We start from the raw sequence: 72,089 nt of genomic DNA on the forward strand, positions 1-72,089 counted from the left end.
GTTTACATGCCATGCCATCAGGCTGCAATTGATAGCTACCTATCCCCTATCATTCATCTTTCTGTCTATCTATTTTTTTATCTATCTATCAATCAATCATCTATCTGTATCTATGTCATTTTTTGAACATGGTACCAATCTTATTTGGATCCTGACTTACTCTTGTCCTTTTCAGTACTACTACTGTCAAAACTCTTAATATCCTTGCATATCTTGGATTCTCATTTCCTAGATTTTTTTTTATCCTATCTATACCTCTTCTTTTGAAAAACATTTGATAGTTTTGCTGTCAAATATCCTAAAATCTTACTTACACACATTTGATTCATTTCCTTTAGTGCTGTTGGTCCGGTAACATGTTGACCTCTACAGGGGACCACAATCCACTATACTTACAAATATTTCAGTGCCTTTGTCTCCTTGATGGTTTTCAATGGAAGCTTAATTTTGACTTATTTAATAATAATAAAAATTTTGATTGAATATGGCCTTGAATTTCTTGCCAAATTCTCATTTTGTGTGTGTGATTCTCTGGTAAATCATAATCTACCTATTTCAGCCTTGCACTCCTGTAGGTGAATGTAGTTATCGTACTGTCTTTCAGTTGAAACCATAAATGAGCCTCTAATGCTGTCTGTCCTGATATGAAGGTTGAATTTGCCTACATCCACTGTCTTTTTTATTTTCTTTCCTCAAAATATCAAGTGCCCCTTGATCATTCTTATTCTCTATGAATAAACTGTTTCCTACTTAAGCTGTCTCTGCAATGATCTAACCCAAGAGCCTTTCTTTTTGCATACCTGTGTTTTAGTCAGCTTTTTCACTGCTGGGACTAAAGATTCTGACCAGAACAACTATAGAGGAGGAAAAGTTTATTTGAGGGCTCACAGTTTCAGAAGTCTTACTCCAGAGAATACTGGCTCCATTTCTTGGGGTTCACTTCGAGGCTGAACACCATGGCAGAATGTGTGGTAGAGGGAAGCAGCTCACATCATGGTGACCATGAAGCAAACAGAAACTCCACTCTTCAGACACAAATATATATCCCAAAGCCACAATCCAATTCCCACCTCCTCCAGCCACACCCTACCATTTCAGTTACCACTCAGTTAATCCCTATCAGGGATTAATTCACTGACTAGGTTAAGACTCTCAAAATCCAATCATTTCTCCTCTGAACCTTCTTGCATTGACTCACACATGATCTTTTGAGAGACAACTCACATCCAAACCATAACAACCTGATACCATCTCCTATTCTGGTATAATAATCTACTAATTCTACTCCTGCCGCCCCTTATGATCCTTTTTCTTGGCTGGAGATGTAGCTGTATGAGACACCCTGATTTCAACCCCCAGTACAGACACAAACAAATAAACTCCATAATATATTTTTGTTTTTCCCAATTTACTCATCATGTTAGTCAACTTTCCGTCACTGTGACCAATATCCATGACAATAACAACTTAGAAGAGAAAATCTTATTTGAGATCATGGTTTCCAAAGTTCAGTCTGTTGTCAGTCAGCTCCATTGCTCTGGACCTGAGATAAGGCAGAACATTATGGACGAGGAAAGCTGCTCAGCTCATGATGGATGAGAAGCAGAAAGCAAATGTGAGGAGCCAGGATGAAATAAATAATCCCCAAGACTGGTATCCCCAGTGGCCCACTTCCTCTAGCCATGACCCAGCTGCCTACCTAGTTATTCCATTAAAATTATTATTCCATCACGTATTATTCCATACTTAAAAAAAGTTTTAAAAGTTCAGAATAATGATGGGGGTTCCTGGATAGGGGGAATGAAGATGGTGCATTACTGACATCTAGTACTTGCCTGCTTCAGGAAGAAATAGAATAACAACAATATTTGTGTAGCTCCTTGTTGAGGTGGTGGCCAGGTCAGAGTGCTGGAATTCAACAGCAGAGAGAGAGAGAGAGAGACTTGGAGAAACCCAGAGATTTTGAATGGTGAAACAGCAGAGTACCTGAGAATTAATTCTCTGCAGGACAAGGGAAGGTAGAATACACCTTTGGCTTGGATATAGATGAAAGAGGGAGAGGCCCAGTAAGCTGCACTACTGCAGAAGTGAGCAACTTGCAAAGATGTCTAACAGACAAAAGACCTGGGAACAGAGTGCTGGCTCTGAAGAAGTTCTCTGAACATCTCACTTTATTCTCATATAACTATAACTGGGAACCAATTTTGGAAAAGTCCTATTTTCTAGTTTACTACTCTGGGTAGCAGAGGCCACTACATTTTCCCTTCTCTGGGATCACAGTCTTCCTGACAATTATGCTGCGCTGGCTCAGTGAATAGCCACATCACAAGGCAGTTTAGCCCTGGGGAGAGACTCCGAAACAAGAATTTTATGCAGTAAGAGACAGGACTATATAAAATGAAGAAAGTTGCTTTCCTTTAAAATCAATGGTTTGGACATCTAGCAGAATCTAAGGAAGTCTATTTTTAATTTCAATTTTCTTTCTCTCTTTCCCCTTTACTCCTGCTTTCTTTTTTAATTTTTATTTTTTAAAATCTTTTTATTTATTCTTTTTTTTTTTTACTTTATTTTCCATTGTGGTGTTATTGCTGCTAATCTTAATCTTCCTTCTTTCTTTTTTTTTTCTTTTTTTAGTGCTAGCTCTTGGGTGGTTGCTCTGCCATTGAGCTAAACTCCTGGTTTAGCTGACAGGAAAATTATAACTCATTCTACCCATGACCTACTCTGGCTCAAACCTTGGTGAATAATTCAGTGTCAAGAATAGGGGAATAAAAGCCCATAGCTGACAACGCATACTCAAGTGCACACAGTGGTTTGTGGGGGATCTGATATCCAGCTCTGGACAGCCACACCCACAGTAGCAACTGAGAGAAATAACAATTTTGAAGACACGGACTAGAGTCCTCATCAATTGGTGGCTTCTAAACCCTGTCATATTTTACATCACTGACAACAAAGGATGGGAATGCCACCAAGGGGAAACTGTTATCCTGGCCATTGCATTTTGCAGTTCCAAAAATCAAAAAAGTGCTAAAAATAAGAAAAAACAAAACAGAAAGAACAGGAGCCCAGGAAGTGATATGAAAAAAACTCCAATGGCCAGAACTAGAGCAAAACAAAACAAATTTAAGCAACTGAAAGAAATAACTATGATATTGGATTATTATCCAAATAAAAAACAGAGCAAAGCTATGCAGATATAAATACATAACTAAATGACTAGAGAAGTAGATCTGACTCTTCCTTATAAGAGAATTATAATAAATAAACTTACATGAAATAAGCAAAATAGAAACTCACCATACTAATAATTCCTGCAGGTAAGATCCACAGAAGATATTCAAATGAAGGACAAAGGTTATAAAGAAACAAGATATTTGCACAGACTCAACATGTCTCTTCCTAATAGTAATTTCTAAGGGGAAATGAACTTCAGAATGGAGAGACCTGGAAGCAGGTCAGGAGGCTGAGGCAGTTCAAACACAGCCTGAGCAAAGGCTAGGGTGCTAAGCAAGTCAGTGAGACCCTGTCTCTAAATAAAATAAAAAAAGAGGGCTGGGGATATGGCTCAGTGGTCCAGTGCCCCTGTGTTCAATCCTAGTACCCCCCCACCGGAAAAAAAAAAAATTGAGATGCCATGTGATTGTACTTAGGGACCCTATGTATCCAGAAAGGGAACACCAAGGAGAGTGCATCAGAGCACACTGCCTCTGTCCTTTTCTTCCCAATAATACATTACTTCAATTTTAAAATGAGAAAAACATTAGTCAATCCCCAAGACATCCTTCCAAAACAACAACAAGCACATGACAAATATCCTTATTCCAGACAAAGAAAGACTACAGACTGGTTTGGAGAAGACTAAAATGAGATCACTATGTTATGTGGGACCCTGAATCACATTCTAGAACAGAAAGACTTCAGTGAAAGACAGGTAAAATCCAAACAAACTGTAGTTTAATGGTATTGCTTCAAGGTTAATTTCCTATTTGTGATAATTGTTCTGTGGTTGTGTGTGATACTAACATAATGGAAAACTGGATAAAGGATATATTATTTTTGAAAGTATTATATTATTCTAAATTATCTAAAATATTAAACATCATCTGTGCGTTTAGTTAAGATAATATTATAAGGCCATATTTTGCTAACCCTCTTATCACCCATTAGAATAATAGTTAAAAATATAAAAAATAAATTTGTAAATGATAATGTCAGGTTCCCACAATATACACATCTCTTCATGGATCACAAACATGATCAAAGGGTCTGAAGCTGTGGCCTACTGAACGCAAGATGTAGAAACAGACCTGAGCCAGGGGAATGGAAAACAGAATCCAGTTCTAGTGAAGCAGGAACAGGAGAGAAGACAGAGAAACTGATTATAGGCAAAATGTTAAACTGTTACTGGGAAGCCTCGTGCCCCTTTGTGCTTTTTTACTGCAAGTTATGTAAATGACACTAGTGGATTGCTCAGTCTCCTCTAGAGCTGGATTGTGATTCTTTTCCACTCACTGATAGTGTTAGTTTGGGGTGAGGGCTTCTTGGCTCACATGTCACAAGAAAATCCTTGGGGCATTCCTATTATTTCTGCCTGAAACAGTAACATGATATTTGGAGGTACAGCTGTCATATTGAGACCATACGGATAAAACTCCTCATTATGGATGACAGAGCATGAAGACAGATACAACCAGATTCCTTGATTTCATCCTTGAGCTGCTACAGCAGTCCTGGCTTCTTGCCTCTGCACATCTTGTCATGTGAGAAAACAAAACAAAACACCCAAACAAACAAACAAAAAAACCCACAAAACATTCTTTATTTGTTTAGACTACTTCTTACTTCTTTACTTCATAGAAAACACAATTTTAACTAAGTCAGAGAAAAGTAAAAATTATGCTACTCAAAATGAATATTTCAGCATAATTCTAAGACGTATGAGCACACCTTACAAAGGCAAAAAATTAAAAAAAAAAAATAAAAATGCTAATTCACTCCAGAAGAGATGAAGAGATGAAAAATTTTGGACAAGCTAGAAAACTTTAAAATAATTATTTTTAAAATTCAAAGTAGTAACTGAAAGAATAATATCCATAAAACAAAATAAGAATAAAACAAAAGATACAGAACTAAAGAAACCAGAGGTTTAAATAAAATATCATGAAGAAAGTTAATGATATGAAACCTTAGCACTTTAAGAGTAGAGGGGAAGTTTCTTAATTTCATAAGAAAGATCTAAGAAAACTTTATGGAAAACATCATACTGTATGATGAAATGTTAGAAATATTTCACACAGATATGAATTTGGAAGACATGAATCTATATGTTCAATTAAATTTGGCATCTCTTAGAAACTGACCAGTTAAAAATGTATAAGGAAGAGTTGGGACCAACAGTAAAGTATTTTGAAAAAATATTGGGAATATCACTTATGTGAAATATCAATATTTGTTTTAAATCTATAATTACTAAATAATTATGGTATTATTGTAGAGATAGATGTAAAGATCAATACACATATGAAAATTTGGCACATGAAAGAGATGCCAAAACAAATTAGCTGTTAAATTATAAACACTACATAAATTTTGTCGGACAATTGGATCTCTGAAGGGGGGAAAATGAGATTCTCACTTTATATAATAAATATTCAAAAGAATTCTGGTATCATTAAGGAACAAAATATTTTAAAAATCTATTAAAAATTATTTTTATATTTATTATAATTATATTTATTAATAATTAGCATTTTATTGTCCCTACAGGTATCTTTTTTATTATTAACACATATTCATTGAAAGAGTCAATAAATTAATATCTAATACTTTTTTAAAGTCAAATAATGAATGTATCATTTCTTGAACAAGATGTCAAAAACAAAATCATAAGTGTGTCAATCTGTGTATTTTACTGGTTGATCAGAGGGAAAAAAAATCTAGCTTTGTTAAAAGAAATCAATAAAAATCTATAATGGTTTTACTTCAAACAGTACTTAAAAATAGTAAGATTATTGTTGCAAAAGTGAGGATCTATTTGGGTAATAAATTCAAATATTTGGATATTTCTAATTTAGTCTATCAAAAAAAGTCCGATTGGATACCAAAAGAGAGTAATAAGGCACAAAAAAGTCTTGCATTTCTGATTATAACTATTCACCACTTTTTATATGCTACTCAGCTATTATAAGAATATAACCTTAATGTTTTAGGTTAGGTAAATAAAACTGTAACTACAACAAAGAGTAAGAATAAGAACTGAGCAGTTAACTTAATCTTATAGCATTAGCAATTGGGTAACCATTTATTTGTAATCATTCTAATAGTGTATAATGTTTTAAAGCATACACATATATGCATATATGTGTGTGTGTGTGTGGTTTATAACGAGTACAATTAACTTTATAATCATTGTTCAAATATCTGCAGTTGTCTGTTTAATCAAATGTATAGATTTGTGACATTAATCATGCCCTACTGTGTACTTTTTTTGATAAATGATATTTAAAATTAAATATCAGATAATCTTCAATGGACATGAATGATTTGTCAAAAGAGAAGAAATATTCAAATAATTAAACACACTAAAACTAAAATTTCTATATGTGTATCATGAATATAACAAAATTCAACTCATTTTTTAAAAAAATTGAGGTAAAAAGAATAAAAAGAAAATATATGCATCAGTGGAAAGCTATAAGTAGTGAAAGAATATATTGTTTGTTGAATACTAATAAACATATACAAATCAGTAGCTTTTCTATATATAATAGGGAAACTTTCAAAAATAAGATAAATGGTCTTAAAAATTTCCAACAAAGGATAATAATAAGTAAAAGTAAATAGTAAGGGGCAAAATGGAAAAATAAATATTTGAAAAATGCAAAAAATAATATATAAAACAGCATGCTTTATTTATATACTTATGTTCTAAAATTATATTGAAGTTAATTATATCTAAATTAGTCTATACTGTTAAATACATCCACATAAAATATCAAGACTTTGTTGGACATAGCCAAAATTGTCCCCTAAGGTTAAAATTGCTAATACTGTTGGATAAAACTGTAATGATATAATAGCAGGTTAATAACCCCATGAAAAATTTTAAAATATTAATTTCTATGTCAATTGTAATATATATAGGTGACAAATAGATAAATAGAGAATCTAGACATTGAGCCTAATGGTTTTGTTCAAAATATGAAATTGTACATAAGTTGGAAAAGAAGTATAATTCAATGAATAGAACTGATATGACTGGCTAACAAAATGGAGGGGGGACAACTTGAACTACAACTTTATTTCTTATGGGGAGATAATTTTCAGATGGCTCATAATTGTAAAAACAGAAGCTATAAAGATAAATAATAGAAAGCATATGACACTTTTTATGATCTTGAAATGTGATAGTCTCTGTAAACATAAAAGTAAACTGAACAGTCATAAAAGAAAGAAGTGCTATATAGGAGTGTGTAAAAATTAAAGTTGTGAGTTTTGTGTCTAAAACCTAGTCAAAAGAAAACACATGGACTATTTTATTTCCTTTAATGAATGCCTATAAATCAATGGACTCCTGATAAAATTATACATAAAAGACTATTCAAACAGAAAAAAAAATTAACATTTTTAAATATGAAAAATGTGCCAAATTAAATCATAATAACAAAATAAAAGTTAAAACAACATAATTTTACCCTCACTATATGGATGAGAATCTTTGGAAACACTCATTCTCATACACTGTGTAGGGAATTGGAATAGTATCTTCAGAGAATAATTTGGCAAAATATTTCAACATAAAAATACATATCCTCTTCCATTTGGCAACTGTACTTTAGGAATTTATCCAAGAGTTATATTTTGCAACCGAATATATATATATATATATATATATATATATATATGCCAGTGTATTTATTGCAGAATTATTTGTCAGAGAAAAATAATAGAAACAGCATGGATATCCATTAAGCTAGTTAAATAAACCATGGGACAACTTGTACAACCAAATGGCATGTAGTCAAGTAAAATTATTTTCTATGGGATTGAATGATATTTGAGATATATTGTTAAGTGAAAAAAGCAAAGTAGAAAAAAGCATCCATCTTTAATATATTTTAGGCACTGTGGTAGGTACTAGAGATGTAAAGAATAAAAAACACCCAAAACAAACAAACAAAAAAAAAACAAACAGTCTCTACCTTCACGTTGCTTATGATCTAATAGTAAAACACAAACCACAAAATGCAAGCAACTCAATTAATTAATTTGAAAGGATAATCTCAAACATTGAGAATTACTGTACAGAAGATCAAGCAAGGTAACGCAAAGTGTCAAGAGGTGGGTATCCATGCTGATTTAGCTGTGTTGGAGCAATGAGTGAGGAGAATTGCTTTATTAAGGTTTTGGATCAAGGTTTGGTTAAGTATAGCAAGATACCTGACAGAAAAATAACCACTTCATACATATGTAGACTTGCTGCTTGTATTTGCTAAAAGAGTCTATCTTCTGTCCATATTGATTCGTTTATATTTTCCTAAATTATCTTTGGGAAAAATAAAATAATCAACTCCTTAGCACTGGTTGCCTCTGGAAAAACAAAGTTCTGCATGTGGAAAACAAATTTTTCTTTTATTCCCATGTGTACTTTTCTATTTTTTGAAATCACTTTGTATATATACCCACTAGATGGTAATAATTTTAATAAGGTAAAAAAAGAAATCTCTCTATTTTCATGGTATAACTTAGAGTGCCCTTTGGAAAATGTATTGACAACAAGTTTCACATAAAATATTTCTTTATATTAAAACTTATCTTAAAATAAATATTATTTGCTTGTGGGAATTTTGTTGGCTATTTGAAAAATCAATATTGTATCTGATTTTAGAAATTACTGAATACATTATCTTTGTCCATTTTGTATTGTGGGTTTAATGATACAAATGAGTACTGCCTAGGACATAATGGAAAAGAGTTACTTCTCATATATATCCCTCCATAACTACAGGCAATTCTATCCTAATACCATTATGTCCAAGGAAGCCCCATAGAAACTAGAAGTAGAACTAGATAGAAGTAGAACAGTGATAAAGAATATTGATTTTCTTTCCTCCAAAGCTATTCCATACTTTGAAAACATTTTAGTTCTAATCTATAAAAAGAGAACCTTGATGATGCACACACTAGGACCTCAAGATAAAATCCTTAATTTAGTTTCTAAATAATGTCAAAAATAACCATATTAACAATTCTGTGAAGAATTTAATGTGCAGATTGTTTATCTCTTCCCAAAACTTTTCTAAGATATAAAGGATTTCTGAGAAGCATAAGGTAAAACTTTGTAGATTTTTTTTAAAATAGCTATTTTTGGAAAGGAAACAGAACATGAGATAAATTCATTCCTATATTATTTTGCTTGATGAAACTTTAGAGAATTTATGGCACATAAACAATTTGCCATAGAAATCTTCTTGAAATACTCTTTCAAATGCACCATGAAGTTCTCATTTTCAATTTCAGATATTTAAATACTAAAATATTCTCCCAGGATAACTCTTATTTAAAATTTGGAAGTCAAGTAAAACCTTAAGTGAGTTTGATCAACAGGCTAAATATATTTTGTTATTAAAATATTATGATATAATCACCAGCAAGAGTTTTTAAATTAAGGGTATGCAGGTGCAAACTTATTTTATATTCTGTGCTATATGGTGTGATACTTATCTGTCTTTAACTGTTGTGTTTATTTTAATTGAGAGCCTTGCACTGATTTTACTTTATTTGGAAATTTCATTTCACTTACAGCAACACACATATATAGAAATTTACACCATTTGAAATTGTGTCTAAGTCTCATTCTTTGTTTCTCTCTTCCTCTCTTTTCCTCTCTCCCTCTTTCTCCTTGTTACCCTCTGTAAAGATACAAATAATTACATATATTTATAATTTTCCCCATGCCAAAAAGAAAATACACAGAATTTTAATAAGAAAATGAGGCAAATATATCCTAGTTTATTCCATGTCTTAGTACAAACCAAAGTCATCAAGCCCCAAACCTAGACTTTTTAGATCCTAGATTCTCTTCATTCACCATCCCTATCTTTATGCTCTTTATGGAAGAAATTTCTAGTATGTTTAGAATTTGGGTTGTTTCCATTTCCTTACCTCCAATTTTGTCCTATCTGAAACTTTTTTTTCCCTAAAAATGATGCTTAACCCAAGAAACTCATTTCAGTCATTAACTTTAGTTTTTAATAAAGATACTAATATTTCCTCTATTTTAAAGTAGTCTATTTCTCTGGTATCTGAATAGTAAGTTTTCTTGACTTTACATAGTTATGCCCTGCATTTAACAGAAAGAAAAATACTAGAACATTGTATATTTTGTTCTCATTTGAAATCACACTGGAATTAGGAATTCCACACTGTCTGGCAGCTTCAGGGTATCATTGCAGATCCAGGATTTCATTTTTCTTGCCATTCCTCCAGATCATCCTAGATTCAGTGTGATTCCTGGAGCTTCAGCTATTATGTCTATATTGAAAGCCAGAAGGAGACAGATGGGAGGGGAAATGTGGTGGCTTTTCCAAGTGTGCAACTTCTCAGTGACTTCTTTTTACTCCATACTCCACTCTTACCAGAGTTGGAAGCTCACAGAAGTGACAAAAATCTCTTCATTTCCCAGATTTCTTCACACTTAAAATGACTGCAACAGTAGTTACTACCTCCCAGACTTTGTTGGGATGGTTAAAATGGTTAATATTTATAATACATTTAGAGAATTGTTCTGGTACATGGTATGTGCTGCATTATTTATAGTAATGATACTAAAAATGTTTGGATCCACCATTAACAATCCAACCCATTCAGCATGTGAATCTGAATTCTGGGTCCTTCTACAGGAAGCATCTGTCTTCACCAGCACTTTGACCAAAAGAGACAGATCCACCAGCTTCTAAGCTTAGAGATGCCTCTCCTCCAACAACTTTCAGACCAAGTTCATGTTTCCCATTTCATTTTCATCAGTCAGCAAAACTGTGTACACCCTTCTAAAACAGTGTCACCTAAATATTTTGTTGTACCTGACCCAGCTCCCAACTTCAAACTATTGTCTCAGTGCAGAATTCCTTTCACTGTGCTCAATAGAACTGTAAATTCATAATTAGCAAATTATCCTTAATTTGAAAACTTTCCTGGGAGTGTTTCCTAATGTCTTTGTCTTAAGTGAAACTCCCTCTCTTATGAGAACATTTATCTGGCACAATGTCCTCAAAACATGACTGTTTCTTTTCTCAAATCTCAAGGACATGGGATGAGAATATTATTGTTCCTATTTCTTCTTGCTATATCCAGCTCACTATCTTTCAATCTTTCATCAAAAAAAGGAATCTTATTAAGACCTTTGTATATATCACCTAATCCCTTCTTGTTATTGGTATTTGATAATATCCAGATAATTCCCTCTGATATATAAAAGATATTGACATATATTTTATATATTTTCCTTAAGAACAGAAATGCTGCCATCTTCCAGGGTTATTTTAACACTCAGGTAGTCTATCTTAGGTCATGTGTCCTTTACCTTCTTGCCTCCAGAGTCATGCACGTTAATTCTTTTCCAACCTCCCCATTCTCTTTTATCCAAGTACCTTCAGCATCCCACACTGGCCATGAATTCTTCTCATACTTTGTTTATTTAAATACCTTCACTGTGATCACTTTTATTGTTCTCAGCTTCTAGTCTATTGATTGGTTTATTTTATACATTCTCAGTCTTCTTTTAATTTTACTTTAATTTTATTTATTTATTTATTTATTTTTTGCAGTGCTGTAGATAGAACCCAGGGCCTTGCACATGCTAAGCAAGTGCTGTACCACTGAATTGCATTTCTAGCCCAGTAATTTTCTTTAAAAATTCCTTGTTATTCAGCTTAGATAAATCAACTCATTATTTTAAGAATTATCTTTCCAATATCACAAACTTCCCTAACTCCTAATCTATTCCTAATCTATTATCATTATTATTATTCTTTTTTTCTTCAAATGTGATATATCTCATTAATTGACTTTCATGTCAACTATATTTGCATTGTAAAGATAAATTCTACTTGGTTAAAGCACGTAAACCTTTTGTGTGCTCTAGAAATTTCTTTGCTAGTATTTTCTTGAGAATTTTTGCATCCATGTTAATCATGGATTATTTGACTACAGTTTTCTTTTTTTCTGTTGCTTTTGTCTGAATTTGCTATCAGGGTGAAGCTAAACTTAAAATGAATTTAGAAGTATTCCCTACTCTATTCTGTGAAATAGTTGAAGGAGGATTAAAAATACTTAGTTTTTTAATGTCTCTCAGAATTCGCCTATAAGGCTATCAACTTGACTTTTCTTTATTGGAAGAACATTCTTCTTATGTGCTATTTTTTATTTTCAGGCTTTCTGATCCTTCATAATCCATTCTTAGTAGACTGAATGTTGCTAGATTTGTTCATATCTTCTGATTTTTCTAATATGCTGGTGTATAATTGTTCATAATAGTCACTATGATCCTTTTTATTTCTGATACATTCAGTATAATTCCTGCCCTTTCACTTTTGGTTTATATATTTGAGTCTTATTCTTTTCTTAATCTAACTAAGGATATGTTGATTATGTTTGATCTTTTCAAAAAATAACTCAGATTATTTGATTGTTTTTTATTTGATTTATTTTGGTTCTAAATTTTATTATTTTTTCCCCTCTGCTAATTTTGCATTTAGTTTGTTCTACTTTATCTAGCTCCTTAACATGCAAAGTTAAGTTTTCTCTCTTTTTTTTAATTTAAAATCTTTGTTTTATTTTTTAATGTAGACTTTTGTACAATTAAATTTCCCTCATAGTACTACTTTTTTTTATCTCATACATTTTTGTATGTTTTGTACATTTTTCATTTGTTTTGAAATTTTTTGAAAGATTTCTTTTTTTTTTTTTGAATCAATGGTTCAAGGGTATGTTGTTTGGTTTCTATGTATTTGTGAGTTTTCTTGATTTCTTACTGTTACTGACATCTAGTTTTACTGCATTGTGGTTGGAAAAGATATTTTAAATTCTTTTGATCTTCTTAAATATGATAAGACTTTATTTGTAACCTAGTATTTGATTTATTTCAGAGAATATTCTGCATGCACTTTAAAGAATGTGTTTATTCTTCTGCTGTCAGATAGAAACTTCAGCGTGTATTTCCTAGGTCCATTGATCTGTAGTTTTGTTCAAGTTAATTTCTTACTGATTTTCTATTTTGATGTTCTATTCATTTTAAAATATCATATTTAAGCATTGAAGTTTTTTACTATTATTGTCTTGATGTCAAACTCTCCCTTTAGATCTGTCAATATTTTCTGTTTTACATATTTAAGTTCTCTGATGTTGAACTACAAATACTTATAATTTTTATACTTCCTGTTGAATTGACCTTTATATCTTTGTTTCTAGAACATTTTTGCTTAAAATGCACTTCATCATATGTAATTATAACTCCTGCCCTGATTTCTTTTAGTTACCATTTGCAGGTAATATCTCTTTTTATCTTTTCACTTTCAGTCTGAAAGTGTCCTTAAATATAAATTGGGTCTTTCTTTTTTAAAAAATATTTATTTTTTAATTGTAGCTGGACATAATACCTTTATTTTATTTTAATTGTGTTACCTTTATTTGTTTTTATGTGGTGCTGAAGATTGAACCCAGGGCCTTGCACATGCTAGGTGAGTGCTCTACCGCTGAGCCACAACCCCAGCACTAAATTTGGTCTCTTTTATATAGTATTGGAATCAAGCCCTGCAGCAGTGAAACAGTGGCCTGGGCAGGCTTTAGCATAGCACAGGTAGTGGCTGTGAAGAACCTGCTATGCTGGTGTGGGCCTGAGATACTGGGAGTCAGGTTGTGCTGAACTTCTACCCCATGGTGGCCTCACCTAGGCCCTATAAGCATCAAGAAAATGAAAGTGGGATAGTGCTGAGAACCATAGCTGAGTTGGAATGACGCATGGCATTTTTGCCAGCAAGCCATTGAGATGATAATGGTTATGTTAAGCTGTGTATTCAATTGCATATTAGACCCCTGCTATCCGCCTAGGCCAGCTACTTTGGAGTTCTTCCAGGGATTCCGGATAGTTCCCATTGGTTGGGCAAGTGCCAGAGGAGGGAATTCCAGTGTGGGGGTTTGCTGGAAGGGCCTAGTGGATGGCTTTGGCGGAAAAGCGCGTGAGCAGTGCCAGTGAGAGTTGAAATAAAGTAGTTGCTGTTTGAACCTACAAGGCTTTGTGGCTGCTCGGTTATTCGTGCTGAGCCAGACTGTGGCAGGATACACCTGAGCAGAGGAAAGTTCAGACACAAGAGCTAGCCAGTAGTATTGGTACTTTTCTAAAACTTGATTAGCATAAATTTGGACCAATAGTTTGACCCAAAACCTATACAAACCCCTAGCGAAGCACAGTCAAGCAGCTGTCTGCCTTTGGGCCCCACTTGCCCTGTGAGAGTTCTCTTTCCTTCTCACTTGAATAAATCCTACTCCTTTTTCTCTTGCCTCCCATTATTGTCTGTGGATTTTGATTCTTCAAATTCATGAGACAAGTACCCATAAAGAAATTGGTGGAAAGTTGCTGAGTTCTGCAACAAAAGTAGAGGACATAACCCCCCATTAAGTGCTGTGACACGCCGCTTTCTGGCTTTGCCTGCTGGGACCCTTGGAGCTGGCATCAGGTATTCCCTGTTGTGATTAGTTGCTAACACTAAAACTGGTTTTATTGGCTTTAGAGGTCTGAAACTTATGTGAAAGTGGAGAATCTATTAGTTTGCTTTTTTCTGCTGTTATGACCAAAAGACATGACACAAACAGAGTAGGAAATGTTTATTTGGGGGCTCATGTTTTCAGAGGTCTCCACAGATGACCATCTTCATTCCTTGGGGCCTGAGATGTGGCAGAATATCCTGGAGGGAGTGTGTGGCAAAGTAAAGCAGATCAGGACATGGCCACCAAGAAACAGAGAGAAAGAGAGAGAGAGAGAGAGAGAGAGAGAGAGAGAGAGAGAGAGAGAGACAGGAGAGAGAGACTGAGTTCCTCTTAATATACTGCAAAGGTGTGTCCCCAGGGACCCATCTCAACCAGCCACACTCTACCTGACTACAGTTACCACACAGTTAATCTCTATCAGGATTAATACACTGAATAAGATAAGACTATCATAACCCAGTCTTTTTAACTCTAAACTTTCTTGCATTGTCTAACACATGAGCTTTTGGGAAATATTTTACATCTAAACCATAACACTGGGATCACCTCAAATTTTGGCTTCATTTTGTCATGGGCTTAAAAAATAATAATCCATTAATTTATTCTATGCCTCATGAATGAAGAGTTTAATACATTTAGATTTGAAATGATTATTTCTCACATTTCCAGGGGCTGGGTTGTTCAAGATCAAGGCTCTAGTAAGGTAGATTTATTCTAAGAATTCTTATTTTGCTTACAGGTGTTTACCATGTCTATGTTCTTATGTGATTTCTCCCGCTGTATGCACATAAAGAGAAAGATATATCTTCTTCTTATCAGGTTATCTATTTTATCAAATTTGGACCATTTTTAACTTTACCTTCTTATAGCTTCTTTTTCCAAATAGAGTCACATTAGGCATTAGATATTCATTGTATGGATATTTGGGGGTGGCACAATTAAGTCCATAGCACATCTTCATATGCAAACAACCATCATGAATAATACAGAAAGCAGAGGGAAATTTTATAAACTAGAATAAAGGAAACACATTGATACAACTATGAACTTGCCCAAAATTGAAACATTAGCAGAACTCTTTAGCAAATTATCAGTCCATCCTTTCTTCTCCCCAACTTATTTTCAATACCATAGATTAGTTTTCTCTATATTCATGTTCTATGGGCTTAATTTGTCCTCAAACTCATGCTGATTAGATTTATGCTTATTGTTCCTGAAACTATACTATGTTATTTTACAATACTATTTAGCAATCTACCACTACAATAAGAAAAATGACAAAAGTATAATTTTGAATTTATTATGTGGCTTGATCAATATTACTATTCATCTACTCCCAAACTGTTGAACTTTAGGGTAGCAACCATATCTAATTTTACTTATTTTATCCATAGACAATGAGATGTTGATGGCCATAGTTGACATCAATTAGTGTTTGGAAAATGAAAAACAAATTATCTTTGGGAATATGATGCAGTTCTGTGGCTTTAATTATTAGACCTATATATACATTCCTATCTGTTTCAATCTTCCTTCTGTCAAATGAGAAACAAATTCCAAGAGAAATACTGAAGGGTATGGGGAGGCCTATGATTCTGTTAACTTACATACATTCCTCAGACCATCCATAGACAATCTTCTAGCAGTTAGACTCTGTGCTACTTGAGCAGGAAGGAGAAGAATTAAAAGAGGCGGGAAAATGAGAGAAGGGCATGCAGTCCAGCAATGAACATTTGCACCCTTATCTGAAGATGGCGTAGGATAGTTTCCTCTAGATCAAGGAAATAACAACAACAAAAAATATATAAACTGTGTCTCTATGATTACAACACATTTAAGTATTTCCTAGGAGATAAAGAGGACCTAGCAAATACTGCAGAACTGAACCAGAAGAGGTGGAGTCATATTTGAAGTTTTACATGTAATTCAAAGATGATAGCAACAGTTTTTAGATACCTAACATTCACAGAAGTTGCTGATGAGCCAGTGGTGAAGCAGCAATGACAAAATAGGGAATGAAAAATAATTCTGTAATCCTGGAAAATAGGATCTTTGAGAGGGTGGATGTGGATCAGAGTAATACTATGATCAGTTCATCTACATCAAAGCAACTACAGGTCATTACAAGTCTTTGATTCTAAAGTTTCAAACAGGACTAAAATTTTAATAACTGTCAGAATCAAAAATAGTGTATAATTCCCAAGGTGATAAGGATGAGAAACAAGAGATTCAGCAATAATGGATGAAAATCAATGACTTGAAAAATATTTTGGAATATTATTCTGATTTTAAACTTAACTTTTCAATAAATTAGTTACACCATCATGTCCATTCATGTTTAAAATTATTGTCATACATGTATTCTCTCATTTGATCTTCAAAAGAATTCCATGAAATAGGCTAGTTACATTGGGATAAAAAAAGGTCAAGGCTGATCACGGTCACTGGATTAGTCATCCAGGCTATGTAAAATTTTGTGTTGATGAAGCTGATATCAGATGTCAAAATTTTCTAGTTGATTATTTTCATAATCAATTTCTATTACAACATTAGAAGATGTATTTGAGATATAATTATCATTTAGTAAAAAGAGAATGTTATATTTTATTTCTGAAATGCATAATCAAAATTGTTTACTTAGAAATATCTCTATGTTATTGTCAAGAAATATTTTCCTTAAAACAGCATGTAAAAATATCTAAAGCATAATCTCAATAAAATTTTCTCAAAGTAAATTAAGAAACAGGTGACTTGGCTTTAAATCGTTCAGGCTAACAAAAAAAACAGACACTAGTCATCCTGACAAAAGGATGTGTCTCTTAAAGGAAATAAGATGTTATACTTATTTTTGATATCCATGTCTACAGAAATTTTTATGTTGAGTTAGTTTGAAAGGCCATATTATGGAAAAAAAAAATGTCAGATTTTTCTCTTCACTAAGCAAAATTTGGTAGAGTCCCATGAGAAAAGCCCAGATACCATTTAGGAAAATGGATTTTTACCATTTCAGAAATGTTGCAGTTTCCTTAATTTAACTTCATATTAACATTTTGAAGAAGTAGTTGTACTAATGTACAATTACTTATAATTGTACATTAGTACAATTATCAATTCACTATTGGTCAGACCTCAAACTTAATACACAAATTCTGCCCAGAGATTATACTAAATTATAGCTGCACATGGACAATTAACATGGCTCTTATGGAAAGAAGATGAGTTATTCATATATTATTTCTTATTTTTTATTGTCTCTGCGTACCTAACTCTGGATTAGAAGCATTTCCTGTACGATAGTATGGGAACTGCACTTTCCCTACTGCAGCACTTGTCAAACCATATTATAAGTTTCAGTTCATTTTTTATAGAATTCTTATTATATTTTAAGTTCTATATAGGAACAGACTGTATTCAATATTGTGCTCAATATTGTGTTCCCAGAAAATGAGCACAGATTTTGGCACAAGCTAAATTCTTATTTACACATATAGCAGAATGAGGAGAAGTGCCTCAGGAGAATAAAGGAAAATGTGAAAAGAGAAATGAATATAATTTTTAGGAATATTTTAAAAAATTCTTGTCTTTTATAATCAAGCCCTTTCCTCCTTATAAACATGAGTAAATTTAGAAGTTAATTGGGACACTAAGTTAGGGTGAATACATATGACAGAAGGAAGAGTTTGTACCATCATGATTTAAATAAAACCAGCAATGGATTTCTGCATGATTATAAACTTAAGAACAGATGTACATATTTGAACTCTGAGTTTCTCATATTTTTCTTATTTTCTAATATAGCTAAATTATCATGCTTATTTTAGTTAATATTTAATTAAAAACTAAAGTATTATATTTAAAAATAATGAGCTTGATAGCGATTCCTTTGAGTTGAAATTCTAGTATACAACCACCACTTAATAAGTCAATATTTTATTAAATTAGAGTCAAACTTCAAAGCCAAACATAACAACATAAAATAAAACGAATCAGGAAAACAGTAAGTTATTATAATTTAAAAGAGTTGTCTTATTAATACATGACACTTTCTTGTGAAATAAAATGTCAGATAATCCTAAAATAATGATAATAAAATTGAATATAAAAATTGGCTTTAGAGTACATGTGGAGTAAAACAATTTAATTTTTGTCTTCTAAAAAACTCAAAAGAAACAACAGAAAACAAATAAAAATAACATAGAGAAAAATATGGTCTTCAATGAAACAAAATATATATATCTATAACCTTGGCTCCTAAACTCTGAAGAATATGTGCCAAATACAGGAAACTTGGGCCAAGCTAAGAAAAAGTAAGTATGAAGAAATAGCAGATTTCTCTTCATGTCTTTGGCTAAGTTCTACTTTTGTGATAGCTCTGAAGTGTTCCCACAAACCACTTCTTCATTCTCCTCTATGAATATGCCCTGAAGAGAGCATGAGTTGACTTAGAAGAACTTTCTGTTAACTTACTGAATCACACTTCCCTTCTGCCTTTCTCAATCTGAACATTTTGGTTCACTTCATGTAATTACAATTCTGGTATTTAAATGTACTTATTTTTTCATGCAACATGGTCTCAAAATGCAAGCCAATATTTCATCTGGTGCTCAAGGAAGCAAAAATCTATTTCAATACTGAAGGAAAAAACAATTTTATTGGATTTATTAAGAAATTTCATACTGGGCTTAAAGTCAAACATTTCCAGATCATTTTTTTCTAGACTAATTTTCCTATTCCAGATTTTTATCCTCTGAAATCACTAATAATGAGATTCTCTTGTAGATAAACTGCTTCTTAATCTGGCAAAAAGTGGAATGCCAAAATAACAAAGTTATAGTTCAGAATGGGTAAACTTAACAAGAGTAGAGGGATTTGAATAAACAAATTTGCTGAGTTCTATAAAATTTATAAATGCTTTTGAAATATGTAATTTCCTAAGAAATAAAAATGATTACATCAATCCACGTGGAAATTTTTAAAAATCAATAGTACAAAAATTATAGAATGAAATAAAATTTTTTTTTAGACAGTTAAACATGTAAAACATAATAGCTGGTTCCAGATGGATACACAGATGATATCTTTCACAATCCCAAGGAATAATACAAATGAATTTAAACTCTTTCAAATCAGAGGACAAGAAAATAACGTATCCAAAATACTTTACACAAAGCTAGAATAATACTGCCACCAAAATTTGGCAAATATCATATGTTCCCCATAAAAACACTACAGAATGACCTCAATGTTTTATGACCAATGTAGAAATACTAAACAGTTTTCAAAAGCTGTAACACAGCAAATAAATTTATGAATTAAGTAGAAGAGTTTTAATACCAGAAATGCAAGGATGGTTAAGTATAAGACTATCCATTTATAAATTCACTCTGTAAACATGGATACAATTTCCAGATAGAATGCCACTATGTGTCTCTGTATGACATAAATAGAGTATTTATGCTAAAATAATGATAACAAAATTGAATATGAATGCAGAGAAGATATTTCTAAGTTAATCTAAGTTAGAAATAAAAGTTAAGTTTTATTTTCTTTCTGTGTTATTTTCAGAATCTCCAGGCCTCAAAAAACCATCAAAAAAATACTTTCAATAAAAAGATCAAACCTATGGCATGCAAAGAAATGTGAATTCAGGTATAAAATTTGAAGATATAAAACTCTTTGTTAGTGCCTCAGAATGCTTTAAGATGTTGTTTATCAGACTGTCTCTGCTATGTACAGGATTCCAAAGATTCTTAAGGATGTGGTCCATAGTAAGGTGACACTTGGTCCTAGGTAGAAAGGGGCCTGATTGGAAAAGATAAATAGGTGTGACTTTTACATACTGGAGTAGATGGCTTTGATACAAAAGAAACTTGCATAGGGTTCTCAAGGAAATATACCAGCATTCTATGGAAGAGGAACTAACAAACCAACTAACCACAAAAATATCCTGTAAAGCCCAATTAAAAATGAGCCATACAACTGCTTACATTTGTCATTTCTTATAGGAAAAAAAAAAAAAAAAAAAAAAGACCAACAGGATGAAGCCTCTAAGAGCCCAGAGTGTAGAACCAGGAGCCACAGAGAAGCACTTTTTGGAGTAAGACTAAGCTCTAATGAAGGCACTGATTACATATATCTAATCAGGTTTCAGAATTCCTTTGGACTAGTGACTACCATGTACCTTTTATTTTGCCCCATCTTTTAAATGAAACTATAAGTTTAGTTCCCTTATCTTATCATTGTATTCTAAGTATGTGAAGGAAAAAACAAAACTTTTACCTTAATTCTAAAAATTTTAATTCAAGAGTAACAACTCTTAAGGAGCTTGAAATACTTATTCTTGAAGGTAGAACATATGATAAAATTTTGAAGGATCTGGAAAAGGGTTAAATGTACTTTACATGGCAGACAAATATGAATAATTGCAAATAATTAAAAAGCGACCTATATTAGCTATTTTTTCTTCTTGATAATGGAATACCTGAGCCAGCTAACTCTACCAAGTAAAGGGGTTTGTGTAGATCACAGTTCTGGAGTTAAAAGGTCATGGCACCTGCATCAGTTCTGTTCTGGTGAGGATCCTCTTGCTATGGCACATCATGGCAGAGGTAACAGCTGAGTCCCGTGGGAAAAAGGATCACATCACAAACAGGATGCATGAGGCAAGGCTCATGCTTTTATAATGATCCTCTTTTAATAACTAACCAAGGTCCTATGCGAAATACCTTAATCCCTTTTGAGGGTACACTGTAAATGGACCTAAAGACCTCCTATGAGGGGAGGGCCCATCTCTGAAAAATTGCATTACACCCAGGTGATATCCAGAAATTAAAGCTAATTGCAAAGTCTTCATTTTTGCATTAACAGGTAGGTTTTATTTTCCTTATCTTTGGACTTGGGGTGATTCAGTGACTGCTTAAACAACAGAGGTTTAAGTAATTCTTAGCCATGTCCATGCTTAAGCTTATAAAAATATTGGCTGCTTTTATTTTTTTAATATATATTTTTAAAGTATATATATATATGTTGTAGGTGGACACAATACCTTTATTTTATTTATTTATACCTGGGGATGAGGATCAAACCCAGGGCCTCACACATGATAGGCAAGTGCTATACCGCTGAGCACAACTCCAGCCCCTGCTTTTACTTTTGAAGGGCTTTGAGTTACCTTCTGAGAAGTGTAACTTCACTACAATGGAGACTATGTTGAGAGAATGAGCATTAGAAAGACCAAGAGAATATAAGGAGACAAGGGATGCCCAGCTGTTACAATATCCCCATCAGATCTCCAGATGAATCTGGCTCAGGCTGTAATTTGAGGGCAAATGCAAGAACAAACTTTAGTAAAAACAGTGTTTTAGTCAGGTTTTCTGCTACTGTGGCTAAAAGATCTGACCAGAATAACTGTAGTGGAGGAAGAGTTTGTTTGAGGGCTCACAGTTCCAGAGGCCTTAGTCCACAGAAGGCCGTCTCCATTCCTTAGGCCTCAAGATGAGTCTGAATATCATGGCGGTGTGTGTGACAAAGCAGGAATCAGCTCACATCATGGTGATCAAGAAGCAGAAGAGAGAGACTACACTGGCCAGATACAAAATATATATACCAAAGCCATGCTTTAATTCCTACCTCCTCCAGCCATACACCACCATTTCAGTTATCACTCAATCAATCCTTATCAGGGGATTAAATCACTGATTGGATTAAGACTCTTACAACTCAATAATTTCTCCTCTGAACCTTCTTTCATTGTCTCACATGAATTTTGGGGGGACACCCCACATCCAAACCTTAACAAACAGTAATACAACTTCCAAGTTATGCCCAGTAAATCCACAGAACTTGAGTAAAAATAAATTATGATTGTTTTAAAAACCGAGTTTTAGGGTACTTTATTGTATAATAATAGATGAGTGGAACACTCTATCACTATGATCATTTAGCGTTTTGAAAAATTCTCATCAGTGTGAATTGTCAAGAGAAAGATGTAATAAATACCAAAATGGGAAGGAAAATGCAAAAGTGTGATTCATGTTGTATATAATATGATTGTATGACTGGAACTCAAAAGAAGAGAGAGAAGAGAGAAATACTTGGTAAATTCTCAACATTATTATTGAAAATTATTGGCTTTCTTACTTGAATACAAAAGAACAATGTTTTTCACTAAAATAGTTAAGAGAGAAAATAGCTAGGAATAAGCTTAATAAGAAATTAAAAATGTTGGAAGAAGGCAGAGTAGAGAAAGGGGGTGCACTCCCCAACACTGCTGCAGCTCAAGATTTAAAAAGCAGGATGATTACTCCTCAGCAGGGTTACTGAGAGAGTTCACTGAAATTCAACATTGTACTGTTAAATAATTATGGAGACACCAGAAAGTTGAAAACTTTGAGCATAATACACTCGAGACACTCCAGCTTCGCTGGCAGCATTGTTGCCATCAAAACCACAGCTCATTTCTTAGGGGAGGGGAAAAACAGGCAGAGGCAGAAGTTGGGTGGAAGTATAGCAAATAAAATTGCCTTGGGGGAACCTCTATAGAGAGGGAAACTGATCTGAACTGATCCAGAGATGCTGAAGAAGTTGCTGAGTGAAAGGTAATTACAATTGCTCAGCCAAGGGTGAAGAGTCTGTCTGGAATCAGAGTTGCAGTGGTGGGAATCATTTTTGATGGCCCCATGGCTGTGAGCAGAGGCTGGAGATTGAGACTTCATAAAGAAACTTGCCAGCTAACCCAGAATTCTCCTGTTTTGGGGTCCAGATTGTATTGAAATGGACACAGAGAGGACTAGGCCTATGGCAATATATCCTGGGAGACCAAGGAAAGAGATTCCTTTAGTGCTAGGGGTCCCAATGAATATCTTGGAAGATGACAGAAACTGGGCTGACAGGTGTATCTGCACTCCATGTCTGATCCTGGATAATTCACATTCATGGAGTTGAAATATGTGAAGCCTAATAAGTTTAGACTCCTTATCCTAAAAGTAGAATTTGGAGGAGGTCCCTGTGAACCAGATGTCCAGCAGAGATTGGCATCTCCCCAGTAACAAAGGGTGTGTATCAAATCTCAAATTCCACTGACAGTTTCAAACATCAACCAAGACCAAACCCCAGCTTTCAGAACTTCCAATTTAGATCTCTAAGGCAGTCATGCTACGGAGTACACCACTAGAACTCTTCAGTCTATCCCATCCTATACTGGTAGATGGAACACTGAGATAGTACAATCAGCTTTGGCTTGGTCACAACACCTAGCACTTTGGTAAAACACAAAGACAGAGAATTTAACAAACCTCAGCTCTAGAACCAAGGGTTACAAAGCCCCCAATAAACACAAAGAATGGCATAACAGCAAAAATCAATGAACATTTATCCTTGCCAACAGTTTTCATCACCTCCGTGGCAAAAAACTCTTTCTTTCTTTAATTAATTAATTAATTTTAATTAGGTATATATGATAGCAGAATGCATTTTGATTCTCTGTAACAATTGCAGTACAACTTTTCATTTCTGTTTGTACAAGATGTAGTGTCACACCATATGTGCAGTCATACATGTAACTAGGGTAGACACAGAGAGGACTAGGCCTATGGCAATATATCCTCGCAATATATATCCAGCTCATTCCACTGTTTCCTGCCCCAGTGCCCCATCCCCATTCCCTCCCTCCCCTTTGCCCAAAGTTCCTCCATTCCCCACCCCCATTATGGATTAGCATCCACTTATTGGAGAGAGCATTCGGCCTTTGGTTTTTTGGATTGGCTTACTTGGCTTACTATGATATTCTCCAGCTCCATCCATTTACATGCAAATACCACAATTTTAACTCTAGCCAGAGCAATTAGACAGACGAAAGAAATTAAAGGGATACAAATAGGAAAAAAAGAACTCAAACTATCATTATTTGCTGATGACATGATTCTATACTTAGAAGATCCAAAAAAATCCACCAGAAAACTTGTAGAATTGATTAATGAATTCAGCAAAGTAGCAGGATATAAAATCAATACCCATAAATCAAATGCATTTTTATACATCAGGGATGAATCCTCTGAAAGAGAAATTAGGAAAACTATTCCATTCACAATAGCCTCAAAAACAAAATAAATGAAATAAAATACTTGGAAATCAACTTATAGAGGTAAAAGACCTCTATAATGAAAACTACAGAACACTAAAGAAAGAAATTGAAGAAGAGTTTAAAATATGGGAAGATCTCCTATGCTCTTTGATAAGCAAAATTACTACTGTCAAAATGGCCATACTACCAAAATCATTACACAGATTTAATGCAATTCCTATTAAAACCCCAATGATATTCTTCATAGAACTAGAAAAAGCAATCGTAAAATTCATTTGGAAAAATAAGAGACCCAGGATAGCCAAAGCAAACCTTAGCAAGAAGAGTGAAGCAGGAGGCATCACAATACCAGACCTTAAACTATACTATAAAGCTATAGTAGCAAAAATAGCATGGTATTGGCACCAAAATTGACCTGTAGATAGTGGAACAGAATAGAAGACACAGAGAAAAACCCACATAAATACAGTTATCTCATACTACACAAAACCACCAAAAACATTGGAGAAAATATAGCCTCTTCAACAAATGGTGCTGGGAGAGCTGGAAATCCATATGCAACAAGAGGTATCTAAACATGCACATGCACAAAAATCAACTCAAAGTGGATCAAGAACCTAGGAATTAGACCAGAGACCCTATGCTTAATAGAGGAAAAAGTAGGTCCAATCTTCAACATGTCGGATTAGGCCCCGACTTCTTTAACAAAACTCCTAAAGCGCAAGAAATAAAACCAAGAATTAATTCATTTTAATTGCTCTCTTTCCACCCACTTATTATTTAGCCTTGGTTTGACCTTAGTGGGAAAATTTTGACATGGTTTTGATCTTATATTTGTACGTTTGTACTTTGGTTTTTGTTCCTCCTATTACCCCTTCTTTACTCTTTTTACCAGACAGATAATCAAATTTTTCAGTTGCTTCTTTTTATTTTATTACTTTTATCTATTTTTACCTATTCATCTTTATACCTGTCATCTGCTATCTATGTTCTACTTTTAAATATCTCAAACTTTCTCTTGCCTTCATACCATATTTTGTCTTCACTTTAGGAACTGTAAGTCCACTCTCTGATAGAATTATATAGTTTATATAATTCCTACCCCATCAATATTGTTGTTATTAATAATAGCGTGGGGACATAGTAGACATCTGCCTTTTAATGTCTCATATAGTTCATAGTTGTTTATTGCTGATACCAATGTAAAATACTTAGCTCACCATTTCTCTACAGATGGTAATTAGAGCTATGCATGTCAAAGTTGATATTAGACATTTATTTTCAGACTATACTTTGGTTACTAATATAATTGATAGTTCTTGATGTCCCTTTTTTTAAGAGGGGCTACAAAGTGATTGGGAAACTTCAAATTCACAGAGCAGAGATACTGAGATACAGAGATACTCACAACTCAGACAAGTAATTGTGAACCTCACTCTTCACATTAACTAGCCCCATTGGAGCTTCAACAATATCTTAATATATTGACTAGGGGAGAGAAAAATCCCCAAACCAACAGTCAGATCCCAAGTATGAGTAGCTAAAGGAGAGCCTTAGTTCCACTCCTGGTGGACACTTACTCATTTAGCAAAAACAGAGAGAAGTCCCTAGAACAAAAAATATAACTACATAATAAAGGATACATATTACAATAGAGAATAAGAATTTATCTTAACTGATTTGCAAGGTTAGGACCTCTGAAAATATGAGGAAACAGGCAATCAAATCTCACCCACTCCCAAATTCACAGTCTCCCAACAAAAAAATTTATAGATACAGAAGTGGATGAAATTTCAGAGAAAGACTATAAAAATAATTTTTAAAATGTTCAACCAAACTAAAAGAAGGTCTAAAGAATGAATTAAAAGAGCAAATATGTGAGGTGAAAGACCATTTCAATAAAGAAGTAGAGACATATTGAAAATAAAACCATGAGAACTCCCAGAAATGAAAGACACAATGAATCAAATTAAGAATGCAGTTAAAGTATCATCAACAGAAAAGATTGCATGAAAAATAGAACTCCAAGCCTCAAATGCAGAACTTCAGGCATTGAAGACATGAACTTGAATACTCTGTCTGAAACAAAGAAAAGAAAAATAAAAGGTCATAACCAGCATATATAAAGCATGAAGATACAATCTGAAGACATTAAGAACCTCTTTAGAGAGATAATGGCAGGCAAAGAAATTCCTCACTCTGGAAATGAGATAGATATCCACATACAGGAGTCACATAAAACCCCCCATAGACAAGATAATAAAGAACCTCTCCAAGACATATCATAATTAGAATTCATACAAAATAAGAAAAGAATATTAAACGATGCAAGAGAAAAACGTTGGATTACATTTAGAGGCAAACCACTAAGACTCACTTGTAACTTCTCAAATCATACCCTAAAATCAAAGAGGGACTGGAATGAGATATTCCAACCTCTACAAGAAAACATCCTATAGTTAAAATTGCTATATCCAGGAAAATTATCTTTCTGAATCAAAAGAGAAATAAAAAATTTCTGTAATAAGGAAAAACTAAATGAACTTATGAGCTCTAAGCCAGAACTTCAGGGACTACTTTATATTGCACATATAAAAACTCAAAAACAAATCACAAAGCTCCCAAATAGATGAAGCTCACTAAAAGAACAACTATGTAAATTAAAATAAAGACTGAATAAATCAAATCAAAGTGGCAAGAAATAAATATCTAGTAATAATACTGAATGTAAATGGTTTCAATTCCCCAGTAAAATGATAAGACAGGCAGAACAGTTTATAAAATAAGATCCAACTACATACTGATTGGTCTTAAATCAAAGTTGTATTGTAGCAGCCCACATAATAGATATCTGATTTTATCCTAATTTTAAAGAAATGTTTCTAAAGTTTAAAATTGTACTAAATGTACACTTGCTGTAGGTTTTTGAGAAATATTCCTTTATAGGCTAAAAGATTCCTAACTTTTTTTCCTGATTTTCTAAAACATTTTAATATTCACAGTTATATAGACCATTAAAAAAACTTATGTTTTCCCTATTTAATTTCTGTACACAAATTTTCTTATTTGTTCAATAAGGATAAATTTTGTTAGCTGAGTTTTATAATGCTACATCCTTACATTTCTGAAATAAATATAACTCTATTTGGACATGGTTAATTAGATTTTAATAAATGAAAAAACTTGATTGTTTACTATCATGTTTATAATTTTTACAACATGTTTATAAATAAAATTAATTTTCAAAAATTGACTCCTATGAGTAAATGTTATCAGGCTATACTAGCCTTTCCAATGATACTAGCTTTATCAATGATAAGGTTTATCAATGATAAGAGTATAATAAACTTATCAATAGTACTGCCAGTAATGTGCATTCCTAATTTATTATATCATATTTTTCCTCATCAGGATGTCAAAGCTTATGAATACCATCATGTTTGCCTTAAATTATACAATGATATTGTCATGCTTTCATTGCCTTTTGACCTTTATTTTTCTATCCAGATATTTGTGATTTTTTTCCTGATATTTCTTGCATTTAGTCTAAGGGAGAAAGCCAGGAATTTGAACTTTGTTCTTTAGCTAGTGAAGAATAGGAAAAGATGAGATTAGCCAAAAGTATAACTGGAATTTTCAAGTGAAATTATAATTATTTTAATTTGTCATTCTACATGCATTTAAATTTATTGGAAATACATAATGCTTCACACAAAAAGTGTATCTCATATAAGATACTTTAAAATGACTTGGACATAGACCTTTTGAATGCTTTTTCCATGGGTTTCAAGGCATATTTTCATGGGAAATTCCTGACTAAGGAATCTTAGCATGCATTCCAATGAGTAGAGTTCCTTCATCCATATGCATATTTAGATTTCTCCACACTTGTGTAGGAGAAATTAGGCAAACTGGTAATTCATTTGACCTTGAACACTCAATTAAAATTATGCATATGTCAAAATAAACCAAACTGCTAATCTTCATGTCATTATTTAGTAGTTCGTATTGGCTTTAAAGGACACAAACTGAGTGATTCACATGGGAGAATCTTTAATTAGACAGAACTCAGGCATGATAAGCAAAAGCATTTTTTTCAAGTAGGAGAATTACTTTTTGAAAGATTATTTGACAATCTTTGTAATGGAAGCTTTTAATCAATATTTGATAATCTTTAGCAACATAATGATTATATAATTTTCAAGAGAAAAAATTATGTACTAATCAATCTGACAAAATTTTTAGGCTTCCCATTGACAGAAAGATAACAGGTATTAAAGTTTTAGAAAGATTTAGGACATTTTTCCTATCAAAGCTCCTCTTTTATTTTCATGTACTCTTTCTTTGGGTATTGATTCATTGAATTGTGATTGATTGGTTAATTGGCAAAGAAGAATAAGATACTCATACACCAGCTGGAGAAATAAGATTTCTCAAGTGAAAAATAATTTTTACTCCTTTAGGATATAACTGAGCCAGCTAAGTTGGATAAGTAGAGAGCTTTACTCTTTTTAATATCCACTCATACCACAAAATGTTTATATAATGAAGATCTGAAATGATAATTTGACCCATGCTAAAAGTACTTCATAAATATTTTATCTTGAGAGACTAAAAACAACTAAAAGGAGACTCAGTTTTAATGAAATCAGAAATCTACATTTTAAAATAAAAAACAAGCAGGAAAATCTTGATATTACATTAAAAGAGTGCAACTCTTCTCTAAAAGATATACATTCGAAGTGTAAACCTTATATCACCAAGTTTGCAAAAAGTTTTTTGTGAGACTCATTAATCTCTAGTATGCTAATAAATTGTTCAGTTAGAAAACCTTAAAATGAGGCACACACATGGAAAGATACTTTGGAAAAACAGTTGATTGATTTATTTTCTTAAAATTCTCTCAGGTGAATGCATCTATATGAAAGTACCAACTGGTAATAGCAGTTCTATTTCTTAGAAATTTGTGGAAACTACTACTAAAAATTATACATTACATCCTGGTGGGCAAATTAAATACCTTTTAAAAGTACTTTTGGATATCCCTTTTGTACTAGCTGGCTGTAAAATTTATTCATTTAATATCCTTTCTTTGCTGAATGTTTTTAAAAATCCATGTGGTTTTTCTAACTGCAAAGTTAACTGAACCTGCCATAAGACTTATAATAATAAGTATAATAATCTTTCAGAAATCCCTGTCAGTTAAAAATGAAAAAAAAAATTGAGAATACCACTTTTCAGTAATATTGTCATTCTAAATAATACAGGTACTTGTTTACATTTTAGATGTAACTAAATATAAACTCATTTTTGCTAGAATGTCCCTAAGTTCTGAAAATTAAGAATAAAAACTCAGAATATCCAAGTCTCTACTCAAGTGACATAGACTAAATGTATAAGCAATGATTATCACACAGCATAGCTTTATAAAGAAAGATATTTGTAAGTATGATTAGTTTAAAACACAATAGTTACTGATGGAAATGCTTACATCTCCATAAGACACACTAACATTGATTTAATTTATTCAAATGCTCATTTTTTACCACCTGGCAATTTTTTGTGTGTTTTAAACTGGGAGAAAAAAAAACATGCTGTAACTACTGATAAAATTAGATACAGAGATACAACTTAGAACTTTGAAATTCACAAAGGTAAATATTAATGGCAATAATAAATTCATAGACTTATGTGATTTTGAATCTTTATAGCCTACCAAGCACTTATCTCTGCAAATATGAACCAGCTAAATAAATGAACAAATGCCTATATCTCTTCAAGTTTTCCAAGGGAGGTCCAGATTAAGTATTTCTGGATGTCTGACAATTTTCTATACTGATTTTTTTTTTTGTCACATCATTTGGTAAAATAAAGAAAAGAAATGAATTCCACATAAAGGAGAATGTAGGATTTGCATTAGAGTGTAACTGTTGACTAATACAGTATTTACTAAGATGAACTGTGTGAATTTATGTGTCAATTTAGCCAGGCCATGGTACACTGATATGTGATCAGACATTACTCTGGATGTTTCTGTGAGACTATTTTTGCATAAAATTAACACTTAAATCAGTAGATTTTGGTATTGTGCAATAAGTGGGTGGGCTTCTCCCAATCAGTTAAAGGCCCAGGCAGAACAAAGACCAGCTTCCTCTGGTCAGGAAGGCCTTCTGCAAGCAACTGGCCTCAGACTGGAACTGCAGCATTAGTCTTTCCTAGTCTCTTGGACAATCCTTGCCAGTCTCCAAAATCATGTGAGCCAATTCCTTAAATTAAATCTCTTTCAATATAAACACATCCTGTTGTTTCTGCTTCTGTGGGGACTTACAACTAATATGAGTTTCTTACTGGTCACTTGCAATCCTTACTGGTCCTAGACACTATCTTTATCCTGGCTGTATTAAAATATTAGGTCTATGAAAAGGATCTTCAAGAGCATCATCCTTTCAGGAGATTCCTTGGAGGTTATGTGTAATCATAGATCACAGTTAATTTATTCTTTACACTCTGGCTCTGATGATGGTTTAAGGTACATTTTAATGCTTGTAAGTATACACAGCTGGAGATTTTCACTAATTTTTGTCTTCATGCCACCTCTTTCCCTCACCTGTAATTTCCTGCCCTGTGATATTATTTTAACTACTTCCCTCTTGTACTTCCTTTGCTTTGTGGAAAACTACAAATGCCTACAAGAATTGGTAGGCAATGCAGATGGGTGAAGATGCTTCAGTCCACAAATGTTAAACAAAAGTCATGTTTACTCCATTTTCTTAAGTCATATAACCCTTTACTTCTCTTTTTTTTCTTCTCTTTTGATGGAAGCATGAATATAGATCATATTCTCTCTTTTTAAAATTTTTAGTTGTAGATGGACAACTAAATTTATTTATGTGGTGCTGAGGATGGAACCCAGTGCCTCACACATGTGAGGCAAGTGTCCCACTGAGCTACAATACCAGCCTCTCATATTCTCTCTTTTAAAGGAAATAATAGTCTATTCAATAAATGGTGCTGGCAAAACTGAAGATCCATATGCAGCAAAATGAAATTAAACCTCTATCTCTCACCCTGCACAAAAATCAACTTAAAGTGGATCAAATACTTAGGCGTTAGAACAAAGACCCTGCACCTAATAGAAGATAAAACAGGCCCAAATCTTCACCATGTTGGCCTAGGATCTGACTTCCTTAACAAAACTCCTAAAGCTCAAGAAGTACAATCAAGAATCAATAAATGGGATGGATTCAAATTAAAAAGCTTTTTCTCAGCAAAGAAAACAATACAGTGAGAAGAAAGCCTACAGACTGGGAGAAAATCTTTACCATATCCACCTCCCATAAAGCATTAATCTCTAGGATATATAAAGAACTCAAGAAACTTAAAAAAAATTAATAAATGGGATAAGGAATTGAAAGACACTTCACAGAAGAAGAAATACAATTGATCAACAAATATATGAAAAAGTGTTCAAAATCTCTAGCAATTAGAGAGATGCCAATCAAAACTACTCTAAGATTTCATCTCACTCCTGTCAGAATGACAATCATCAAGAATACAGGCAACAATATATGTTGGCAAGGATGTGGTGAAAAAGGTACACTCTTATATTGCTGGTGGGACTGCAAATTGGTGCAACCACCTTGGAAAACAGTATGGAGATTCCTCAGAAAATTGGGAATGGAACCACAATTTTACCCAGCTACCAATCCTTGTTTTATCCCCAAAGGACTTAAAATCAGCATACTATAGGAACATAGTCACATCAATTTTTATAGCAGCTCAATTCACAATAGCTAGAGTATGAAACCAACCTAGGTGTCCCTCAAAAGATGAATGGATAAAGAAAAGGAAGTGTATATACTCAATGGAATATTACTCAGCTTTAAAGAAGAGTAAAATTATGGAATTTGTCCGTAAATGGTTGAAGTTGGAGAATATCATGCTAAGCAAAATAAGCTAATCCCCCCAAACCAAAGACCAAATATTTTCTCTAATATGTGGATGCTAATTCACAATAAGTTGGGGGGCGCTAGGGAAGAATAGTGTTACCTTAGATTAGGTAGAGGGAAGTGAAGGGAGGGGAGGGGCTGTGGGGATAGGAAAGATAGTAGAATAAAGCAGACATTACTATTGTATGTATATATGTGACTGCATGACCAATGAGATTCTGCAACATGTACATTCAGAAAAATGAGAAGTTATATCCCACCTATGTATGATATATCAAAGTGCATAAATGCATTCTACTGTCATGTATAACTAATTAAAACAAATTAAAAAATTAAGAAAGAAAAATAAACTAATATAAATATGATAATGAAAGATAACTTTCTTTGATCTCAAGTGAGATAATAGGAGATGTTGAGTACCATGGAGAACTGAAAATACAATTTGAATTTTGAGCCACTTAATTCTAAGAGTTAGCTTTAAATTTATAAAATTATAAATTATATAAAATTTATACTTTATTAAACTGTTTGTAAGATTTCATGCCTTGTATTCTTAACAAATTACTTAGATCATACCATAAAATTAGTAGCATCATATTGTCAGAAGACTTTGATTAATACTGCTATATCAGGTAGATTCTGGACATCATAATTATACATTAGATTTTTCAGCAAATTGAAACAGACCCAGATTATTTTCCTCAGCCATCTCCTGCAGAGGTAACAGGCCCTTGTTGGTTTTTTCTTTCTTTCTTTCTTTCTTTCTTTTTTTTTCAATGAGCAGGTTTCTTGCCTATCTCTAACATTTACTTTTCATCTGGCATATCTGCTTTTTAAAAATTCAAACTTTTCTCAATCTTTAAATAAATAATAATTTCCAAAGAGTTAATATCCCAAACTTTACAAAAGTGTGATTCTAATAGTTTCTATTGATAAGTATTTGAAGTAGCTTCAGTTCACACTGTACAGAAAAATAATAAAACAAACTGTGTATTATGTCATATATTTTGACTTTACATAATTTCATTTGGAGAATTTCATATTAGCAACTTTCTGCACTGAAGAATATCTTAAAACCTAAGATTATATATAGCTGAATTCATCATGAATGAATTCAGAGAATGCAGAGATGTCATTGAGGATATTTATAAAGGCACATTGGAGAATGGTCTAAATATTAAGTAGTATGGGAGTTGTGGGGGTTCTTCTCTTCCCCTTTCCTCCCTTCTCTTGTCCCCTCTCCTGTCCTGTGCAATCACTTCCTCTTCTCCCTCTACTCTCCCTCCTTATTTTCCCATGGCTATTCATTTGTGTTATACTCACAGCACTATACATCATCTATTTCCTCTCTCAAGGTGGTGGATAAGATCAAACCAAATTTGTGTTCTACCATAAACAATGTGAAATTTTCTTTTTTCCCCATAATTTTTTTTCCATTTTTATTGCAGAACATATACATACACATTCATATTTTAAGATATCCACAATTCTGGGGAAAGGTGTAAATTAAGATTCCAAGCTCAAAAGAGAAGACTATAACATATAAACATCAACAGTATAAAAAAATAAGAAAAGGCCCCAAGTAAGTGTCAAAGTACTGCTTTGTCTAAAGACATTCAAATTCACATTACTTTAAAACTTTATTTTAGAATTGCAAAGCAACAGACCCTATCCCTGAAAGAAATTCAAACTTTAAATTCAAAATGTAAAAGAGTGTGTGTGTGTGTGTGTGTGTGTGTGTGTGTGTGAGATATGTGAGCAAACATAATAAACAACTTAAAACTTACGTTTCATTCTTCTGATTATTTCCTTTATGTTGAAACTTCTACTACTGTAGTTGAAAGTAAAATAGTTATAAATCACAATAAAATAAGGGTCAATTATCTCCAGCCTCTAATTTATCTAATCCTCTCTATACATTAATTTCAGTTATTTAGCATCACATATCCAAAAAGTTAAATATATAAACTTTTGAACTTTTTCTCACAAATTTGTTTCTCCAGTTGTCTTCTGTGATAGCATCTATGAAATCTTAGTTTCTACTTTGTTTTAAACATCATATCCAATTTTATTCAATTCTTTGTTCTTCTTTGAAAGAGATTCAGAATCAAGTCATCCCTCTGTTATTTGAACCATTGCTATATAGCACCATAACTGGTCTCTCTGTTGTCTGGTTTGTTTCTTACAATTTATTCTCCAGTTAGCAGCCAGATGATTTGTTTTATAAAAGAGTAAATTTTGTTTTGTAAAGCTTAAATATTTATTCTGTTCCAACTGCATAAAAATATATATAATGAAAATTTGATCTTTCATTGTTCTATTTCTTATACCCTTCTCATAGGTATTATTTTTAGATTTTTATGTATTCTGCAAAACTTGTTTTCTGAATTTCTGATTTTATTAATTTTTGCATAATATCATTCTAGTTAGCAATGAATCTATACTTACAAAAATCTATTCTGACATATAGTACACCATCCTTCATATTTTATACCTATCTTGCATTCAGTTACATGGTTACAATGTAATTTATATACCTTCTCCCTTATATATTTAGTATGTTGCCACATCTGCTGTTAAACATAATGCTCAAATCCTGAAGTATGTGTAGCACTAAAAAAAGATCGATTATGTTTCAAAGGGAATTATTATCTAAAATTTTCATGGATGTGGTCCTTGACCTCTTTGAGAATGATATTGACTTATCCTCCATAATGAATCAGAGTGCCTATTTCTACACACATTCACTAATAGAGAGTATCTTATCCAGTTTTTGCTTTGTTGTTATGTAATTAATGTCTTACAGAGTTTTTTTGTAGATGACAAGCGCTCAAAGTGCTTTGGGTTAAATTGACTGATACTCCCATCAAGATTTGCTTCAGATGGGATAGCTCCCATTAGATTATTAAGTCTCCCCTATATATAATGCAACATGTAGAAAGTACATAGGGAATGAAAGTAACACCAAAATGTGTGGGTTAATGGAGAAGGAAGATTATTTCAATCTATACACTTCTAACAAAAGGATACCCTAAATTGTTCCAGGCTTATGTTTCCATTCTCTAAATTTGAAGATAGCAAAATTTAGGTCTATCTTTAATCAATTTTATACCAATAACAGAAACAAAACAAAAAGATCAAGGATGTGGAGACAAAAAGACCTGGATTTACTTTTGAGAAAACTGATATATCAAACAATAATGATTCTTATTTATAAATGCGTGTATCTAATTCTCAAGACTGAACTAGGTTCTTTAAAATAATCTTTTATTTTTTGAAATAGCTATGTAAAGTAGGCAGTCTTATTAAATCCATTTTGCAAATGTAGAAAATTACTTTTAGAGTGATTAAGTCATATAGCTTGCCAATATACTAAAACTATACATGTATATTATTTCCTGCCTACTTCAGGAACACTAAAATATTCAAACTTTCATAAATCATTATTTAGCTATTACAGCTGCTACATTATGTTTTTATTTCTATGATACATGACATTTTATAAGATTTTGATTGAATGTCAACCTGATTTGATAGCCTATATGCTTATTTTCCATTTTTTAAATCTGAAGAGGAGTGGAGTTATCAAACTAAATCCACCTTCATTTACGTTACTTCAACAGGTAGGATAAATTGTGTGTTTCAAATTTCCTGTTTCATAAAAACGAAAAATGATCTGGCAGGTAAAGTAGGTTTATATTTCTTTTGTGAATGTGTGTGTTCACTGGAGATAATTATATTTTCATCTGATCCTTTTCAGTATTTCCATTCTTACCCTGTAACACGCTATGCTTATCTATTATTTATTTTGTGGTAATTTAATATAAATTACTATTATGCTTTAGTCTGGGAAGATTCCCAAAATTTTAGATTTCATATCTAGCACAGTTACTCATTCAATATATGGTTCAATTATTTTTTTAAAATCCTCTTAATATTTTTTATTCAAAAGGTACAATATTTGACCAAACAAAATGGGGCAAGATCAACATTTCTGCTGAATTGTAGAAATATTTATGAATCATTTTATTTTGAAAAGTGTGTCCTTTAATGACAGTTTGTTGGGTACAAGACCAATCATAGGAAATCCATGCATTTTTTGGCTCTTTGGAATGGTTTTTAATCATTGGTATCATTATTTTACAAGTTTAGTATGTAAGAATGATAATTTTAAAGTAATTTACAAAATCTAACTGAATATTTTAGGTAATAGAAACTCAACATCCTACCAGATATAACTATAGCACAAAGAAAAATGAATTAAAACAGTATTTTTGTTTAAAATATTCACCTCCATAAATATGCTCCTTTATCTTTTAAGATTTTTCTACCTGCTTAGGTTTGGAAGTACAGGATAGAGCTCACTTTTAAAAGAATGAAAGTGTGGTCTGCTCTTTGTGTGACATTTAGTATAACTATAATGGAAGCTGTCTCTGAGAAGGTAAAGGTCCCAGTGTAAATCACATTTTCCTCACTGGTCTTTATTATCATTGTTGTTGTTGTTTTAAATCTAGTAGAATATTGAAGGAAAAAGAGAAAAGGAAAGGTTTTTCCTAAATGTAGTCTGTAATCTGAGGAGTCAAAAACCAGAAAACCGTATCTAGTGTGTCTAATCTCCCGACAGAAACAAAGGAAGCCTCCTCCCAAGAAAACTATCTTCACTTGGGTTCTTCAACTGGGAGTTGGGGTTACATGTGGTAAAGTCCCAGTTGCTCATGGGTCTGAGACCTGAGGGAAACTCGAATTCATTAGTTTGAGACCAACATGTTTGGGCAACATGATGTGACCCCCCCCCCAAATATATATAAAAACTGTCATCCTAACTCTCTTTGTAAGTTCATCATAGGCTTATGTTATCTGTTGTAAATGATGAGAAGTCAGTGAAATGTTGTTAAACTCATGAAGAACTTGGAATATTTATTACAAAGGGAGCAAACTTCTTACAAAATTATATATTAGATTTAAAAACCATTTTGCAAAATTATTATGATGCCTGGTATTCTGTAAAACTTTCAGATTCTGTAGGCATTTAGAATAGCAAGATTGATTTCCCATCGTATTCATAAACTCATTTGTGGTAAATTAATCTGTTTTTATGGACTTAGTTAATAACATTTTTCAATAGAAGTAAAAGCATCCTTATGTTCTCATCAACCCTCATCTGTACTTTCATGAATATTGATGCTGTTAACATTCTGAGTTTGTAGAGAAATTCTGGACCTATTTCTTCACAGAAAAGAAAGAATCTTTATATAAATGCAAAAGACATTGTATCCCTTACATATGAAGTTTTAAAAACTTTGTACATGTAAGAACGGCCTTATTACAATGTAGAAAGAAACTATGAATTAAAAATTAATATTGATATGATAGAAATATAAAAAGAGCTAAACTAAGTAAATTATGTTTTAAGTTCTACAAAAAGACTTCTACATGCTTGTCCAATATGCATTAAAATAACCCAATAAGCATAATTGCATTGGGGAAATTCTGACTGAATTTATAAACATATTATATGTATAATATGTATATATATAGGTACATATATGCATATACATATACGTATATATGATCATATATCCATTTGAACATGTTCTATCCCATTCTATGACTCTTTCAGTCTTGAAAGGGATTCAAACTCGTATACTGTTCTGAAATTTAAATGCCACTAGCTCCACAGTAAATCTGTCTTTGTGTGTTACTAGAACATCCTTATACCATTAGAAAAAGAGGACTTTTTCTGGTTGGTCTTCAGAAAATTATACCAGTTTGTACCCTCACTAGCAGAGTATCAGAACCCATTTTCCTATATTTGCCAACTTGTACCCCAGCTTTAAATTTTTAACAAATTGATCTTTTCAAAAGAGACATCTCATTGCTTGCTTTTATTCTTGCTTCTTTGATTATTTTTGAGGTAGCTTTCTTCCATATGTTTATTTATGCTTAATCTTTTCTCTTGCATGTATTATATGCCTGTGCTTTTTCACTTGATCTTGATTAGAATATTCATCTTATCTTTTCCTTCATTGATTTTTATTTTCATATGACTAAACACATTCTTTTCCATCTTGAAACTGGATAAACTCATACTTTATTTTTATTTTAATTGTTAATTAAATATATTCAATTAGAAAATTTGCTTACCTTCAATTTAGTGTGAATAAAGATATTACTTATGTAGGTTTTTAGTTTTCATACATTGAGATTTATTTATGAGTGGCTAACTTTTTAATTTTTGGTGATTTATTATGTTTATATTTATAATCTAGAATATGAATTTTTTGGTTAATCTTCCATGGGTATCTAATAAGAAAATAGAATTTCTATTTGTGTTGTTTAATGTTCACCATATATTTATTTAAAATTCTGTTGATTATATAGGTAAATCAATCTAAGTTTTTGATCTTTTTTCTGATTGATAAATATTTCATTGGTAAATGTTTAGAATCAAGGTGCTATATATTCCAGTAAAATTCAGTTAATACTAAATTTTTCTTTTATTTCTGCTAACTTTCTTTTTGTATTACTTAATGTAAAGGCATTGGTGTAAAACAATCCTTGAATATTATGTATCATTCAAAATGTTGAATTTTTTCTAGAAAATCAATCCCCTTAATATAATCTAATTTTATTTCATTTTGAAAAAACATTTGCATGAATGCACCATCCTTTTTTTAATATACAACTCCTCTATCTAGTGTGCAGAACTTGGTTTTACAAGTGTATATAAATATTTAAACTCAATTTGGGAATCTTTGAGTTTTAACAAAGAGATTAATCCACTCAATTATCTTAAATGAAGTATTTGCTTTTGTATAACAGTTTTTGATGTATTCTGGTTTATTATTTCCCTTTTTTTGCTTATTTCTTTTTAACTTTATCATCCTTGACAATTTTCCCTCCATTATATGTTGAAAATGTTAATTTAATTCTATTATTGATTTTTAAGTTAAGACATTTAAAATATTGTGTTTTTCATATCATTTGTAAGCTATACATCATATTAAGCATTTTACTTTATTCTACTGCTCAAAGTCTAGTTAGGAAACATAAAGGACAATAATTTAAGCATAGAGAATTTAACACAAAGCATTGTGTCTTATAACAAAGGATTAGCTATTAAGAGGTAATAAGAGAACAATAAAGACACACCTAGGGCTGGGGGAGAGTACCTGATGTCAGAGATCATTACAGAGCATGTGGTGATGGTCTACCGGTTGGCAGAGAAAGTCGATGGCTGTCCCAGGCCACAGCTGGTGCAGAGCTGGTCGATAGTCTTGGACAGGCAAAGTAACTTGTTGGATGGTGAACATCAGCAGATGTCTTCCCTTTTCAGAGCTAGTAGTTATGCAGTCAGAGCTGGAAGAGAGTAAAACTCAGAAAGAGAACATCTTTCCTCCTGCAGTATCTTTTCAATGTCCTCTACTGATAAAGCTTATTTTGTCAGGTTGTAAAGGACAAATGTTCCCAGGTTCCAGTTCAAATATCACAAAACAGACCAACGAATGAGAAGTGTTTGGAGTCCCTTCCTTTCAGGGTTTTCTGAAACTTTTGCCATAACTGAGTCATTGGTTAGTTATTCCACAACTCTGCCCTGGCCATGAGAGAAAATGTCCATATAACCAAAATACAATCTGGCAAATGCCTGCTACAGCTGGGAAATGGATTCTCTTCTACTGGCTTGGACATGCTCAAAAAAGGTATTCAGTAGTGAGTTTCTACATACAAGTAAAGAGACTAAGATGGTGATAAAAAGGAAAGGATTGAAAAGCTAGAGCAGGTGATTTTAATAAGGAAGAATGAGGAAAGCATTGAAAAGCTAGAGCAGGTGATTTTAAGAAGGGAGAATGAGGAAGATGAAAGTCTGAGTGCTGGAGGGAGAAATAAAAAGAACAGAGGGTGAGAGCATACTAACAGAGCATTTCTAGAAACAGAAGATGTGTGTTTCATGAGTAAATTCCCTCTTCCATCTCCCTCACAGTCCCTTCCTTTCAGCGTTTTCTCCAACTTTTGCCATAACTGAGTCATTGGTGAGTCATCAAATTGCTCTTCTTGTGATGGGCATCTTTCTTTGAAGGGAGGTATAAGGAGGTTCCAAGAACATATGAAGAAAGACCGTGTAGAGGTTGCAACCAAATACAGAGGCTTGCACCTTTTATAGAAAAACAAACATCAGTTGCCCACAAGTCCCACACATAAATGATGAGGTAATATGCAAAGTGTATATATTTGCAGAAGCTCTAATAGTATTAGTTTGTTTGGATATTTTCTATCTTTTTTCAACTCTGAACTCTCCCCTGAGATGCTGGGGAAAATGCAGAGAGAAAAAGGTAAAAGAAAAAGAGCAAGAGGCATGGACAAGGAATGGACAGGAAGAGAAAGAATGGAAATGAATGAATGAGTTCAATGATCCAATATGCTGGGAAGAAGTATTAAAAAGGAAAAGAAAAAGCTCAAATAATTCATTGTTTATAATGTCAGGATGAGATACTTTCTCTAAAATGTGGATTAGGCTTTTAAGGCAGGTGTCACTCCCAATAGATATCCATGGCATGCATTCCCATTATTGAGATGATGTGCTCCTGATAATTTGCAAAAGGTGACTGTGAAGGTTACCTCTTTGACTGGCAGTTGCAGATTGGTTTGTCTGCAGTAATACAGTCTCTGAGTAAAAGACACGCAGCAGCGGTACCTGCTCACTCTGGCAGTTTTCTTAGTGCCACAGGCTTCTCGAGGATTTTGTCTTCTCTCACCTCTGTGTTTATGAATAAAATTTTACTTCTACTATTACATTTTTAGTTCCAAATGGCCATGTTTTCTTTAATTGCTTTTTCCTAGTTGATTCTTTCCCTTGAAATTGCTCAGGAAGCATTGTTAATTAAATCAATAATAAGGAGTACAGGCATATACTAGTGGATTTGATTAACTATATACCAAGAATATCCAAGATAATGCCCTAAAAAACAAAATACCAATTGTATTTCCCTAGCTTAATTTCCATTATATTTAAACCCAGTTCAGGCAATTATAAAACACTTTCTTAATAATTTGGAATAATATCTTGACCTTTGAATCAATTCTTTTGTCTTTACAATTAAAAGCAAATAATTATGTTATATTTTAAAAAAGACACAAGCAATTATTAGAGCCTTAATTATACAATATTTATTGCAAAAACATTAGCCAACTTAAATTATGTAAGATACAAAACATCAAAATTTCTACTTAGTAGAAACTCTGGATATTATTTTTAATATAATTTTCTATAATATTAAGATGATTTTTATTTTGGGGGGAACAGAATAATAAATATTTTAAAGGAAACTTCACTGAATTCTGTAGATGTGGATGCTTATATCACCAGTCATTTATAACTTAAGTTGTTACTTTGGTCTTTGCAGCTTTACCTGCAAAGGTGTGATAAGAGCATTTATCTCACATGGTTGCTAAGGAAACTGAGAGAGAAGAACATAACAATGCTTAGCACAATGCTAGGCACATATTAGGTGCTAAATAAATAATAGTTATAAATGCCTCTTTGGGGTTGATTTGGCAAATGATTTGAGAAAACTTTAGCATAATTTAATTTTTAACCCTATTTAGAAAATCAAGCTGGAAACAATGGTGCATGCTGGTAATCCCAGCAGCTTGGGAGATTCAGGAAGGAGCTTCCCAAGTTCAAAGCCAGTCTCAGCAATTTGGCATAGGCCCTAAGCAACTTAGTTAGACTTTGTCTCAAAACAAAAAATAACAAGGGCTAGGGATGTGGTTCAGTGGTTAAGCTCCCCTGGGTTCAATCCCTGGCCAAAACAAACAAACAAACAAAAAACTAGAAATACTTTAGCCATTAAGATGCTGCAGTAAATAGACTGTGTGACAATAAGTAAGTTATGAAGCCATTCTATGTATGAAGATAAAAATAGAGCCTACTTCAGAGACTTATTATGTGGAGTAAAGAAATTCATAATCATAAAATATGACATGTGAAGCAGAGCCTGACTTATGAATTATATAATGATATAAAGGCTATAAAGGATTTGTTAAATAAATTAGTTAAATTAATAGGGTAGATATTTCACTACTCAATAAATACATAGTATAATGAAACTTCATCAAAGTTAGCTCTTACATTATGTATTTCTAGATTAAAAATGATTCTTCAAACTACTCATCTCATATATGTATATTTATGATCTGATAGGCCTTGTTTGTCTAGAGTGTATTCAATTTTCTTTGCTCTTAACTAGAGTCTTGCCACTCAATGCATAATTCCAGGACTAAAGGCACTGGCATCACAGGAAAGATTAAGTTCTCCAGCACAACTGATTCATTATCTATATTTCCACAGGCTCACAGGTGCTTTGAAGAATTACTTAAAATAGACCATGTCACTAACATTTTAATTTATAAAAAAATAGAGGCATCAAAGATTTGAAAAAATCCCACATGGAATTTATATTTTTATTTGAAAGAACGTATCTGTTTAAACAACAAAGGATACAAATTAAAATTTTACAGTCAATATATTCTTCTGTTTATAGATGTGACTTTTTTCAATTTTCCGTTTTTATTTTTTTTCTCTGATTAAGGGAATCAGTATCTTTTATTATTCCTGTCATCCATTTTTTACTTCTTTTTTTTTTTACAATTTTATGTTTTGTTTTTAATGAAGAAACCTAGGGAGAGGTACTTTCCTATTCCTAAGGTAATATATAATTGTAAGGAATTGAAATTGAAGACCACTGGGAGAAACAGTGCTGTCCAAAGGTGAATGAATGTTCTTTACAACATGACTTCTTAAAAGGAAAGAACGAGGACAATATGTTAATAGATTTGACAAGTGCACTTGCCAATTTTGACCCAGAGGTCACCGGTCCTCTGAGTGATGAAGTCTACTAGCTTGAGATTTGAAAGGAAGAAGGTGTATGTCATTTGTCCATGGGAAACATGTTATCCACTGGAATGCTTGGACTCTGTGCTGTCAAACCTTAGATAAGTGAAGTCAGCCCAGGACTTGATTATTCACAAACACGTGACACAATATTATGACAGATCTAGGTGCATACACATGGCATATGCTTTCCTGAGCAGCCATGGTAATGTGGTTGCCTTGCATCTTGAAGTCATGTAAGCCCTGGCAATTTTGTGTCATATTACTGAGGATTTGATGAAGAAAGGTAAAATTCCTGCCAATAACTTTATAATTCCCTTGGATTTAAAGCTATTTCAGACACCTTATGTTGTTTATTTTCTCTTTTAAAGAATGATTTTATGGAAAATTTATATTTTCTAAAAGAAATCTTGCTATGCAACACTTCATATGATAAAACAGATCAGGCTCTCTTTTAAAAGACAGTTCTTGATACTACTTATAGCGTGGTAACAATTCTAGAGAAGAAGATTTCAGGTATTATTTGAAGGTAGTTAGACTGGAGGACTGAGGTGAAGTTTAGCCATGACACTACGTCATTCTACAGATTTTCTCTTCTTTGCTGAAGAATTAGCTCCTATGTCTTGTCTGTCTCTCTCTCTCTCTCTCTCTCTCTCTCTCTCTCTCTCTCTCTCCCTCTCCACCTTTATGCAAATGAACAAATGAATAGTTCCAGTCAAGTGCGCTCGCCAGCACACACACACACATACACCAGCCTCAAAATACTCAGGAAATTTGGGAGGAAAGAAAGCAGAAGATCTCTGTGTGCTCTAAATTTTCTAGTAATATTGTAATGATGTTATTTATCAAAAGCGATTCATTATGTACACATGTTATGGTTGTGTACATGCATACACGTACACATATATATAATGTACCTGCATCTGCATGTATATATAATGTCATAACTTTCTAATGTAGGAAAAAAAAGGCATTCAACTTGAAAAAACCTGATTTAGAATCTTGTATGATGGACTCAGCTAGAAGGACCAGGGGGCAGAGGGATTGTAGAGGTTTCAGTTGAAGTCAACTGAATTAGATGTGACCCATTTGGGTATCTCTTTATGTCTCTAGTTTATCAGAATTTTCCCAGGCCCAGAAAGTCTTGCATAAGAGACCTCCTTAATAACCTTGTTTGCTGAGGGTCAAGTGCTGTGGTGGTCATGAGGCTAATGACAGGGTTTTCTACCCTTTTGACATTAGTAACACTGTAACTTGAATTGTTGTCATCACTGCAGATTTTCAGGTGTGCAGAGCCTCTGCTCAGCAGAGTCAGTTCAGTAGAGACAGAAATGACTTTTTCCATATTAGGATCAGGGAGAATTTATAAACATAACAAAGACATGCCTTGGGATTTGCCAAAATACCTGTTGGGAAATAAATACATTTTTTTTTCATGAGCCTGCAGTTCCTGCATGAGAAGGAACCCATGGCATTCAATTAAATTGTTAATAATGGCATTGATTCATTGCAAACTGGTAGATATTGAAGACACTTATTTCTTGTATCTTGCACAAAACATAATGTCTGTCATAGTATGTAGTTAGTAAAAATTTTCACCCTCATTCATTTAGATGCTTTATTTTTCTGATACAATAGAGAATAAAAAAACTTGTTCAATTACAAACAATAATGGCATTTGAATTTAACAAGTACCATGTTGTAAATACAAGATGCAGTTATAAACATAATGTGAATGGTCATAAAAAGAGCCAAATGCCTTGCTTTGTACTTGATAAAGGGCTTTCTTATACATTATCTGTTTCTTTATTTTAGCAAATTTATTCCTTTCTACATTTGATGGATGAGACTATAAATCATAGATAGGGAAATAGGAAAAATACATAAAAACAGTTTTTAAAAAGTATGTTCATTATGACACTATAGAAAATACATGTTTTCAAGTATTAAATAAAATAAAAAGCAGTACATCTAAAATTAATATAAATTCATGTACTTCTTTTAGTGTAGTCAAAATTGTATTTCCTAAAAGGTTGTCAGATACAAAACATTAAGATTTAACCATTTTAACAGATATTTAAAATTAATTACACAGAAGATGATAAATGAATGAAAAATTAGCTGAATTCTAATAATAGGTAGATAAACATTTAATTTGAGGAATTTTTTTCATTGTGATGGAAGTCAAGTTTGATCTTTCTTAACATCTCCATATGTGAAGAAAATGATTGCTAAATGTATCTTGGGTGAAAAATGGTAATAAATCTAGTCAAGTGTTAATGAATTATGGGTATCCCCTAAACCTACTGTAGGGAAGCGGTAAAATAGATTCCACTTTTAGCCAAATATGAATTAATGGATTTGAAAAATGAATTGAAGTTCAAACAATATTTATCAAAGGACCCTCACACAGTTTTAAAATTTAATGCAGCATAAATATGTATTTATAATGCATGTTAGAAATAAATGAGAGCTGGAAGAACAGTTTTCTTGCAAACAGGAGGCTTTTTGACATATCAACATTCTTCACATGAGTAAATACCTTTGATAGGTTCGTTATGTTTTTATTTGAAGACAAACTTGAAAACATATCTAATGCTAACATGAAGCTTGGGAGGGAAAAGATATGGCTCAAGGAGAAATAAAAAAACAATCTGCATATGTAGAAAATTGACCTAGGATATTTGATTTCTTCTTAAATAAGTCAATATGCATTAAGCTAACCACACACTAATTTAGTTAGAGTAGAAAATGGTAATACATGCTTTTGAAAACAAGTGCATTAACATAGAAGCATAATCATCGTGATACTATATAATAAACCAAGTGACAGGTTTTAATTATTATTATGGCTTTATTGTGATTATATCATAGTATTTACCTTTGATGTTTAAATATATAATTTATGTACTTTGAAAATGCTATTTCAGTGAAATACATTAATAGTCAATAATCCAACGATTTCTTAAACTAAAGTACAATTTACTATCCAGATACTTAATGACTTTTCCTAATGAAAACTTTCCACTAATTATTCACTTAGCTATCTTTACTTGTTTTAATTGATAGGAGTTCACTGGGAAGGGTCTTTTAAAGCATTTACATTTATTTTGCACCTACACTCTTTCTGGCAAATGTCAGTAAATTCTCTAGTCATGAAATCTCTCATTGCAACTCTATTGTCATAGTGCAAAAGCATCCATTCTAAATGCATGAAACTGGCTATGTTCCAATAAAATTTATTTATGGCTAAATGTGACTTGCAGGTTATAGATTGCAACCCCTGACCTAGTTCTTAAATAACAATGACAAGAAATCTTTAAAAACACATCCTAAAAAGTATTAGACAATAGATAGATGTTTAAATTTGCAACATAACAATAAAATAATTACCAAGATTCTGGTTTAAAAAATCAGACCAGTTACATCTATTTTGTGCTGATTTATTAAGAATACCCAAGCATTAAATATATCAATTGAACAAACACATTATTAATTATCACTCAGGATATGGTTTTGTGTGATGTCAATATTAAAAGTAATATTAATGTCAATATTAAAAGTAACTTCCTTTCCTGAAGTGAATTTTTGTCTAGTTTGAAGTCAAAGTTCAAAATCTAGTAAATACGAAGATACCTGCTAAAACTCTATAATTCCTAGTCTCACAAACATTTTTAAAATGTATTTTAGTTACATACTATAAAGCTCTATGCCATTTTTTTCTCATCATTTGGAGTACTTTTATCCTTCAAACAGCCATTAGACTGAAGAAAACTGTAGACATTTGGGATATTAGCATCTCTAGAGCTAGAGAGATAAATTTGACTATTTTCTACATTTTTCTTTCTGAATTTGAAAAATAAAGTTTATTTTTAACTAATACATAAAAATAAAAATTATACATATTTATGAGGTACCATATAATATTTTAATACATGTGTACAGTGTGTAATATTTAAATTAAACTAAACATGTTTATCTCCTTACATAACATTTCTTTATGATGAAAACATTCAAAATCTTTTTCTCTAGCTTTTTGAAATATAAAATAACATTATCATTATCAACAAAACTTCTTACTCCTTTCTAAGTATCTGTCAGTCAACCTCTACCATTCCTCTGCATCCATGTTCTCCAGTCTCTGATAACACCATTCTTCACTCAACTTCTATGAGATCAACTTTTTCAGTTTTTACATGAGTGAGATTATGTGATACTTGTCTGTCTTTGCCTGCTTTCACTCAACAGAATTATCTCCAGTTCCATCTATATATAACAAATTACTGGATTTTGTTCTTTTAATAACTGAATAGTATTTCTTTATATATGTAAGAGATTTTCTTTTTAAAAAAATTGTTGATTTTGTACCTGAAAGTAGGGTACATTTTGACATATAGTACATATGTGGAGTGAAACCTATTACAATTTTGAGCCCATTCTGTAGTTGAACATAATTACACTAGTTGTGTATTCATATATGAGTGGAGAAAAGTTATGTCTAATTCATTTTACTGTCTTTCCTATTCCCATACCTATCCCTTACCTTCATTCCCCTTTGTCTAATCCAAAGAACTTCTATACTTTCCCTCCCTACCCACCTTTGTTATTTTTTAGCATCCACATATTAGAGAGAACATTCAGCCTTTGATTTTTTGAGGACTGACTAAATAGACATAATATTCTCCAGTTTTATCCATTTACCTGCAAATTCCGTAATTTCATTCTTTGTTGTGGCTGAGTAATGTTCCATTGTGCATATATACCACATTTTCTTTATACATTCACTGTTGAAAGGCACCTAAGTTGGTTCCATAGCATGGCTATTGTGAATTGAGCTACTATAAACATTTTTGTGACTTTGTCACTTAAAATGCCAATTTTAAGTCCTTTGTGCATAAACAGAGGAATTGGAGAACTGGATCAAATGGTGGCTCCTTTTCAAGTTTTCCAAGTAATCTCCACACTGCTTTCCAGAGTGATTGCATGAATTTGTAGTCCTACCAGCAATGTATGAATGAACCTTTTTCCCCACATCCTTTCCAACATTTATTCTTGGTTTTATTCTTGATAATTGCCATTCTGACTGAAATAAGAAAAAATTTTGGTGTAGTTTTAATTTGCATTTCTCTAATTGCTAGAGATGTTGAATATTTTTAATATATTTTTGACCATTCATATTTCTTCTATGAAGTTCCTGTTCCATTCCTTTGCCCATTTATTGATTGGGTTATTATTATTATTATTATTATTATTATTATTATTATTATTATTATTGGTGTTAAGTTTTTTGAGTTCTTTGTATATCCTGGAGATTAATGCTCCATCTTAGCCGAAGGTAGTAATGATTTTCTCCATTTCTGTAGTCTCTCTGTTCATATTCTAGTCTCTACAATAAAAACTACAGAACACTAAAGAAAGAAATTGAAGAAGACCTAAGAAAATGGAAAGTCATTCCATATTCTTGAATAGGCAGAATTAGTATTGTCAAAATGGCCATACTACCAAAAGTGCTATGCATTATTTAATGAAATTCCCATTAAGATTCCAATGACATTATTTATAGAAATAGAAAACCAATTATGAAATTCACTTGGAAAATTAAGAGTCCCAGGGATGGAGTTGTAGCTCAGTGGAAGACCACCTGCCTAGCATGTATGAGGCACTGGGTCGAATTCTCAGCACCATATACAAACAAATGAAATAAAAATCCATCAACAACTAAAAGATATTTTTTAAAAATTAAAAAAATAAGACTCCCAGAATAGCCAAAACAATTCTTAGTGAGAAAAGCAATGCAGGAGGCCACACAATACCAGCTCTTTAATTATACTACCAAGTTGTTAATTAGATAAATAGCATGGTATTGAAACAAAAATAGAGTTTAAGACCAATGGAAAGAACAGAAGACACAAAGACACACCCACATAAGTATAGTTATCTCATACTTGACAAAGGTGGCATAAAAATACATTGGCAAAAAATAGCCTCTTCAGCAAATGGTGCTGGGAAAATTAGAAATTCATATGTAGTAGATTGAAATTGAACCCCTATATCTCATCCTACACAAAACTCAACTCAAAGTGGATAAAGGACTTTGGCAGAAAATTCAAAGTAGATCAAGGTTATTTGCATTAGACCAGAGATCCTGGGCCTCCTAGATGAAAAAATAGGTCTAACTTCCTATCATTCAGGTTCAGGAATGGACTTCCTCAATAAGACTCCTAAAGAACAAGAAGTAAACTCAAGAATCAATAAATGGGATGGCATCAAACTGAAACACTTCTTCACATCAAAGGAAACAATCAATAATAACATATATCACATTTTCTTGATCCATTCATTTGTTCATGAACAGTTTTTATTGTTTGTATTCTTGGCTATTGTGAATTGTGTTGCAATGGACAGACAGTGCGGATATCTCTTTGACATACTGAGTTCATTTCCATTGGACACATACCCAGTATTGGAGTTAAAGGATGATATAGTAGTTGTATTTTTATTTTTTATTTTTATTTTTTTTTTGAGGAACGTCCATGATTTCTATGATGGCTGCACTAATATGCATTCCCACCAGCCAGGTGCCCAAAATTATTGTGCTGGCTATCCTTGCTGGGACTTATTATCTTTTGTCTTTTTGATAATAGCCACTCTGGAAATATGTCAATTTGGTTTTGATTTGCATTTGTTCAGTGGTTAGTGATATTGAGCATTTTTTCATATACTTACTGGCCATTTCTATGTCTACCTTGGATACATTTCTCATACATTATTAAATAAATACATTACAAACTCTGCTTTTATCTCCAAAGGACATACTAAATTTGTAAGCTGTCTGACTTCAGATTTAAAATTCAGCAAAATCATTAAGATGGCAGAAAGAAAATAGTGAAACCACTCATTCCAATCTAATCCATTCTACAAATCAATATCAAATTCAAATTTTCAAGCAAATTTCAATAAACTATCCATGACATCATGGTTTGAATTAGAACAGAGCTGAACTAGGGAAACCTAACAGTTCCTTACATAAAACAAAACTTATAAAACAACATATTGATGGATTATTTAGTTAAGTACATGATAAATATAGTAGAATATACATAAAATTGCAAATATTTGAGTTCGATTTGTTAATTTTCTAGTAATTTTTGGCTTTGTAAGTTTTTATCTTTCACTGTAGTATCAATATACTTCTGTCATCATTTGGAAATAATGTCATCTTAAAAATATACAAACTGTAATGAAAGGAAAGAAGGAATCAACACTGTTTGTTTTTTATATTTGATTTACTTTAATTCAAGTAGAACCATTAAGACTTTAATTTGACCCAAGGTAGGAACCAAAGAAAGAACAGAAATAACATAGTTAACCACTTTGTTTTCTAGTGTCAAATGCAAAATATATAAAAGAAATATATAATATTTGATTCACTTAAACCCATGAAAAAGGGAAATCACTAGATAAACAATAAATGTATGCATAGGGATGTAGCTGTAAATTCAACAAAATTTCTATCAATAGCAGCCTGGACAGAGCATTCTAATTTGCAAACTAGAAAGTGCAAAGAAAAAAAGGAAAATAATAAAAAGCATTATAAATGCATAAAAATGAATCCTAGTATGTCTATTTTAAATAAATGTACCATTGCAAAAATGACCAACCTAAACATGATGAGCTTGAGTTTTTCTTTTTGATGTATTATAAACATTCTTCTAGTTTTAAAATATATAATTCTATGTGAATAGTAAACCTATTGGACTTAACACTATGATTAGTCTATTATGTCAATTATATTTCAAATGTATATATAAATATACAAAAATGGGCAAAAGTATTCAATAGGCATTTCTCCAAAAAGACACACAAGTGATCAATATGTACATGAAAAGATGATCAACAAAACTAGTTAATAGGGAAATGGAAATCAAAAATACTACTTCACACTTATTAGGTTGTATGTAACCAAAAATACAGACAATAATAAGTGCCAGTGAGGATGTGGAGAAATTGGAATGCTCATACGCTGCAAATAGAAATGTAAAATGGTTTAGCCAGTTTGAAAAAAAAAATGTTGCAACAAAGTGTTAAATAAGCAGTTTCCATATATGCTAGAAGTTCTAATCATCAATACATAACCCAAGATAAATGAAAATCTATGTCTACAAAAAATTCATATTAAACAAAATACAGAATCAATTCAAATGCCCACCAACAGAGAATGAGTAAGTGAAATGTGTATCTGTATAATGTGATACATTCAGTAATAAAAAAAAAGATGAACTATAACATGGATGGATCTTGAAAACATTAAGCTTAATAAAAGAAGATGGACACAAAAATAATAATATTGTAAGAGGTTATTTACATGAAAGGTTCAAAATAGGCAAATACATAGAGAGAGGAAGTAAATGAATGATTGTCAGGAGCTGGAGGTGGGAAAGATAATAAGAGGAATGCCTAAAGGGTGTGCAATTTCTTCCCAGCACCATGAAAATGTTTTAAAATTAAATTGTGGGCAATGACGGTATACTAAAAAATCGATGAGCTGTACACTTTAAATGGATGTTCTGGATGGTAGGTGAATTATGTTTCAGCCGGGCTATTTTTTTTTTCTTCAAACAAAGCAGAGAAAAACAACATAAAATGACTCCACCAGACCATTGCCACTATAATAAGTCCAAACTCCTTAGCTTGATCTTTGAGTCTTAAGTCTGGAGCCCAAGCATCAGGAGAGCCATTGCTGGGACACACAGACACAGAAAGTGATCTGCTAAAAAAGCTCTTCCAATAATTTGACAATTTTGGTGAAGATTTTGGTTCTCATAAAAGCTGAGCCAAAAGTAGTTTTCCTTTGGGGATTATTCCTGGCACTTAACTAATATTCCTGAATAATATTCCTGATAATGTACCATACATTTGTTTTCTCTCAAGAGGGGAATTATGCAGGATCCTTGAGTTTGTGTAACATAATCCTTATCAGTGTGGCCAATGCCGAGGATGCCTGTTGGGAAGCTCCCTTTCTTTATATCCACCAGGCCAGATTAAGTCTAGGCATGTTGTTACCAATGAGCTGTGATGCTAAAAGTTTTTGCACATTTTTCTGTGCTCTTTATAGAAACCAACATTACAAAAATCATAGTTTTATGAAGATACAACCAAGGGCTACATGTCACAGAAGTAAATAAACAAGTATTATATTCAGAATGTTATGCTATGTTTCATTATAAATGGTATGCTATAATTTATAACCATTATAACATTATAAATTATATGTTATAATTATAATTTATAACATTATAAATGCATAATGTTATGCTATAATTTTGTTTTTGCAATATGTATCAATGTTGTAATTTTAGTAGCTTATGGTGAATTATATTTTTACTATAATTACATATTCATGTATAAACCTAATTAAATGAATAACAGTTTCCTCTTAAGTGTAATATTTCTTGATTATACTTGTGGCATGTGGCTCCTTATCACCTTTTCTCTTGTCATTCTGCTTTTCACAAGAATATTTTAAGTTCTTTTCTCTTTCCTTCAGTTATAATAGCAACAGGATTGACTTAAAATTTATTGCCAAAACCAAATGCACCTTTCACCTATTTTATTTTCAATCCATAATATTCATGTGCATTTATCAAATGTGTCCATGGTTTGCACTGTTACCTATAGTAGTAACATTTGACATTTTGCCAGCATTAGCAATTTCCATGGACTTTCCTATGACTTCTATGCAGAGGGGCATATATTTTTCTTACTTAATCAGACACAAAACAGGCTTATATTATCATCACAGATTTGAGTTGTGAAATTTTAACATTGCATACTGTCACTTTTTCCCGTAGGTAAATTATGACCCATACTACAACATAGAGTTACTGGCACTCAATCTACTCACCTTAAAATACACTCATCCGCCTTTGGCAACACAGCAGGTAACATCATGCAAAGTAGAATCTTCCTGTGGATCAGAGATGTCAAAAGGGACAGACTTTAAAAACACAACAAAAACAAAACACTTGCATAGTAATCAGTTTAGGGAAGTTGCATTTGAAATGTAGGTGTGGTTTTTCTCTGTCCAACTATAGTTTCTGTGTGTAGAAAAGTCAAGATAGAGAAAGTCAAATTTCTATGTTTTCCCTACCCCTAATCTGTCACAGGCCAGTGACTGGGTTAATAGCCTGGAGAAAAAGCTATCTTGTCAAGGCAAGCTGAACTTTCATCACAACTAGATCCCACCATTAATGAGTTGTCAAAAAACAGAAAGAAGAAGAAGAACAAAATCTCTCATGATCTTTCATTTTATCTTGTGGAACACCTGCTGCCCCAAATGATGCCAAAATGACTGACAGCAGGTAATTTTTAAGAAAAACCAGCACTTTTCTCCCCTGGGCTCCTTGTACCTTTACTGAGCCCCTGGCATGGGATTGTTTAGCGGGAAACTCCACAGAGCCTGCTGTCAGCACAACGTGCCCTGTGCATTTTTAAAGGCTCTGCCTTCTTGAAGTGTAGTTGTCAGGAGCCTTGCTTTTAAATACATTTCAGTGTCAATATGTGCTGCTTCCGACTAATGTTAAGAAATGGCCACAAAGAGCAGGATCAGATGCTTTGTCAGGACGTTGGCAGTGCTGATACTTATTGGCTGCCTACCCATCAGGAAATAGCTTTAGAAATGAAGGCCTGGATAAAAAGGACACCGGCACAGCTTCTCCCTTGAAGTTTTCTCATTATCAACACTGTGTGTGTGTGTGTGTGTGTGAGAGAGAGAGAGAGAGAGAGAGAGAGAGACACAGAGAGAGAGACAGAGAGAGAGAGACAGAGAGAGATATTATACATCTAAGTGTGTCTTGTCTGAGATATTGAGTGTCTATATTATGGAGCAAATGATACAACAAACCATGGGCCACATGTAACAGTGCCAGCATTTTCTAACAAACAGGAATTATCACAGAAACAGGAACATCAGGCTGTCAATTTCTGCAGATGATTTACCTTTTTCTCTTTAGTCACCATTCAGTCGATAAACACACTCCTCCCAAATTCATGTATGGGTAGAATCTGGGGAGAAGGAAGGGATGTTCTGCAGGTTGATTTCTTATTGTAGATAAGCTGGTCAACTTAAGTCGACCTCTGGTTTTTAAAAGGTAGATCAAATTAATTAAATAGAATTCGAGATGCTTTTGGCATCAACCCCTCTGAGCCTCAATTTTACTGTGGACATTTACTGAAAGCACTGAATTAGATTCATTTATACTTCCCTTTCTACCACAAAAATAATTTAAGTACCTTAAGCATGCAATGCATTGTGCTGGGTACCTCATGGTATTGAGAGATAAATTGATTTATTTGTTAACCAATCTAGCTGGGGACACAGGGATACAAAAACTAAAGTGAATAAGAACTAGAACAGTAAAATAGCAGTCACAATTGAGAGGAAACAACTGACTCATTATGACTAGGAATATAGAGGGTTTCAAGAAGGAAGTATCTTTTGATCTGAACTTTAAAAGCTGATCAGAATGTCTATAGTTAGAACCGGGTTGGGGAATGATCAGAAGAATATTATATATTGAGAAATTTGTATAAACACTGAGATAAAAAATACCGGAAATAAAAAAATAGAAGTAATTCCTAGCTTTATGTGTACACGGAGTAGTGAGGGAAACCCACCAGGCTGTGATATTGGTAACAGATCCAATAATTTACCCTGATAGTTTTTCTTTCAAAACATTGTATATACAATTAGAACTTTATTAGATTTTTTATTAATTTACCTATATAAATTTTCTAAACAAATCTTTGTAGTGGAGGTCCTTCTATTAACCAGTTTGTGTTTTAGGATACGGATGATACAACAGCAAAAAATAACACAAAAATAAAAATCTTGCTAAATACAGTGGCACATGCCTGTAATCCCAGCTACTTGGGAGGCTGAGGTAGGAAGATGATAAATTCAAGACCAGTCTCCAATTGTTAGTGATACCCTGTTTCAAAGTAAAATAAAAATGGACTAGGGAAGTGGTTCAGAGTTGCAGTGGTTGCCTAACATGCTTAAGGCACTGGGTTCAAACTCTAGTACCAAGGAAGGAAAGAAGGAGGCAGGGAAACAGGAAGGAAAATTTTAAAAGAAAGCAATAAGATTCTTGTTTCTCGTGAAACTAACATTTTATTTATTTTTTTACACACACACACACACACACACACACACACACACACACACACATATATATATATATATATATATATATATAAATAACCAGGGATTGAACCCAGGGGCATTCAATCACTAAGCCACATCTCTAGCCCCTTTATTTTCTATTTTGAGATAAGTCTTGCTGAGTTGCTTAGGGCATCACTAAGTTGCTGAGGCTGACCCCAAACCTGCAATCCTCCTGCCTCAGCCTCCCAAGTCACTGGGATTATAGGCATGAGCCACCACGCCTGGCATGGAACTAACATTTTAGAAGGAGACAGAAAATAAATTAGAAAACAGAAAGGTGCATAATATCAAGGGGATTAACTGCAAGGAAGACCAAAAAAAGCAATGAGACATATTGAGGGTTTGGGTAGGAAATAATACTATTTTAAACCATAATCATAGCACACATCTGTAAAAGATGAGGTTTGAGGCAAAAATCTAAAAATAAAAATTAAAAAAAAATTAAAAAAAAAAACAAGATGAGAGCTACACAGAATCAGGGGAAGAATATTGTAGGCAGAAGGAAGAGTTAAGTTCCAAGGCCTTGAGGCAGAAGAGACCACTTATGTTTCTCAATTTTTTTGTTTTATAATTTTTTTGTGCTTTTTTTTTCAAATGAAATGTGCCTTTATAATCTGAAATTTATAGAGTGGGTTTTAGTCAGTCTACATTCCCAAGAGATGCAACATGATATACTAAGTACAATCAAGATATCTATATTTTAAGGAGGAGGAAAACTTTGATTTTTCCATAGAATAATAGTTTTCTAATAGTTCTGAAAATGAGCTAGAATCTTATGTTGGAGCACAGGAACACAGTTTCAAAATTTATTTGCTATACTTGAGCATAAATTATTTAGAGCTATCGTACCCACAGTCATATAATTTCATATACTCAGCACTTCAGTTCTGTTTCACTTAACTCTCCAGATGGTGCTGTTATTTTAATAGTTCATATGCAGAGAAACAAAATGGTAGAAATGATGTCAAGTAGAAAAACATAATGAATAAATCTTGATGATTAGCAAAAATACTGTACTTTTGTTTTTTGTTCTTTCAAAGAACGAGGAAATCATAAAATCATCCCATCATTTTGAATGTTTGTCAAAGTATGCAAACTCCAAAGTATGGGTACTGGGGCACCATGACTCCTGGGAAGGCCTGACAGCCTGCCTGTGTATGAAAAATGAGGAAGGAAGTGATGACTGTTCAATTAAGCTTCCCAACACAGTCCAATTAAGCAGGGTTCATGCTTTAGCAGGGAGAAATTTCAACATAGCTATAAATTTAGTCCAATTGATGGACATTCTCTTTTTCAAACAGCAAGGCTGAGACATTTTTAAAAATACATTTCTTTATATGACACAAAACAAAATTTCAAAACTGGTACAGTTTGCTGTCTGTTTGAAAGTTTCATTTTGCCGAAACTTAACGTTCATATTTATGGGTGATCAGAAATATTAAATGAAGCATTTCCAAATTGGGTATTTCCTAGTAGTTTTCATGAAGGTCACTATCATTTGCTGACAGACTGTTCCTATAAGTTTCCTAGTAGGAGGCTGATGCTCTAAGCTGAATATCCACAACTAATAAAGCTGAAGAGGGGAGCAAATATTGGACCTGGTCAGGTCTGATATGCTCCAGTCAAGGAAGCTTTATGTAATTTAAGTGTTACAAGAGTAGCCAGTGTAAGCTTGGGTATTACATCATTAAATAAAAATGTTCTCCAAACCTTTGTTCATGGAGAGGAGAAGGGTATGTTGATGGAGACTAATGCTTGCTCTCCATGAATGAAAATTCATTTGCTGTTAGTTCTGAATTAGAAAGTAACATTTCCATCCAAGGAAGCATGTTCCTCTACAGTATCACAAAATGCAAGTAAATCAGGGAGGAAAAGCACAAAAAATTTGCTCAGTGTAGACACAGGGAATCCCTTGGGGTTAATGGCAGCAAACGTTTTTCAATTTTATCAACAGAAGCAAATCTCAAAGAAAACATTATTAAAGACTCGACATTTGAAATACATTTCATGCATTAAATTAGCTAAATCTAAGACTAAACTGCAAGGACCAAGAAGGGCCCTGATTGAGAAAATGATAAATTTCAACAGAAGTAAAGGGGGAACAACAGCCTGGAACCAAAGGACAATCTACCCAAATTGGAAGAAAAAGTGGATCTTAATAACCAAGTGTAGTTTTATTTCATATTTTATTTTTAGGAGAAATCAGATATTAACATCAAGAAACTTATTTGTATGCACTATTATATTTGTAGCTGTTTCTTTTTATCTTAAGTTAGGGATACACACACACACACACATACACACATACACATACACACACACGTGTGTGTGTATGTGTGTGTGTGTGTATTTTCTTCTTTCTTTTCTTTTGGTACCAGGGATTGAACACAGAGGTAGTTGACTACTGAGTTACATCCCCATCCCTATTTTGTATTTTATTTAGAGACAGGGTCTCACTGAGTTGCTTAGCACCTCAATTTTGCTGAGGATGGCTTTGAACTCAAAATCCCCTTGCCTCCATCTCCTGAGCCACTGGGATTACAGGAAAATGCCACCGCGCCCAGCTGTGTATTTCTTATTAGGAAACTTCATAGCATCCTGAGTCAGAGTTCTACTTTGGCTGTTCCATAAATAAGTATGGACCTATCATTATTTCTCTTCTCAAGAGGCTAAATGTAAAGACAAGTCACCCTTTAGATATTTGTATCTCAGCAATGCTTAATCATGTGTATGGTTTCTATTTAAATCACTGTAGTATACCATATGAGAGCTACTGTGGCCATAAGACTAATGAAAGCAATAAAGCTCATGGAAACATTTCTAAGGGTCTACACTATGCATCATTTAGAAATATGATATAGCATAGAATGAGATTTCCAATCCTGGGCCAGAAATTACCTGATCTCTATGACAATGGGACATAAAGCTTGGTTGTCCTAGAGACAAGACCAAGTCAGCAGAGATGCAACCTTTTTAAACTTTAAAACAAAATAAGACTCTTCTAGGAGTAGCTTAAACTCCCTTTATGAAAGAAACACCTTGTAGCTGACCTGAGCTGACAACAGGTAGAAGAAAGGAGGGTAAATCCCCTAAAATTCTGAAAATGAACTCTGAATGGAGACTTCTAGTCAGGCTCTCATCTGAGTCCTGACTATAAATCTGACCCATGACCTGGTCTGCTTCTGCTACTCATCTTGTGAGACAGCTGTCAGAAAGAACTTTCTGAACATCAAGTGATGCTTGAGATTCATCTTGGACATAAATCAGATAGAAGGGGAAATGTTACCCCTGGAGAAGCTGACCAACTAAGACCACACACAGCAATCAGGCCATCCAAGACTTAACCCTCACTATCAGTCATAAATATTAGAAAAACATATCAGGGAGAGAGATGGGAATTGTATCCCTACCATATCTGATTCAGGATATTCTCATTTATGTGATATTTATTTGTATTTTTCTTCTCCAAATATATTTCTGAGTTGCTGTTTAAATTCCTTGTTGTAGTGCAAATACATGAAGTAGATCCTGCCCTCCAAGATATTATACTTTATGAATATTGTAAATAAAAAAAGTGGCCGCAAATAAATATTTGTTGATTGATATTTATGAATATAGAACTTCACATGAAGGGAATATAAGGATAGGTATAATTATGGTATAATTAAATGTAAATGTAGAGAACATTAAAATCAGTTGCAAACCCATGATATACTATTGCTAAGTGTAGAGTTAATTATTATAAATAACTTGTTCAATTGTTTCTATTACTAAAAATTTTACCAACTAGTGCAAATTTATCTGGAACTCATTTTTCAGATCTATGTGATGGGCTTAATTTCCTTTCACAGTGTTTCTTGAAAGGGTTTTCTAAACTAAAATAATAAGTGCTAAACAGAATTCTTGGTAAAGTCATCAAAGATTAGTACTCATTATGGAAGGAACACAGAAAAAACCCAGATGATTTAAGATTTTTTTATAGTTATATATTTCAGCTGATTCTTAGATTATCCAGGAAAAAACCCTATAATATTTCTATATGAAGTTTTAAAATTATAATAATGTTGATGATTATCAAAATAAAATCAGCAGTTATACATCATTGATTTTTCCATTCTCTCAGAGTATTGTGCCATCCTAATTGTCACACTGAAAAAAGGTATTATCCTCACATTTCTATAAGAAGAAACAATAGATGAGACAGAACTATTAACTTTCCCCAGAAGGAGATTTATTCTAGTAAATGCCATAGTCAGGAAACAAAAACAAAAGGAATGTTATACATATAAGATGCATTTGAGCATTTTAAATAAGTCTAATATAATTGTGGCATGATTATTATAGTCCATATTGAATGTATTTGTTTAATGGGTAATTGGTTTGTAATAAAATAAAAATGTGAAAATTATAAAATGAGTTACACATATGTATAAATGTGTGTATATGTGTGCATATATAGCTATATAAAGATTTCCCATTAAATGAATATCTTATGGGCAATAATTCAGGTCACTGTACATTAATCATTTCACATAATAAGTTGTCCTTTTTTCTATTTCTATTTGTGGGGTATAACATTTTTATAGATTGAATTACTTAGAGAAATGCCTCTACCTTGTTGAACTTATTTACCATGACTAATAATGAAATTTACCTTCTAAGAAGTAATTTGAAAGACAAGACTATAAAACAAGTAATCAATAGTTTGACCTCCACATTCACAATGCATTGCAGAACATAAATCAAATTAACTACAAAGTAAGTATTTAAAAAAAGATCAATATCAATATAAAAGTAAAGTGAGAGAGGTACGTTTATTCTACAACTGTAACCCAAATTTGTTTAAGTACCTCTTCTCCTCAGTTGTCTCTGCTTATAAATATGAGATCAGCATAATAATATACTTCTGCTGTATTACAAATGCAGTATAAATACTGTGAATTAATAATTCACAAAATAATAAAACTTGGGCATTTTCTGTGGTGTCACTAATAGAAAATATTCTGAAAAGACTCAAAGAATAATGAGGATATTAGAAATTCTAAAACATGAGATTACAAAAGGCAGGCATAAATCAAAAAAGATGAAACTATTTTCCACTAAGAGAATTTGAACAGGGATGGAGCAATTGCTTTGGTTATTATTGACACAACTTCAGAAAAATTGCAGAATTTATAATGCTGCCTAAATATGTTTGGTGAGTTCTGATAGAAAAATCATTGCTTTAGAAAATCAGATAAATGGAATATCGATCTAGATAAAGATTTATTTACACAGAACTAATAATAAAGAAATTTGAATGTATATTTATTTCACTCTCACACTCATAAAACAGAGAATCTGGGCCTGGGGTTGTGCTCAGTGGTAGAAAGCTTGACTAGCACTCATAGGGCCCTGGGTTCGATCCTCAGCACCACATAAAAAGAGATTAAGTGAATGAAGGTATTGTATCCAACTACACCTAAAAAAATATACATATTAAAATACAAAAAACAAAACACAGAATCCAATTTCTTCAGGATAGCAAAACAGATTCCGTACTACAGTCAGTCAGACTTCAAGAAGTTTGACTAGAGATGATCTTAGCAACTACTGAACCTTCAAAAAAATTGAGAAATCATATAAAGTTGATATGTGAAGGTAGCTATTATAATGAAATTTGGATTTAAGTTGTCTTTAAAAACAGATGATTTTGAAAGGAAATGAATGTGCATATAAAATAATTTTTTATCTAGTGAATACTTTTACATATTTAATGGATTAATGTCCTAGGGACTATTTTAAGCTTTTATATATGTTCATTTAATTCTCATATTATCTCTGCAGGATAATATGTAATGATCCTGATAAAGAGAAGGAGTAAGAAACATAGAAAAACTATGTATCTTCTTCAAAATCCCATACCTCATGAGTCGGGAACTTTCACATAGATATCCATGCATTCTGAAAATCATTGACCCCACAAGGTTAGTATTTTATCATTATTATCATGATTATAATCAGTTATAATCACTATAATATCAAGTGCTTTATCATCACTAAATGATTATTTTTCATTCAGCAGTATGTTTGGTATTTACAAAAACTTTCAATTGAACAACTTCAGTACTATTATTCCCATTTTACAGACTAAGGGTGGGGAAATACCTTGTTGCAGAAAGGAAACAGCAGAGATAGAGCAGGAAGCTCTGTGATTTTCAAGTTCACAATAATTTTACAGATTTCAAATACTATGTCACTACATAGTATTTGATACCATTGAATCACTCAGTCTCTCTCTTTCTCTCCCCCTGTCTTTCTCTCTCTCCTGTTCCTCACCCCTCATATTCATACAACACACCTTAGGAAACTATAAATTAAATTAGGTTAATGTGGCTGTGTAGTATATAATATTTGATGAGCATAAGTTTACATCATAGTTCAATACAGTCCCATAGATATAATAGTGATGGCTTAAATTTAACATCTAATCTTTCAGAAAATATGTCAAAGAAATTCTGGGTTTGCAAAATCATGTCACTATATGAAACAAACAAACAAAAAACTAATGAACAGTCTGTTTAGCTATTTTATTTCATTTATGACCTATTAAATTCACCTTAGCTTAATCATTTTTATGAAATTCCAGAATCTTGTTTATATTGTTTAAAATGATTGCATATTTTAGACTTGTTTTAAAAAATGATAGGTAATAGTAGATATGATTTAGCATTATATCTTACTTTCCAGGAGATTTAAATTTAATTTATATGGTAGAGAGAGACAGCCGTCTACCAAGTCTTTGTTCTGTCCTTCCATAGAGGGGAGTTGTGTCTGGAGGTAGCTTTCAAACCAGGGACTATTATTACTTAGCTCTCAAAGGTTGACTGATTGTGACATAATGATGTTAATCTTTAAGATCCCTCATTGCCTCTTCCAAAGCCATATACCTAATTTTATATTAGTAACTTATATATTATGTTTTGCCTTAAAAGAACCCTGGCATTATGTAAGTTTCAGAACCCACAGTATTTCATAAATTTCATAATTGTACCCTCTTTATTTTCCAGATATAAGATAATAGTGCTAATCAAAATATGGCAAAAGAAAGTGTGTTTGAAATTTTGAGCTGGGATTTTTAAGAAATGAGATGTGAGATGGTGTGAGGGGGAAGAAAAAAAAAGAGAGAGAGAAATGTGTCACAGTAGATTGGGTAGAAAGAGGTGATGGGAGGGGAGGGGAGGAGAGGATAGGAAGAGTAGCAGAATACAATAGACACTAGTATGGCTTTATGTATAAACGTGGCTGTGATCCTGCAATCTGTACACGTGGAAAAATAAGATTATGTTCCCCATTTGAATCAAATGTATGATATGTCAAGATCATTGTAATATTTTGAGCAAATAATAAAAAAAATAATTAAAAAAAAAGAAGTGAGATGTGTTTCTCCTTGGTGTTCTCCCTTCTGGATAAATTCTAATGCCCAGGGCATCCATCAACCTGATTCTATAGCACAGAGATTTACTATTCCCCAGCAATAAGAACACCCTGTTGGAGTGCTATGCTAATAAGAAATAAATTTCTATTTTTCTAACCCCTTGAAAATTGCAGTTTACTTGTTATAGGAGCATGTATAACCCTAACTAATAGAGGCTATGATTATTTGACTTGGGTTGAAAATTATCTTCTAAAATTAAGTGGATTAAAACATAATACATATTATAACTGAATGAAGAACTTGGAAACTCTTAAAGAAATAGTCTGTTTCTCAATGGCAAAATGACAGGTTTCATGAGGAAGCTGAACACAAAAAAGGATAGGCTTCCCTCTCCTCGTCATATACGGTTGGCATGGAAGGACTGCTGTCTGTGGTGAGGGAGACTGGATATTTTTTGATAAAAAGAACGTTAGACATAATAAAAACTCTGAAGATATGATAAAATGAAACACTAATAAATAATAACTTTTTATGTTGTATGCATAAGGCAAAGACAAAGGCCTTGAGGACTGGCAAACTGAAGCTTGAAAATTGGTTTTTCCTCTTACAATTTGTGCATTCTAAGGTGAGTTTCTTAATTAATCCCCATGTCTTTTTCCTTTATCTTATCCATGGAATGATTTCCTCTTAGCCTTTGTCTTTATTGTCATTGTTGCTGTTAATAGTGGTTGTATCGGTGGTATTGTGTGTGAGAGAAAGACTTGAAGACATCATGTTGTGTGTTGGTATAGGGATTGGAATGTAGTAATCCCCAATACAGGCTAAGTAATTTTCTTCCCTTAAGCTCATAAAAAAAATTAAGTGATGTCCAGATACCTATTTGATTATTAGCATTTTCTGTCAATAGAGAAAATTATAATTATTGTCTTCTGATAGCATAGTTTAAAAATTTAGAGATAGTGCTTTCTTGAGCCAGATAACACATGAAAAGATCTCCTGACTTCCAATGGAAGGTCCTGGGGGAAAGAACCTAATACGGTTATAAAATGGCAATATTTGGGGCTGTATTTGTAAGCTCAGTGGTACAGCGCTTGCCTAGCATGTGTGAGGCTCTGGGTTTGATCCTCAGCACCACATGTAAATAAATAAAATAAAGGTCCACTGACAACTAAAAAATATTTTTAAAATGGCAATAATTGTGATCAAAAGATAAGTAGCTTACATAAGATTGTAGAGGAAGAATCAAATAATTCTGCTTTGTGAAGTACAAGGAAAGAAATGCACAATATTGGATAATAAAAAGTTAGAACAAGGGCATTCCATATGGAATGACATACATACACCATTGAGTCATGAAAGCTTTCAGGGAGCTGAAGAATTGAAAAGATTCAGGGACCAAAACAGAAAGAAATTATGTTCACTCCCTATGAAAACAGCAACATCAAGGAGGCATTGAAGAACTCCAGATAAGAGACAGGTACTGAGCAGGAACAGAGGGAATCTGGGTCCAGCCCAGAATACACTATTCCCTCCCCATGGAAAGCATTTTTTTCCTCCCCTATAATCTTCCTCCAGTTATTGTTCAAGGGCCATCTCCTTCAGGAAGTCTCCCTTGCCCACACAGACTGAGTTTGGTAATGGTTATCTGAGTATTTATTGTGCCTGAGCTTCTCTATCAGAGCATTTCTCAGGCTACACAGGAATTATTAGACTATGTGAATTTTTTTTCCAGGTGACCTCAAATACAGTGTCTGGCAGCATGGAAATGAACACAGAGTCAGACAAGAATCTAGGAATCTTTGGACTAGATTAAAATGAATTTAAAAAATGAAAAGGAAAAATAATTGAAATGAAGAGCAATGAGGAAAGGAATTCTGCAAGCAGAAGCAGTGCGGGGAACTCATGCATGTTGGAAAGCACAGGACAAATGCTGCAAGTTGGGGTATAGTTTTATCATAGAATAAGTGAAGGTGATGACCTGGAAAACCACTTGAAACAGATTGAGGTCCTATCATTTAGAACTTTTAATTCAAGGATATGATTTAAATATTTATGGTAAAAGTAATAGTAAGTTTCAGATTCTGTTTCCAAAGAGAAATGACACAGTCAAAGAGAGCTATGCTTCTTAAAATGAATGGCATTGATAGATAGGAAAGGTTGAAGAACAGATTTTCTATAATAGGGGGAGTCCAGCTGGAAAACTCTTACACTGGGCAAATGTATCATTCATATCACTAACCTAAGGAATCAGGAAATATTTTACTCAATTTGAAGGCTGGTGGGGAAAGCTCTTATATTCATTGTAAGAAGTACCAAATAGGGTTAGTGCAAATAAATGCTACGTTTACAAAAGGTGAAACATAAATGTATGTCTTTGAAACTCTATTGAATTGACTCAAATTCTTGTCATTTTCCAGTTACAGGAAAATTCTGCTTTTTCCAAATATATATATGTATGGTTAATAGTAGTCATCTATGGCTTTTTATTGCCAAAGTAAAAGTTTGTATACTGGAATGCAGGTGAATTTATGAAGATGGACTATGTCAAAAAGAAAAAGACAGAAATACCCAACTTCTTGATCCTCTTCTTTTCTCCCCAAGAAATCTCTGATTAAAATATGTAATTATAAGAGTAAAGGTGTCTCTTCCTTTAAGGTCAATATAACTTTAACATTTCTTAAATGTTCGTTTAGATTAAGTCAGAAAGCCTACAATGGTTAATGGCAAATTGGGTTGGCAATTATTTGAATCTGATGTTTTTGGATTACAATTAAGCAATAAGGCATAAGCCAAGGGTGTGCTACTTTCAGATAACACACTTCTTGGAAAGTGCCATGAGGCATAAGGGGCAAATTAGAGCCTCCATTGAGCTGCAAAATGTGTTATCTCTCTGCAGCACAACTCTCCAAGTTTATTAATACCATATACATCATGTTAGATGCACTAGTTGTATATAGATTGATTGTAGCATGTAAAACATATGTTTAAAACATGCTTACTCTTGTATGCTGGCAATGGCTGCTGATTTGGGAGCATTAGTCTTGACATTCATTATCAACTGATAGTGAGTGAAAGACAGTGACTTCACCAATGGAGCATTATGAGCCTGGGAATGTGTGCCCAGGGAGCTGGGAACCACCCCCTCACAACAATCCTGTGCATTTCAATCGAGCTGTTTAAGTGATTTCTTTCTTCCTCCAATTGGCACTTCTATGTATTCTTTTTTCTTTTTTCTTCTTTTTTTTTTTTTTCAGTGCTGGGATCAAACTCAGAGCTTTGTACATACTAGGCATGCGTTCTGCCACTGAGTTACATCTCCAGTCCAGCAACTTGGCACTTCTATATTTATGTAAATGAATGAAGTAAGGTAGTTTAAAGTGATTTTTTAATGTGGAGCTTTTTGTTCTTTCCATATCATTTTGTCTGATTTTCATAACTAGGCTGCCAGGTACTGGCTTTGCATTTGATTGACGGAATGTGATATCTAGTTCAGCAAACATCAAACACCTTGGCACTTCATCCTGGAAGATGTTTTGGTAGTTAAAGAGACCGTGTTGGACAAAGAATCCTTTAAAGCTGGCTCTTTCTTTCTCCTAGTGAGTACCACAGTGAGATGCACCAGGAGAAAAAAAAAGATCCATCTTTAATCTGTGCTGTTGAGGGAAATCAAAGGGAGTGAATTAAAACCAAGAGTAGCTTCTTATGCTCATTGGAGAGCCCTTTTTTTTTCTTTTTTTTTTTTCTCCGCTCCATTTGATATAACAAATAAGATCATCAAAGTAAGTCAAGCACAGGTTTGGAACCCGCTGCTCCTTGACCCTGGCTTCCTCCCTGCTTGCGCAGCCTCCCCTGGAATTTCTTATGATGTCAAATCACAAAGCTACATGAAGTGCTCATACCCCAGGAGCATAGAGGGAATTTTATTTTTAGATTCCTTTGCTGTTACTCTAGTAAAATAATATGAAGTTCTTTTATGGCTCCATCTCAGTTTTGATAAATCTGCTACATTTCAAAGCTTAAAAAGGGTGATAACAAAAATTCTGTCCAGACTGCCTCTAACCAGGAGGTCATCTTAGGAATATCTGTAGAGCCTCAATGGCATGGTGCCAACTGGTGTTCACTGCTGGAAGTTATCGGGAATTTCACCCGACCTAGTAGACATCTACCTCCAGATGTATTACATAAATTGTTTCATACAATAGGCATTTTCTACATAAACTTATGTGCATTAGAAGTTGAGGCACTTAGAGCATCTAAGAGGAGTGCAGGAAAAACATCTTTCATCACATGTTCCTTAAAATTGTCATTCTTTTCTGAACTTTCTGATAATCTTGTTTCAATTGCAGATTAAACAGAAATGGTAAGAATATTAACATCAACATCATCATCAATATTCATAGTAACAATAAGAATCAGTCAACAAGGCAAACTGTTTTTTTGTTGATGTTTTTCAACTTTCTCATCTCTACCCCTCCTCCCACCACGGTATTTGGATTTTGCCTCTCTAGAAAAAGACCCACCTCTATGCTTAAGATATTTCAGTCTGGGGAGAGGGGCAGAATTATATATTTGGAAATAAGAAGTATAAATTATGAGAGTAAAAAAGAGTGATATTAGGAAATGGTTTAAATCTCATATTTATTGATTTATTCATTTAATACATTTTAATTGTGTGCTTACGAGTTGCTAGGTGTCCTTCTGGGCACTAAATGCGCAGTGATGATTTTCAAAATGAATCATTTATGCTTTTATACAAATCAATACGTTTTGCACAAAGTTTCTAATAAATGATTTTTAAATATTTAGCCTTATTTAAAACTTAGAAAGCATATTTAAAAGTGTAATATATATCTTCATTGAGGGCCTACTATTTACCAGGATTTGTACTTGAAATTTCAGAGAATATTGACAATTAGCATAGTTCTCTGCCTTTCATAGAATCCAACAAGAAGAATAAAGCTGTGAACTCAAACATATAACAGATTGAGAACTATGCCTTGAGATGAAGGTAATGATTGAGCTCCGGGACTCCGGGAGGCCCTCGTGGACTCCAGGCTTTGGACACGCAGACAGAAAAACAGCACAGCAAAAGCAGGGAACACCACAAGCACTTTGCAGGAAGAGCTGCTTGATCTGAAGCAGGGTGTGTGGCTGATAAAGGAAAATCCACATAAGTAAGGCTTGCAAGGCTCTGCTTAGGACCTGACATAAATGCCAGGTTAATCCGTTTATGTTATCCTCTTACTAAATGGCCAAGAGTAGAAGCCTTCTGAGAAAGGTAGTGTCTTGGTCAAAGTACTCTTTTAAAAAATAAATCTAAGTAGATTATAATATCAGGGTAGAAAGAAATCGAGGACAGAGTGAGCTACCTGAGAAGTTCTTATAATTATAATCCCAAACCTCAGGCCAGAAAGGACAGGCAGGCAGCACAGTATCCAGGGCTTCTGAGGGATATCTCTGGGACACGCTGCAGGGAGAGAAAGCAAAACAGAAGAGAGGGGCTAAAGGCAGAGACAAAAAGAATGACTACTTGTTGTAAGAGTGATGAGTGATTGAAAAGGATGAGAAATCAGCCACGAAGACAAGTGAGAAAAAGCTCCTGAACTTGGCAGACTCTGGCAGTCAACAAGTTCCGCCACTCCCTTCTGAAGCATCCCTCCTGTTTTTTGAATCTCATCTCTTCCATCAGCTGTACCTTCTAATATTTCTCCCACCACTTCTTTCAATAGCTTTCTTTGATGCATGGCCTCCTCTCACTGTCTTCTATTAGAATTCTTTTGAGCTCAGAAAAACATTCAAGTGAAGTCAGAAAGTTAAGTTGCCTCACTTCATCCTTAACCTTAGTATCGGGCACTAAACTCCACTTCAAAACATACTATTCTTTATACTAGTGGATTATTTTCAGTTTGTTTAGCTGTTATTAAACAGGGACCCAAAGGGACAATTATCTTGTTTTTATTTTTATTGTTTTTTGTTTTGTGCAATGGCAAATTTGCCATTGTTGTTTTGTTCGTATAATTGTAAAGAGTGGTATTGATATTAACTTTTGCCTTAGCATTATTTTATTCAAAGACTCCTATGAATCCTTAATCATAATCATCTATGTCAAAAAGAAAGAAAATACTCTCTTATCGTGATGCAACTCCACAAAAGTTAAATCCACAGATGTCAATTAAAATAACGACACTAGCAATGAATCATTACTGTTTTTACATACATGTGGTTTTTCCCTTTCTAAAGAAGCATCACAATTCTTCTTTTAATCATTATATTTCATGCTAAGCAACAAATCCAGATTGAGCTGTTTTACTGACAAGATTATACAGATCAGACAAAACCAATTTTCAAAGTGGCATTTCAAGGAGCTAAACTCACCATCTTTAACAGATCAGGGCACTGGGGCCGTAACACTCATGTTTAAGAATGAAGGCTATTCTACAATACAACTGTTCTTTATTTTAATTTGTGCCTCAGATGCTTTGTGAAACACAAGGTCATTTAAAATTAAGGATAAGGCATTTTTTCCATCATTTCCATTTCATCATATACAATTTCTGATCACAATATAGTTTGCTTAAAGCTGCAAATCCTTCAAATTATGGGGTTTGTTTCCAGCCTGCTGAGAGGGAAATTAGATATAGAACTTCTGTCTCCTGTTAATGTTAATGGGAATTGCATGTCTAATTCCCTTAGAAGTCCAGAACAAATGTACACTTATGAGTCAGCATTACTGGGTTTTCTAGGCCTTTACCCTTTAAAAGTGTCATTAGTCTGAATAATAGCCAATCCCTCTGGTTACTCCAAAACAAGCCTCTGCTACTTAAGTTGAAATCTTAGGGCTCTCAGCTTTCACAAATTGCCTGAATTGTCCTCAAATGCAAATGCTCCCACATTAGGCACTTTTGTTCATTTGGAAAAAATATTGAAACTCTCAAATTTTTCATGTTTACCTTAAAAATTTACATTGTGTGGATAATAATCTTTGAACACTGAGTAAAACTTTTAGGATTCATTAAAAACAGTAGTACTCTTTATTTAAATCCTAGGATATTTATTAACTTTTTCTATGTTTCTTCTTTTAAGCAAAATTACTTGGAATAATTCTCTGTTGTTTATTCTTATTATTGAAATATATGCTTTCAGTAATATTGTGATATTCATTGCTGAGTAAATAATTATATTGTATTACTATTTTATATCATAGGTAGAGAAAGACATTTTGATAGAAGGGTGATGATATCAAGGAGCATCAACGAGCATTTCAAAAAGACCTAAATTGATACTTTTTTCTTAATCAAAGATCCTATTTTAATCTTGATGAATAAAAATAATTGAAAAATGTTTTTTATAAGAAAACTAATGATGTAGAAACTTTACTGAGAGTTATATCAATCACAGTGAGCCAGCTGTTTCTTATAACGTTGTTGCTCAACATGTGAACTCACCTGGGAACTTTTTAGAAATTCAGAATCCCATCCCTATCCTTGCCCTTCTAAGTCTGCACATTACAGAGTTCCACACATGCTTTTTCTCCATATGTAGTTAGAGAAGCACTGCTCTATAGAAGTCAAAAAACACTTTAACATTCAGAGAGAAGATGTTTTTGATGCCAGGATTTTCCCATAATATTTCACATTCTATAGAATCCTGTGACCATGCCTTAAGCTATAGAAATTGACTTTTCCACATAATTATGTAAATTTTTTCTTTACAACACTGAAAGGTCTTCTCTAAAGCACTTGAGGACTTGAATAGTATATGTTCTAAAAACATGCAAATGCAGCCTTTTGTCTCAACCAGATAACAATTTATTCATTATAATGATTCTCCAATTTAAGATGCACAAGAATAGCTATGAAATGTATAAAGTGTAGAGACATTGACCTAATCCTCAGATACTTCTATTATATTCATCTAGATTGACATCCAGGAATTTGTATTTTTTTTTTTAAAGAGAGAGTGAGAGAGGGAGAGAGAGAGAAAATTTTAATATTTATTTTTTAGTTATCGACAGACACAACATCCTTGTTTGTATGTGGTGCTGAGAATCGAACCCGGGCCGCACGCATGCCAGGTGAGCTCACTACCGCTTGAGCCACATCCCCAGCCCAGGAATTTGTATTTTTAAGATTACCCCAAATGATGTGAGATTTCTCATGAAAAAGCTTTGAGAAAAATGATCTAATGCCTAGTTTATATGCCAAGTTTGTCCTTTTCATTTCTGAAGCTGTGTGGCGTATTCCAGAGGCACCACAACTTTGCATTTTGTAGTTAAGGCAAAAAAATATAGAAAAACAGAAATGATGCAATTGGTTTTGAAACTTTTCAAGCATGCCAAGTGAAATAAGCCAGACTCAGAAAGTCAAGGGTCAGATGTTTTCTCTCATTTGTGGGAGCTGGAGCAAATAAGGGGGAAAAAAGGGAGGAGGGAATCCCATAAAAACAGAGGGGAGATCGTGGGGTAGAGGAAGGGGATAGAGGACAGAGGGACAGGGAAGAGGGAGGAAATGGAAAGGAATTAACCAAATAATGCTATGTACATACATAAATATACCACTTTGAATTTCACCTTCACGTATACTTATAAATTACAATTAAAAAAACTATAAATAAATATAAGACTAGCAGAGTAAAGGAAGGAGAACAGAGGGAAGGAGCAGGGAAGGGAAAGAGCAAGTCCTGAGGTCTGAAGTAAAGCAAATTATATTGCATGCATGTCTGATTATGTCACAATAAACCCCAATATAATGTATAACTCT

The sequence above is a fragment of the Callospermophilus lateralis genome, chromosome 10 (assembly GCF_048772815.1).
Source record: "Callospermophilus lateralis isolate mCalLat2 chromosome 10, mCalLat2.hap1, whole genome shotgun sequence".
NCBI lineage: Eukaryota > Metazoa > Chordata > Mammalia > Rodentia > Sciuridae > Callospermophilus > Callospermophilus lateralis.